This window comes from Heptranchias perlo, chromosome 28 (genome assembly GCF_035084215.1).
Source record: "Heptranchias perlo isolate sHepPer1 chromosome 28, sHepPer1.hap1, whole genome shotgun sequence".
Taxonomy (NCBI): Eukaryota; Metazoa; Chordata; class Chondrichthyes; order Hexanchiformes; family Hexanchidae; genus Heptranchias; species Heptranchias perlo.
This window is the reverse complement of record NC_090352.1, coordinates 35,707,890-35,779,978: the sequence shown is the minus strand read 5'-3', so window position 1 is coordinate 35,779,978 and position 72,089 is coordinate 35,707,890. Positions and strand designations below refer to the sequence as shown.

Below are 72,089 nucleotides of genomic sequence, written 5' to 3'. Positions count from 1 at the left end.
GTGGGGTTGCCAACTCTGGTTGGACATATTCCTGGAGATTTCATCATTTGACCCCCCGCCTCCAACGCCCTACCATTGGTTGCCCAACAAGTTCGTCCTCGCAGGACACCATCTTAATTGGAAAGTGAACAGATTCTTCATCCGCTGAATGGATGATTCTTGGACGGTTGGACAAACGGTGCTTTTTCCCCCCATCTCTAATAATTTAACAACTAATAAACAAAAGTGATCAAAGAAAATGCAAAACACACCCAATTTTTTTTGAATGCCTGGATAATTTTTCTCCCAGGATTGCTCGCAGCAGCGTCCTGGAGATTAATCTGTCTTTCCTGGAGAATCCAGGACAATCCTGGAGGGTTGGCAACCCCGAGCCCGCAAGGGACAGAAGGGAGGGTCATCCCAGGTTGTTGTCAAGCGCCTCCTGGTGGCTGGTTTCTGAGCAACGCCATTAAAGACCCGAGAGGCAGTCACCTCCCTGCCCCGACCTCCAGTGGGACAAAGCGCCAGAATCCGCTACATCACAAACATACCTCAGCTGGGAATGCAGACTGGCCTCCTGCGGCTGGTTCTAAAACCAATGCTCGAGGGGGGAGGGGAGGTGTGGGGAGGGGGGGGCGGGGTGGCGGTGTGGTGGTGTATGAGCACCCAAAAGTTTCCCCAGCTGCGGGGAGGGCCACATCTGGGGACAGCTGCCAGCCTAACCCCTACACCCATCAGGCGGAGCAGGCTTGAGGATATCCCCCACCCACGGCAGCAGACGTTGTTGTTTAGCTTCGGCTCCTCTGGATTCAAAGTCGCTTCATTCAAGTTATCTGATAATTCACATTTTGTTTTAGTGCAAAAAAACTACTCTGAATTATCAGTTGACTGTAAATACTTTAAGTCACTGTTACAGACACACAGAGACGCACGCACGTGCACGCACGGAGACGCACGCACGTGCACGCACGGAGACGCACGCACGTGCACGCACGGAGACGCACGCACGGAGACGCACGCACGTGCACACACGGAGACGCACGCACGTGCACACACGGAGACGCACGCACGTGCACACACGGAGACGCACGCACGTGCACACACGGAGACGCACGCACGTGCACACACGGAGACACACGCACGTGCACACACGGAGACACACGCACGTGCACACACGGAGACACACGCACGTGCACACACGCACGTGCACACACGGAGACACACGCACGTGCACACACGGAGACACACGCACGTGCACACACGGAGACACACGCACGTGCACACACGGAGACACACGCACGTGCACACACGGAGACACACGCACGTGCACACACGGAGACACACGCACGTGCACACACGGAGACACACGCACGTGCACACACGGAGACACACGCACGTGCACACACGGAGACACACGCACGTGCACACACGGAGACACACGCACGTGCACACACGGAGACACACAGGGAAATATACATATGCAGAGGCATGCAGACACACACGTGCACAAGCACATGTACACACTGACATAGACATACACATGTGCACACACGTACACAAACACAGATACACACATTCTCAATTCATTCTGAACAAACTATTTAAACAGGGACAGCATGGGCAGCGCTCAAGCCTCCAATGCGGTCAGATATGATTAACGAGCATATGTAGCAGTTAAACCCCACCCTCCAGCCCTGGTACTCTCCTCTCTGTGGCACAGGGAAAGGGAGAGGGGGAGGGGGTTGTACAAATGGTTGGTACCGGCTCAAAGTTCAGTTTATAGAGTGTGTTTGAACAGTCGACAGCTGCAGGGAGAGGGAGCGTGCTCAACCCCGACACAAAGGCTCCTTCTTCTCACCCAGACAAAATGGGTCTTTAGTTTCCTGTAGAGGCTTAGCTGAAATGTGGAGGGGGGTGGGGTGGGGAGGGGAGGGGGTGAAGGCACAAAACAAAAACACTGAACTACATACACTTCCATCACTGTGAACAGAGCTCGTTTCATCAAAATAACTCACCTCCCACTTTAAAACAAGGAGTCTTGTCCTCAAGTTAAGACTCATCTTAGGTGGTGAAGAGGAGATTTGCAATGGCGGGGAAGGGGGTCTAGCGGGAAGCAGAGTTTCTAACAGGGCTTCATGAGTGCCAGAAGACAATGGGGGAGGTGAAACAACCCAACTCCCAGCGTCCAGCCCAGCTTTAAAAATGCCCACGTAAAAGCAGAGAAGAACTTGCGTTTATACAGCGCCTTTCTTGACCTCAGGACGTCTCAAAGCGCTTTACAGCCAATGAAGTACTTCTGAAGTGTAGTCACTGTTGTAATGTAGGAAATGCGGCAGCCAATTTGCGCACAGCAAGATCCCACGCACAATAATGTGATAACGATCAGATAATTTTTTTTTTGTGATATCGGTTCAGGGATCAATATTGGCTAGGGCACCAGGGAGATCTCCCCCGCTCTTCTTCGAAATAGTGGCCGTGGGATCTTTTACGTCCACCCGAGAGGGCAGACGGGGCCTCGGTTTAACGTTTCATCCGAAAGACGGCACCTCCGACGGTGCAGCACTCCCTCGGTACCGCACTGGGAGCGTCGGCCTGGATTACGTGCTGAAGTCTCTGGGGTGAGGCTCGAACCCACGACCTTCTGACCTTTAAAAACGCCTGTGTGAAAACAGTGCCCGGAGGAACGCTGTATAAGCGCGTCAGGCGTTCGTGCGGGAGCCTGATTGGAAGTCCGGCCCTTAGAGAAGTAGAGATAAGTCAAGACGTACAGGGTGAGGCCAGGCTCGGGTTTTAAAATCCTGTGGACAGTAGGAGAAAAAGGAAGACTGAGGGAGGGAAGGAGTTCCACAGTTTTGAGGTGCTGGGAAATTTAACAACTTGGGGATGGGGAAAGGGGGGAGAAGGGAATATTTGAAACAAGACACATACAGCAGGATGCACTCAAGATGTAGGCCCACATTTACTTTACTTCACCTTTAAGACTAGCAGAATAACGATGTTATGACTGTGTACAAACACCTATTGTCCTAGATTTATAAGTCAACGTAATGAGCCAAAGAGAATAGAAAAAGCTGCTCTGGTGTACAGATTCAGAGTGGTATTAGAGGCAGCTCAGCCCTGTCTGTAATGATCAGCCTCAGTGCAGATCTCAGGAGCTCTTCATAAGCACCAATCTCTAAATCATTGCAAGATTACAGGGACAATCGATAAGATGGTCACTGGACAGGTGGGTCAGAGGTGGGATGTACTGTACACAGCATCAAGAATCCCACCTGCTCAGATCTCCTGATGGTTCAGTGGAACTGCTTCAATCCCTGGTCTGTGCCGAATTAGTTGATTTGACAGCCGAGATTAAGGCCTGAAATGGGGATTTAACCCACGACCTTCGAGCCCTGAAACAGAGATGCGACTACCCCGTTCCAAACCAACAGCTCAACAGCAAAGTTTAGTCAAAACAGTTAAAACGTGAAGTTAGTAGGAATCAAATCTTTTCCATGAAGTGCATCCCTTCCCCAATGCACATAACGCTATCTTTGTATTACATCGACAACAACTTGCATTTATATAGCGCCTTTAACATGGTAGAACGTCCCAAGGTGCTTCACAGGAGCGTAATCAGACAAAATATGACACCAAGCCACTTGGAGATATTAGAACAGGTGACCAAAAGCTAGGTCCCTGGTTTTAAGGAACGATGTAAAGGAGGAGAGAGAGGCGGAGGTTTAGAGAGGGAATTCCAGAGCTTCCATCCTATGAAAGTAGTTGGCTCCTTATCATCCATACTCACTCAGAGGTCACAGGGCAGGTATCATCGCTCCCCCTCTCTCTCCCAGGGAGGAAATGCTTCTGAACAGTAGACGCTCGGTCAGGAAATATCTCTCCACACAACAGCTGGGAAATCCAGTATCGGGATCCCCAGCTCCACAGTGCCTGCTCCGACCGCCCTCCGTTCTGGCTCGGTCTCGCTCCTGGGTATCCCCCCCTCCACCCCACCCCCGCCGGGACGTTTGTCATTTGAACAGTTATCAGAAAGCATAAGCAGCATGGAGCCACCCCCACCAGGGGCTGGGCACAGGTCACCAGGGGCTGGGCACAGGTCACCAGCCCCTCCCTCCACTCCCCCAACCCGGCCTCTCCTGTATCCATTGGCACTGAAGCGCTCCAAAAAGCCCTCCTGTTGAAGATTAAATCTGGCTCCAGTCATGAGGCGAAGTGCAGTAATTTAATCCGTCATCTTCGCTCCCACTGAACCCTTTGCGTGACACAGCAAAAACAGGTCTAGACAGAGTAGAGAGAGAAAGAAACTGGAAGGGTTAAGAACCAGAGGGCATAGATTTAAGGCGATTGGCAAAAGAACCAAATGTGACATGGGGAAAAACTTTTTTTTTTTTGAAACAGCGAGTGGTGAGGATCTGGAATGCACTGCCTGAGGGGGTGGTGGAGGCAGATTCAATCATGGCCTTCAAAGGGGAACTGGATAAGTACTTGAAAGGAAAAAATTTGCAGGGCAGGGGAGTGGGACTAACTGGATTGCTCTTCCATAGAGCCGGCGCGGACTCGATGGGACAAATGCCTTCCTTCCGTGCTGTAACCTTTCTATGATTCTAACATTGCAGGAGATTGAAATCTGACCACTTCCCTACCGTGACCCAAATCAGCCCTCCACGGCTTTCGCACTTTTCAAAAGCCTGTTTGCTTTACAATCTTGCAATCTATCATTGCGGACGGCGATAGCGTACGATACTGAAACAAAGGTGTCAGCTTGGCTCACATGGCAGCTCTCTCGCCCTTTTGAGCCTGAAAGTCATCCTGCTACAGGGCTGACACAGCCGTCTGGTACTTAGGGAGTGCTGCGGTGTTAAGAGGCCTTCAGATGAGATGTTAAATTGGGATTCCCGTCTGCCTGTTCAGCTGGAGGTTAAAGGTCCCCTGGCCCTATTTGAAGGCAGGGAAAGCAGTTCTTCCCAGTGTCCTGAACAACGCTCTTCCCTCAACCAACACCAGAAGAGTGACCAATTGGTATCGGTGATGCTTTTGGAATCTTGCTGTGTGCAAAATGGCTGCTGTGTTCATCTGGCTAACCGACACTGCACTGAAAGTAATTTGTTGTATGTGAAGTGCCTTGGCGTGCTTCAGAGCGTTGCAATAAAAGTGCTTATAAATGCTAGTCTTTCATTTTCTTAATGCTAAGGTTAACATTTGTTTGGTGCCAGCAGTCAAGTGAGTCATTTCTGTATTAAATCACTACAGAGTGGAAGACATGGAGACCAAACTCCATGAACATGGATCCTTGAGAATCCCTTGGAGGAGGTGGGGGGGGCGGGGGTGTGGGGGGCCCTGGCGAGTAGAGTGAGGGATGAAGTGTGGGGACTAAATACGATTAGAAGGAGCACAACCGCCAAGTGAAATGGCCAACAAATTTAGGAGCCAGAGAGAGAGTGAAGTCCAGGAGATTTCCCATCCCGCAGAGAGGAAAGGAAAACCCTGGGAACAAGCCTCTCACCTCCTGGAGAACAAATATGTCCCGTAGGAAGTTCAGGAGACTCTTTGGAATCATTCACCAGGCAACCACTTGCAAAACTCCAGGTGCAAGTCTGGTCCTTGGGCAACCTGCATTGGATTCAACACAAGGAGAACACACTAGGATAACAGCCATGTGTATCCAGGAAGATCATAATAGCAGTCCCACCCTATCACTATATGAGTGCGATCTCTCAGCAACAGATGGTCTATGAAATGAACCGTGTACAATCCAATGGGAACCCCAGGCTACAATTAAGAGGAATCAAAATTAATTTTGACCCCAGTTAAGGACTTATTTCCACTCCTAGCTCAGTGTCATCCAATAGAATTCACTGACTAGCCACAGGTGAGTTTATGGTGATACCATTTTAGCCATGTACATTAATTTAAGTAGAAAACATTTTACCTTCATACACACAATACAGGTAAATGTTCTTTACAGGTGTATGTTTACTTAACAAACAAACAATCGACCACCATTCTGTAACCAAGGAGGTAAAGCACTCACAGCAATCAAAAAACACTCCCACACTCTGCTTTCCGTCTTACCAACAAATGCACAAAAAGGTTAAAGTTCACGAGTACTCATCGTGTGAATATGTGTATTGAGGTCACGTGCCCGGTTGTGTCTGTCACCCACTGCCCTGCACACTGCTCTGGCTCACCACTACCCCACCACATGGTACACTTACCCACTGTGGAAACTAATGATTGGAGAACATGCCTTCTGTGGCAGGACTCCATAGGGGTTTGAAGTCACTTTCTGCCACAGATTGCTCCAGGAAGTGTAGTACACAATCCCCTCCTCCCCAAAACAGCACAAGCCCCCCACCCTTTTTTTTTTTAAGTCCTTTGAGTCCAGTGTATGCCGTCTACAAGATGCACTGCAGCAACTCACCAAAGGCTTCTTCGACAGCACCTCCCAAACCCTCGACCTCTACCACCTAGAAGGACAAGAGCAGCAGGCGCATGGGAACAACACCACCTGCACGTTCCCCTCCAAGTCACACACCATCCCAGCTGGGAAATATATCGCCGTTCCTTCGTCGTCGCTAGATCAAAATCCTGGAATTCCCTACCTAACAGCACTGTGGGAGAACCTTCACCACACGGACTGCATCGGTTCAAGAAGGCAGCTCACCACCACCTTCTCAAAGGCAATTAGGGATGGACAATAAATGCCGGCCTCGCCAGCGACGGCCACATCCCATGAACGAATTAAAAAAAACCTTCTCCAGGGCAATTAGAGATGGGCAATAAATACTGGCCTTGCCAGAGACGCCCACATCCCATGAATGAATAAAAAAAGTACCTTTGAGATGAGCTCGTCGTGGTTGGCGAGGTGGGCCCGGCAGTGGATGCAGCTGTACGTCCTGTGGCAGGTGGGCAGGTAGGCCTGGAATGTCTTGGACCTCGTCATCTTCACCATGGGGCCCACCGGGCGCTGCGCGAACTCCGGGCCGGTCCACGAGGCGCTCGGACAGGATGGTTCACACGGGAAACACTGGAGCACGCAGGTAAAGGCCGTGGTGTGGCGAGCGGGCGGTGTGGCAGGTTCCACACGCTGCTGGGTCACCGGGGGGGGAGGGGGAGGGGGGGACACTGGCCTCTGAAAGAGGGAGGCGGCCAACCAACCTGGCACAGAGAGAACCATTTGTTAGTGCTGCAGAAAGACAGTAATCATTCTGGCCAATACTGCGAGCTCCTAATAATAGGGATCTCCAGCCTGCTTACTCAATTAGTGCTCTAGTGTCAACATCGTCACTGCAATTCCAGTAAACCGCAAAGGGCAGGTGTGTAAAATTCACACTGAACTGCAAAGAACTCCTATCTGGTCATTATTACATTGCTGTTTGTGGGACCTTGCTGTGCGCAAATCGGCTGCAACATTTCCTACATTACAACAGTGACTACACTTCAGAAGTACTTCATCGGCTGTAAAGCGCTTTGGGATGTTGTGAAAGGTGCAGTCCCTTCGACTCTAGGGACTTGAGCACATAATCCAGGCTGGCACGCCCAGTGCAGTACTGAGGGAGTGCTGCCCTGTCGGAGGTGCAGTCTTTCAGATGAGACATTAAACTTAAGGCTACATCTGCCCTCTCAGGTGGATGTAAAAGATCCCATGGCACCATTCGAAGAAGAGGAGGGGAGTTCTCCCTGGTGTCCTGGCTGACATTTATCCTTCGACCAACACGTATGCCTGGTGAGATCACTTTGAGCTGTACAGCACTGGGGTAAAGTACCGGTGGGCACAAGTCAGTCACTGGTGACGGGAGCAATTTGAGATGTTGAATTATGTGGATCACTGAAGTGAAGTGGTTCAAGTGTGATTATTTTTAATCCTGTGCAGTGTTAGTACTAATATGCTAAAGGAGCTAAGGGGAGTGGGACTATTGGATAGTTCTTTCAAAGAACTAGCACAAGGCACGGTGGGCTGAATGGCCTCCTTCCGTACTGTATGATTCTATGAGTCCAATGACAATACCGCGGGGCCACAGCAGGATAACAAGTGGGCTTGTACCTGTACTGTGAACAAGAAGGCACAGCCAAGCCTCCCCCAGAGAGTGCCCGCACCCAAGCAGAGATACTGAGCATGTCACTCTGGCAGCAAGCCCAGCAGGGACACCACCAGAGAGGCCCATGAGGAGCTGGCCTGCTTGCTCTCTTGCATAGTAAGATCGCAGAAGCCATGGGTGTACCGAAAGAGGGGAGGATTTGTTTCGAGAGTGAGCCTTCCTCTGCTTTCCCTTTCCTGGGTTACTCAAGGCCGTCCACTCTCCCTAACCGAGAGGGCGGTCGGCTGACCCGCTCCAAGGCCGCGGCCACTGCTGTGCTGCAGCTGCAAGAAAATTTACAAGTGGCCCAGGGAGGGCTCGCAGCACATTTCACCACTCCCGACCCCTGACCCCAATAGGGACGAACCCGACCTCTCTACAGTAGAACTGCTCAAATCAGGAACTGAGAGACTATGGGTGAAATCACAGACACAGATTCCAGTCCCTGCACTCTTAGATATACTGCACCATCCTGTACCACCCCAACTAAAACAACAAGCAATTGGAAATGGGGGGGGCAATTAAATGATTCCCCTTCCCATTTTACAAAACAACAAAAACAAACATATTCTCTGAATTTACAGGGTGCAAAGCTTATTTAAAAGAAAGACTTGTGATGTTGGTTTGAGGGATAAATATTGGCCAGAACTCCCCTGCTCTTCTTCAAAATAGCACTGTGGGATCTTTTACAGACCAGGCCTTGGTGTAATATCTCACCTGAACGACAGTACCTCCAACAGTGCAGCACTCCCTCAGTACTACACTGGTAGTGTCAGCCTAGATTATGTGTTTGGACTGGGACATGAATCCACAACCTTCTGACTCAGAGACAAGAGTGCTGCCCACTGAGCCACAGCTGACACAGTTAATTAAATTGTGCAGTTGAAGAATACTTTGCCTATGGGCTATTTAAAGATTTTTTTTTTTGCACTGCCTCTCCCAATTAATTTTCACCTACTGAAACGAAAGACTCCTCCCCAGCCTTACCAATATTAATCTTTAAAGGGACCACAACTTCAAAAAACAGAGTTCAAAAGCTTAAAGTACTGAAGTAAACCTGGGTTTCTCAATTTAAAAAATAAACCTGACCAGTTCAAACTGTGATGACTAATGCTTTGATTTACTGAAAAAAAATGACGCTTTAGCTAACATTTTAGCAGTACTACATACTTTGGGATGTAACACACTAGAGTAATATATATATATTTTTTTTTAAGAGGACTTCTTTTCTGTACGCAATTCTGAATGTGGGCGGACGCCTAAATTCAAGGCTGTTACTTTTCAATATACTGCACCAGCTGCATTACTGTACTAACAAGTTAAATTTAAAAAAAATAATAATAATGATCCTTCTAATTCTAGTACATGTACAGGGAAATAGGATTAGAATACAGAGTTCCGGCTGAAGAGTCAACATCAGCACAGACAGACACGATGGCCGAGTGGCTTCCTTCTGTGTTGAAATTTCTACGATTCTATAAACCAGGCGTGGGCATTAGATAGGATGCGAACTCTCGGTCTTTGTAATTGATGCAAATACCTTGTGGTTGTTACTGCACTTACAGACTTGCTAACACTTAGGTGCACATCTGTGGGGCTGAGTTGTAATCATTCGGTAAAATAACAACAATGTAACCGAGGGAGGGGAAGTCACACAAGCATTTTACTAAAATCAGAATTTTGGTGAAATGCATTATCAATGTAATAGAAGAGTGTGCAAGAGTTGGGTGTCAGTCTTGGCTAAGTACGCCTCTAAGTCAGAAGACCGTGGGTTCAAGTCCCACTCCAGAGACTTGACCACGTAATCCAGGCTCACATTCTGGTGCAGTACTGAGGAAGCCGCACAGTCGGAGGTGCCGTCTTTCAGATGAGACGTTACACCGAGGCCCCATCTGCCCTCTCAGGTGGGCGTAAAAGATTCCATGGCACTACTTTGAAGAGCTCTCCTTAGTGCCCTGATTAATATTTATCACTCAACCAGCAGCTTGAAAAAAAGATTATCTGGTCATTATCTTTGTGGGACCTTGCTGTGCGCAAATCAGCTGCTGTGATTCCCTATACTTAAAAAAAAAAGTACTTCATTGGCTGCAAAGCACTTTGGGATGTTATGAGTTTGCAAAAAGTGATATATAAATGCAAGTTCTTTTCTTTCTTTTTTACAAAGCACTTCTGTCAGTTCTACATGACAACTGTGGATCGACGCTTTCATGTTTCATTGGTGCTTCAGGCAGCACGGCCTCAACAAGTGCCAAATGCTAAACCCACTGTATAATATCTTCACACAGTGCAGGGAATCTCATGTATTGACATAATACTTACAGGACTGCCATTCGGCCCAACCGGTGTTTGTGCCCCAGGCGAGCCTCCTCTCACCTTACTACATCTCACCCTATCAACATATCCTTCTATTCCTTTCTCCCTCATGTACTTCTAAAGCATCCCCTTAAAGGCATCTCTGCTATTCACCTCAATCACTCCATGTGGTAGCGAGTTCCACATTCTAAGCACTCGCTGAGTAAAGTAGTTTCTCCTGAAGTTCACCTTGATGTTCTCACATTGGATGCCCATGCTGTGCTAAGTCAATAAACAGACTTCCTAATATCCTGCTACCCTGATCTTTTCAATTGCTGTTAATGGCGAACTGTATTCATGAGAATTCTTCTGGTCTGCTCACTGCACAATGACGTGAATCGGTGACTGAGTGCACGTAACCTCGCAACAGAAAGGCCATGCAGCTCTTCTCCATCCCCTTTTCAGACAGTCCTTTGAACTCTTCGACAAAACAAAAAAAAAGTGAGGAAGGATACCTTTGAATGAACTGCTGCATGTATTTCCTCTGGTGGGGCGGGGGGAGTCCCGGACAGGGGGGCATAACCTTAAAATTAGATCAAGGTCATTCAGGGATGATGTCAGGAAGCACTTCTTCAAAGGCTAGTGGAAATCCGGAACTCTCTTCCCCCAAAAAGCTGCTGAGGCTGGGGGACAATAGAAAATTTCAAAACCGAGATTGATAGATTTTTGTTAGGCAAGGGTATTAGGGGTTATAGGCGGGTAAATGGAGTTAAGATACAGATCAGCCATGATCTAATTGAATGGTGAAGCAGGTTCGAGGAACGGAATGGCCTACTCCTGTTCCTATCTGATAAGCTGTGCCAAGGATATGGCAATGTGGTGATTATGTTCCTGGACTAATAATCCACAGAGCCTGAGTTCAAACCTTCCCCCATGGTAGTTTTGAGAATTTGAATTCGATTTTTTAAAATCTGGAAATAAAAAAAAAACGGCATCAGTAAAAGTGGCCAAAAAGCTGTCAGATTGTTGTTAAAAGCCCAACTAGTTCACTAATGTCCTTTAGGGAAGGAAAGTATACTTAAGGACAGACCGGGAGGGTGGGGGGGGGGGCTGGAAAAGAGAGGAGGCGGCATTGTAAAGTATACTTAAAAAGCAATCAGCTATTATGTGGGAACATCAAGAGCTTTTGAGAGCACCTCCCTTCCCCATGGCCGCCACCATCAAGAAGGGCAAGAGCAGCAATATTATGGGAACACAGTCACCTCCACGTCCCCCTCTGTGGAAGTCACAAACCTTCCTGACTTAAGCCATATACCACCGTGGCTGGGTCAGTATCTTGGAATTCCCTAACTAACACCATCATTGGAGCACCATCACTGCAAGGGTTGCAGCACTTCAAGGGGGCCCACCACCACCTTCTCAGGACAACCAGGGGTGGGCAATAAAGGCTGGCCTTGCCGGCATCGCCAGAATCCCCAAATTTAAAAAAAAAAATCAATGCAGAACAGGGGCTTCGCGGAGCTGCAGCATAAAAGGTGATGGGATAACCACACCCAATTATGGACAGCCAGGGGTTAATGTTTCCAATGATAAATGCGCTCACACGGACCTGCTGGGCACACTACCTCCCTGCAGACATCTTCCTCAAGTACTTACTGCCAAAAGAGCAAAAAAAAAGGGAAGTTAATGCTTTCAATAATCTTTTATTTTTGAAGGACTTGTTGGATGTCTAAAGTTCCTCTTTAATCAGTTATGGTGTCCTGTACTTCTCACAAAAATAATGCCAAAATTGCACAATTTAGACCTGTTAAAAAGCTGAGCCCAGCCCAGTGATATGGAACTGGGCTCCCGGACTCCTGCTAACGCTTCATGGTGCTGGTCTGCTCAACTCTGGTGTGTTGCATCTTCTTGCTACTGTGATTGACAGGTCCGCTTCTGCCCCGCCCCCTTCCGCAGTGTTGGTAAACAAAGCTGTCACGTGGGCGCCCTCAGACGTCACTTCCAGGGACATTTTGTAGCAAATGTCGTTCCCAGGCGAGCGCGAGCTGTCGCCCGGGGCAACGCGGCCCGAGGGAATCCGCACCGTCACCAAGGGCAACGGGGCCAGGGTAACCCGCGTCGTCACTGGGACTTCGCTCCGTTACACTCCTGCACTTTAACCCGGGTTCCCCCTCCGTGTGTGACCCCCCCCCCCGGGACAGGCAGCGCTCGATACACCGTGACCCCCCGGGACAACCCGTGTTCGCTACATTGTAACTCGGGACAGGCAGCGCTCGATACACTGTGACCCCCCCCCCGGGACAGGCAGCGCTCGATACACTGTGACCCCCCCCCCACCCCCCCGGGACAGGCAGCGCTCGATACACTGTGACCCCCCCCCCCGGGACAGGCAGCGCTCGATACACTGTGACCCCCCGGGACAGGCAGCGCTCGATACACTGTGACCCCCCCCCCCCCTGGACAGGCAGCGCTCGATACACTGTGACCCCCCCCCCCCCGGACAGGCAGCGCTCGATACACTGTGACCCCCCCCCCCCGGGACAGGCAGCGCTCGATACACTGTGACCCCCCCCCCCCCGGGACAGGCAGCGCTCGATACACTGTGACCCCCCCGGGACAGGCAGCGCTCGATACACTGTGACCCCCCCCCCCCCGGGACAGGCAGCGCTCGATACACTGTGACCCCCCCCCCCCCCCCCCGGGACAGGCAGCGCTCGATACACTGTGACCCCCGGGACAGGCAGCGCTCGATACACTGTGACCCCCGGGACAGGCAGCGCTCGATACACTGTGACCCCCGGGACAGGCAGCGCTCGATACACTGTGACCCCCCGGGACAGGCAGCGCTCGATACACTGTGACCCCCGGGACAGGCAGCGCTCGATATACTGTGGCCCCCGGGACAGGCAGCGCTCCATACACTGTGACCCCCCGGGACAGGCAGCGCTCGATACACTGTGACACCCCCCCCCAGGACAGGCAGCGCTCGATACACTGTGACCCCCCCCCCCCCCGGGACAGGCAGCGCTCGATACACTGTGACCCCCCCCCCCCCCCGGGACAGGCAGCGCTCGATACACTGTGACCCCCGGGACAGGCAGCGCTCGATACACTGTGACCCCCCGGGACAGGCAGCGCTCGATACACTGTGACCCCCGGGACAGGCAGCGCTCGATACACTGTGACCCCCGGGACAGGCAGCGCTCGATACACTGTGACCCCCCGGGACAGGCAGCGCTCGATACACTGTGACCCCCGGGACAGGCAGCGCTCGATATACTGTGGCCCCCGGGACAGGCAGCGCTCCATACACTGTGACCCCCCGGGACAGGCAGCGCTCGATACACTGTGACCCCCCCCCCCCCGGGACAGGCAGCGCTCCATACACTGTGACCCCCCCCCCCGGGACAGGCAGCGCTCCATACACTGTGACCCCCCCCCCCCGGGACAGGCAGCGCTCGATACACTGTGACCCCCCGGGACAGGCAGCGCTCGATACACTGTGACCCCCCGGGACAGGCAGCGCTCCATACACTGTGACCCCCCCCCCCCGGGACAGGCAGCGCTCGATACACTGTGACCCCCCCCCCCCCCCCCGGGACAGGCAGCGCTCCATACACTGTGACCCCCCCCCCCGGGACAGGCAGCGCTCCATACACTGTGACCCCCCCCCCCCCCCCCGGGACAGGCAGCGCTCCATACACTGTGACCCCCGGGACAGGCAGCGCTCGATACACTGTGACCCGGGCTAATGAGCCCAGGGTGTATTGTAATCTGGGACAACCAGCCCTGGGTACATTGTAATCCAAGGGCCAGCGAGACCTGGACACACTGCAACCCGGGACAGCGAGCGCTCGATACATTCTAACCCGGATTGCCTCTGGCAATACACTGGATACACTATAATTTGCACCAACTGAGCCCTGTGTACACTATAAACAAAGGCCAACGAGACTTGGACTAACTGTAACCCGGGACAACGAGTGCTCGATACACTAACCCGAACTTCCTCCGACAGTAGACTGGATACACTGTAATTTGCACCAACACTGGAAACACTGTAATCCGCGACAGCGAGCGCTCCACACATTGTAGCCCGGAGCCAGTGAGCCCTGGGTGTACTGCAATCCGGGGCCAATGAGGCCTGGACACACTGTAACCCGGGACAATAACACTCGGCCTTCGCACACTAATGGGAATATTTCCTATTTCTGTCACTTCGACAATGCTTCCCCCTCTCTACACAGTCACACCTTTTTAAATTGCTGGACAACTTTAATTACTGTTTCCATGCAGATCCTTTTTAATCTTTTAAAATAATATTGCAGTATAAAAAAGACGACGCTTTAAGGTCCTGACTGCACATCTACTTTAAATTTGCAGCCACAGATCTCCCCCCCCCCCCAACAATCTGGAGATTGCTGATAACTTTTCCCGGATCGGTGCAACGACCCGCCGGAGTGAGGGAGATAATCAGTGAAATTATATAAATGGATATAATTTAAATAAAAGCATATTAAAAGTTCAGATGTAGACCGGGAGTCGCTTTTATGTCTTTGTTCTGATCCTTCTAAGCCCTTTGAAGGGCTTCCTGTGCGTGTATTTTTTAAACTGTTGCATCTGGTGAGAGCATGTCAAGGGAACAAAAGACCAGAGAGCGCCTAGGCGGCTGGAAACAAGGGGTAAACTGGCCTGCATAACTGTTCATTAAAAACTTAGGATCAAAAAATAATTATTTAAACTGGGGTACATGGTTTTTTTAAAAAAATGCTAGATCCGTTTATTGCAACAATTACAAAAAATCCCCTTTAAAAAAAAAACATATGTAAGATTTTAATCATTATTATTAAATCATGCCAAGTCGTGTTTTATTTGATTTTTTTTTGTTACCCTAAACCATTCTGAAAGCCTCAAGAACAAAATCCGGAGCCTCCCTCCCTCCCCCACAGCTTCTCGCCGGCCTGAGCCACAGATTTCCGACTGCATCACATCACCTCACAGCAAGCAAAACAAACATAAGAATCCCCGAGTCAGACACGTTGTCCTTCCAATGCACCAAGTGCCAGCACGCACAAGGATCCCTGCTCCTATCCCCTCTTTGAATACCTAACAGCGCAGTCCAGTTACACATGGAATATTTTTTTTGTACAATTGCAACATTGCAGCTTTGAGCTTTTTTTTTGCATTTAAAAAAAAATAAACCGCAAACATCCTGTAAAAAAAATATGGAGAGAAAAGACGCACAATAGGAAATGTTACATTTTAAGCAAATGTCAGTGCATTTTAACCTCCTTACCTTAAAATATTAAATTATAACTCCTCTATTATTTGTTTCTATAAATGTTCTCGCCCCAAACGACTGTTTGTTTATTTTTCTTTTAAATATATAATAAAAATTTCCCCTCCCCCCCTACTACTGAAGAACTAAAACAGCTGTAAACCTCAGCGCTGCGGCCACCGCACTTTATACGAGGCGCACCTTAACTTGCTTGTTTGGGAGATTGACAGCTCCGTCCGCCAATCGCACGCCGGCGGGCTCCTAGCAACATCGCTGCCATTGGCCGGTACCGCTCAAGCCGGGCTCGGGGCCCGGAGCAATCAGGGCACGCGAAGGGGGCGGGGGCAACGCCGCGGAGGTTCAAGGTAGGTTGAGTTGCAGCAGACGTCACCTGGTCGCCCTGCGGCCAATGAACGAGCGGCTACAGAAGAAAAAAAAAACTTGTGCCAAGTGGGGACTTCGGATTGAGACCAAGTGCAAGGGATAATGACAGGAAATTCCTCTTCAAAGACCAAAATGCAGACTTGCCTTTCCAAAATATAATCCCTCCCCTCCCAAAAATAAAATAAAACTTTGCAACGCCCTTAGATTTGCAAAAACATAATAAAAGAAAATCATTTGATTAACAACTTGCATTCATACAGCTCCTTTAATGTAATAAAACGTCCTAAAGGTGCTTCACATGAGCGATTGTCAAGCAAAATTTGACACCGAGCCACATCAGGAGATATTAGGACAGGTGACCAAAAGCTTGGTCATTGGCGTAGGTTTTAAGGAGCGTCTTAAAGGAGGAGAGAGAGGTCGAGAGGTTTAGGGAATTCCAGAGCTTAGGGCCCAGGCAGCTGAAAGCACGGCCAACAAATAGCTACACATTAATAATTGTGGATACAATTTCCTCACATCAAGAACCGTTCAACAATTCAGAAAACAATCCCATCCTGCTAGGACTGGCTTCAGTGCCCCATCATGTAGCGAGGGGAAAATCAGCCAGTGTTCTTTCTCATTCCTGATTATTTTCCGGTGACTCTCGTTGGCAAGTGCAGGCGTGTGGACGCCAGGTTAGGAAATGATCAGGCTGGCTTGTGTTGGCACTCACTGCAAAGGCGCGGACACGATGGGCCGAAGGGCCTCTATCCGTGCTGTATAACTCTATGGCTCACCCTTTGGGTGAGCTGAAGACCAGCTGGTATCTGTGGAATCAGGCTCCAGCAAGAGTCGAATTTAAAATTCTCATCCTTGTGTTGAAATCACTCTGTGGCTTCGCCCCCCTCCCTATCTCTGTTACCTCCTCCAGACCTACAACCCTCCGACAACTATTTAAAGGGGCTGCTCCTCAAGTTCTGGCTGCACTTCTGGCCCACGCCCCTCATCTTTGGCCACCCGATGAGGAGGGGGGGTTGGGGCAGGCTCGTAGGTCTGCTCCTGGGCCTGGCCAAGGTGACCATCCACAGATCCAGACTGGACGAGGCCCGTGGGGGCGATCGCTCCAGATACCCGCCTCTCTTCCGCGGCATTCTCCGCGACTGGGTGGTCCTGGAGAAGGAGCACGCGGTGGCTGACGCTATCCTTGAGGCTTTCCGTGACGGGTGGGCGCCACAGGGACTGGAGTGCATCCTCGACACCAACAATAAAGTTATGACTCGATTCTGGTTTTGTTTGATTTTGTGAATACATTTATAAAGGTGTCACGGAAGAAAAAAACCCCTCTGACAACTCTGCCTTCCGCCAATTCTGGCTTCTTGCGCATCCCCCCACTCCCTTTGCCCGACCATTGACGGCCGTGCCTTCGGCTGTCTGGGCTCTAGGGTCTGGATTTCCCTCCCTAAACCTCTCCGCCACTCGCCCTCTCCTCCTTTAAGATGCTGCTTAAAACCTACCTCTTTGACCAAGCTTTTGGTCACCTGTCCTAATGTCTCCTTATGTGGCTCGGTGTCAAATTTTGTTTCATAATCGCTCCTATGAAGCACCTTGGGATGTTTTACTACGTTAAGGGCGCTATATAAATGCAAGTTCTTTCTTTCTTCAACCAGCACTGTGAAAAACAGATCATTTGGACATCCCTGTGCCCTAAATGGCTGCTACAAAATAAAATCACTGCACCTCAAAGTAATTCATTGCATGTGATTCGCTTTAAGACATGTGGTATAAGGCACAATATAAATAGAAACCTTTCTTCAAAGCATACAACAACAACTTGCATTTATATAGCACCTTTAACATAGGAAAACATTCAAGGTGCTTCACAGGAGCATTATGAAACAAAATTTGACACCAAGCCATCTATCCAATAGCGATCATAACATGATCGAGTTCAAGGTAGTGTTTGAAAGGGAAAAAAGTGAGTCAGCTGCTAAGATTCTAGACTTGGGTAAGGCCGACTTCAATGGGATGAGACAGAGACTGTCCACAGTAAACTGGGCAAATCTGTTAATGGGTAAAACGACTGATGATCAGTGGGAAATGTTTAAAGAAACATTTAATGTGATACAGAATCGGTTTATACCCCTGAGGGGCAAGAACTCTACTTGCCAAAAAAACCAGCCATGGACAACTAAAGAGGTAAGGGACAGTATAAGACATAAGGAAAGGGCATACAAAAAGGCAAAAAATGGCACAGACCCTGGTGAATGGGAAAGATGCAAAGATCAACAAAGGGTCACAAAACAGATAGTAAGAGCTACAAAAAGAGAGTATGAAAAGAAACTTGCAAGGGATATCAAAACCAATACAAAGAATTTTTATAGTTATATTAGGAAAAAGAGGGTGGTCAGGAGCAGTGTTGGCCCCTTAAAAACTGAAAGTGGGGAAATGGCGGACATGTTGAATAATTACTTTGCGTCAATATTTACAGTAGAAAAAGAGGATAGCATGCCGGAAATCCCAAGAAAACTTATATTGAATCGGGGACTCAATAAAATTAACATAAGTAAAACAACAGTAATGAAGAAAATAATAGCACTAAACAGTGACAAATCCCCAGGACCAGATGGTTTCCATCCCAGGGTTTTAAAGGAAGTAGGTGAGCACATTGTAGATGCCCTAACTATAATCTTTCAAAGTTCTCTAGATTCAGGAACCGTCCCTCTAGATTGGAAAATTGCACCTGTCACTCCGCTTTTTAAGAAAGGAGAGAGAGGGAAACCGGGGAATCATAGACCAGTTAGCCTAACATCTGTTGTGGGGAAAATGCTGGAGTCTATAATTAAGGATAGGGTGACTGAACACCTCGAGAATTTTCAGTTAATCAGAGAGAGCCAGCATGGATTTGTGAAAGGTAGGTCGTGCCTGACAAAGCTGATTGAATTTTTTGAAGAGGTGACTGAAGCAGTGGACAGGGGAATGTCAATGGATGTTATTTATATGGACTTCCAGAAGGCATTTGATAAAGTCCCACATAAGAGACTGTTAGCTAAGATAGAAGCCCATGGAATCGAGGGAAAAGTACAGACTTGGTTAGGAAGTTGGCTGAGCGAAAGGCGACTGAGAGTAGGGATAATGGGAAGGTACTCACATTGGCAGGATGTGACTAGTGGAGTCCCGCAGGGATCTGTCTTGGGGCCTCAATTATTCACAATATTTATTAACAACTTAGATGAAGGCACAGAAAGTCTCATATCTAAGTTTTCCGATGACACAAAGATTGGTGGCATTGTAAGCAGTGTAGATGAAAACATAAAATTACAAAGCGATATTGATAGATTAGGTGAATGGGCAAAACTGTGGCAAATGGAATTCAATGTTGGCAAATGTGAGGTCATCCACTTTGAACCAAAAAAGGATAGAACAGGGTACTTTCTAAATGGTAAAAAGTTAAAAACAGTGGATGTCCAAAGGGACTTAGGGGTACAGGTACATTGATCATTGAAGTGTCATGAACAGGTGCAGAAAATAATCAATAAGGCTAATGGAATGCTGGCCTTTATATCTATAGGACTAGAGTACAAGGGGGCAGAAGTTATGCTGCAGCTATACAAAACCCTGGTTAGACTGCACCTGGAGTACTGTGAGCAGTTCTGGGCACCGCACCTTCGGAAGGACATATTGGCCTTGGAGGGAGTGCAGCGTAGGTTTACTAAAATGATACCCAGACTTCAAGGGTTAAGTTACGAGGAGAGATTACACAAATTGGGGTTGTATTCTCTAGAGTTTAGAAGGTTGAGGGGTGATCTGATCGAAGTTGATAAGATATTAAGGGGAACAGACAGGGTGGATAGAGAGAAACTATTTCCGCTGGTTGGGGATTTTAGGAGTAGGGGGCACAGTCTAACAATTAGAGCCAGACCTTTCAGGAGTGAGATTAGAAAACACTTCTACACACAAAGGGTGGTAGAAGTTTGGAACTCTCTTTCGCAAACGGCAATTGATACTAGCTCAATTGCTAATTTTAAATCTGAGAGATAGCTTTTTGGCAACCAAAGGTATTAAGGGATATGGGCCAAAGGCAGGTATATGGAGTTAGATCACAGATCAGCCATGATCTTATCAAATGACGGAGCAGGCACGAGAGGCTGAATGGCCTACTCCTGTTCCTATGTTCCTATGTTCCTAAGCCACATAAGGAGATATTAGGACAGGTGACCAAAAGCTTGGTCAAAGAGCTTGGTTTTAAGGAGCATCTTAAAGGAGGAGAGAGAGATAGAGAGGCGGAGAGGTTTGGGAAGGGAATTCCAGAGCTTAGGGCCTAGGCGATTAAAATTGGGGATGTGCAAGAGGCCAGAATTGGAGGAGCGCAGAGATCTTGGAGGGTTGTAGGGATGGAGGAGGTTACAAAGGTAGGGAGGTTAGAGATAGAGATACAGCAGATTACAACAGTCGCCATTTCTGTTTTGAAAAATATTCCCCTACAAATGTCAGAAATTGTGAGAAGGTTTGTTCCAAATTCCTGATGAGTGCCTGCAGTGTCAGGATAATGGCTACTTTGAGATCTGTAGGAAGCTTTTCAGTATCTGTATTGCTGATGGATTTTAGCTTTGATATTGGGAGTTCGAGTTTAATGACAATAGACCTACTGTACTTGGGCAACACTCATTTAAGAAACAGCTGGGTGCTGTAATGGGGAGATGGTGGGGTTGGCATGAGATCAAATGGGCTGAAGGGCCTTCATCAGCCAAACCCAATCTTGTGATCTTGACAATTTAAGGTGCAGAGCCACAGATCAGAAAGGTTGCATCTGCCACTGGTTTGTATCACTCAGCAACTTTTATTTATACTGAAATAACAGATCAATTTAGGCCTGTCCTCGCCATCTGTTCCATCTGGATCAGCACACAGATTAATCCTTTAACCCAGAAACACTCCAGAGGGCAATAAGCTTTAGTGCTGTTTGCAGTCTGGTCTATATTAGTGGAGAGCTTTAACCAGTAGCATGGCTAACCCCAGTGACTCAGATAGTTAATGCACTGCCCAGTCTGGCACTGAGCAATGTTGTTTTCAATTCATTCTCGTGATGTGGGCGTCGCTGGCAAGGCTGGCATTTATTGCCCATCCCTAGTTGCCCCTTGAGAAGGTGGTGATGGGCCTTCTTCTTGAACTGCTGCAGTCTGTGTGGTGAAGGTGCTCCCACAGTGCTGTTAGGAAGGGAGTTCCAGGATTTTGACCCAGCGACGATGAAGGAACGGCGATAGATGTCCAAGTCTGGATGGTGTGTGGAGGGGAAGCTGGAGGTGGCGGTGCCCCCACACAACTGCTGCTCTTGTCCTTCTAGATAATGGAGGTCGTGGTTTTGGGAGGAGCTACTGAAGAAGCCTTGGTGAGTTGCTGCAGTGCATCCTTTAGGTGGTACACACTGCAGCCACTGTGCACTGGTGGTGAAGGGAGTGGATGCTTACGGTGGTGAATGGGCTGCCCATCAAGCGGGCTGTTTTATCCTGGATGGCGTCGAGCTTTTTGAGTGTTGTTGGAGCTGCACTCATCCAGGCAAGTGGAGAGTATTCCATCACACTCCTGATGGTGGAGAGGGTTTGGGGAGTCAGGAGGTGAGTCACTCGCCGCAGAATACCCGGCCTCCAGAAGTCGACCAGGAAGGTTCCTCTTTGATCCCTCGTGATGAGTTCAATGAACTTGATGAGAGCACCAGTGGGAGAGCAAGAATTGGTCTCAGGGTCTCTACCACTGAAGGACAAAATGACATCAGTCTGGGTTCTTGCTCCTGGAGCTCAGTTGGTAGAATGTTTTCCTCCTCACTCCAGGAACCTCAGCACAAAAAGATCTAGGCTGACACTCCAGCCCAGTACTGAGGGAGTGCTGCGTTGTTGGAGGTGCCGTCTTTCAGATGAGATATTAAACCGAGGCCCTGTCTGCCCTCTCAGGTGGATGTAAAAGATCCCATGGCACTAGTTCAAAGAAGAGCAGGGGAGTTCTCCCCGGTGTCCTGGCCAATATTTATCCCTCAACCAACATCACTAAAATAAATTATCTGGTCATTATCATATTGCTGTTTGTGGGACTTTGCTGTGTGCAAATTGGTTGCTGTGTTTTCTGCATTTCAACACTGACTACACTTCAAAAGTACTTAATTGGCTGTTAAGGGTTTTGGGACGTCCAGAGGCCGTGAAAGGCGCTAGATAAATGCAAGTTCTTTCTTTTTCAGACAATAACAACCTTTCTTGTGACTCCTGTTAACAATGTGTTTCCAAGATCATCACTTCTCTCTTTCTACACTAGTTCAAGGGCCCTGTTGTTAGCCATTCTTAAGTCCAACCAATTTTTGGTCCATGTGCATAGCAACAGGTACTCAATCGCCTCCAGCCTAATGTCACTGTTCAAGGTCTAATTTATGCTGCTGGCCACATCTAACTCTACAGCATTCTGCCTCTTATCACCAGCTTGATTTTCAGGTTGCACAGAAATTCCCTCATGTTTTAAATGCCTCTTAGACAATTGTAATCCTCTGTCTTGATTTCTTTGTTACTTTGGACTAACTCAGTAAACAACTTAATCTGCTCACTCGATTCCACATTGCTCACTCTGAGATCATTTTTCTGAGAGCTCCTCTTTCTTTTCTAATTAATGCTGATTTTGTCAATTTATTTTCAATCCATATTCCAAACTCGCCTGATTTATCTTCTCAAGTGTCTCCTGTAAATTATATCTGCAGTCAGTCCTGGATCAGCAATCCTTCGCTTATTGATTTTCCACTAATCTTGAAGTCAACTCCACAGTGTCTCTCAGATTGAATTCAGATTGAATTCAGACTACACATTGAGAGGGCTGGGATGATATAACTCACTTCTCTTCTGATCTCTGTCCATTTTATTAACTCATTATCAACTCCTGTCAATCCCAGTAAAGATTCTCAATAAGTCTCCTGCTTTTCCCATCAATACCAACTCTTTGAAGGACATGTACTAATCTTCCATGCTTCACCCTCTTGATAGCTCTCCCCTAATCCAAGGATTCACTTTTCTCTCCACTCCTACTGCCCGTTCACATCTCATTCTTCAAGATTCCTTCATATGTTTGTTCCCAGTTTCTCAGACCAAACTATTTAACTCCCAACCCCTTTTCATTCTGGTTTTATTATTTATTTTGGCTGTCTAAAATTGGCTGCCACGTTTCTTACATTACAACAGTGTCTACACTTCAAAAGTACTTCATTGGCTATGAAGCGCTTTGGGACGTCCTAAGGTCATGAAAGGCGCTATATAAATGCAAGTTCTTCTTTCTTTCTTTATTGCTAGACTAAAAAGACCACGGTCCATCCAGTTCACCTTCTACCATCCTGGCAGTCACACGATACAATGATAAAGAAATTGTTGACTAATTATAGCAACCAATCTCTATCAGTGAGTCTACAACAGACCCAGACATGATGCGAGTCAAACCCCCAGTGGTGGAGAGCTTTGGGAACCAAAGGTCCAAGATCACCTGTTCCTCCCAAAAATGTTACACTTACCACATGTCATGACATGTAGTCTGGGACTGGGGTCACGTGTAGGCTGGACTGGGAAGGGGGCGTGGCGGGTTCCCTTCCCCGAGGGACACGCGTGTCGGGTCTTTACAACAATCATTGTTTCCGATTTATTGAATTCAATCTCATGACTTGCCATGGTGTGATTTGAACTCATGACCTCTAGGTTGGTTTGGTTTAGTCCAGTTTCCATAAATGTGGACGATGATGATCTGTTAAACAGTCCTTGCACAGATTAGAAATGATTTTCATTTGAAGATCTGAATAATCAATATACAAAGTGGGGGGGGCAACATCAGAAATCAGATGCTGCTGCCATCTTGTGTTACTTATATTGAACTGCAGGACAAGCAGTAGCAGAGCTGGAATCTACCTCTGGGATCCCCGTGACATCTGGTGGTGCGTTCCTCACCTAACAGAACACCTGCAGCGTAAAACCTGATGCGGATACGACCTGTACACAATCGATAACAGCAGCTGTAACCCACCTGGCAACGCTTGACGTGGACACTACGTGTAAAGATTTACTAGAATGGTTCCAGGGATGAGAGACTTCGGTTACGCGGATAGGCTGGAGAAGCTGGGGTTGTCCTCCTTGGAGCAGAGGCGATTAAGAGGAGATTTGATAGAAGTGTTCAAAATCCCATTGGCGGAAGGGTCGAGAATCAGAGGACACTGATTTAAGGTGATTGGCAAAAGAACCAAAGGCGACACGAGGAAAAACTTTTCTACGCAGCGAGTAGTTATGATCTGGAATGCGCTGCCTGAAAGGGGGGTGGAGGCAGATTCAATCGTGGCTTTCAAAAAGGAACTGGATAAATATTTGAAGGGAAAAAATTTGCAGGGCTACAGAGAAAGGGCGGGGGAATGGGACTAACTGGATTGCTCTTACAAAGAGCCGGCACGGGCTCAATGGGCCAAATGGCCTCCTTCTGTGCTGTAACTACTCTATGATTCTGTGAAAAGTAAAATAGTCCATTCCCCATTTGGCATCTCCTACCACGGCATCCCCCAAAAAAAAGCTCATTAAATTTCAGCTAACGGTGCTGCTTCCTGAAGAGGGGAGGGAGACTGATGCAAGAGGACGGCGTGAATGCTCTTCATTCACCCTCTCCTGGCACCACGAGAATAGCATCTGAACCCAACTAGACCTTCAGTAAAGGGTAGGGTAAATATTCAGGATTTACCGCACAGCCACAGACCACGAGTGATTTTTTTTTAAAAAAACAGATTATATTTGTTCCTCACCCACATGTGGTTTGAATGTAACTTGCTGAAGGATGTTGTGGGTCACCCTACTCCGATACCACTCAGAGTTTATTTTTGTGCCGTTCTCTGCTGGGGAGAAGGTCACAGTCCACCAGTCACCCGCCTTGAATCAGCTCCAAGGCCGAATAATCAAGGGGCTGTATTTACGGAAACTGTGTACAAACTCATACCACTGGGGGGGTGAGCTGAATGGTGGAAAATAGAGGGGAGGGTGGGAAACAGGAGAAGAACTGATCTTGAAATTAAATTTAAATCACATCTCAGTAGAGAACGGGTTAAGGTGCTCATTGCCCACTCAGTAGCACTGGACATACTAATCTGTCAATCACTTGTGGGGAATTTGGCACTTCTTACATTGGTCACAAGGTGGCAACATTAACCACATTGCGAAACACACACATACAGCGCAATCTCGTTTATGTGTAATATATATCGTATATACACATTTATATATGTGTGTGTAATGTCATTTTATATATATACTCTTTTTATGCCCGTGAAACATTTTAGCCAGAGTTCTACATGCACGTGGCAGGAGAAGGCAATGCTCCGCCAGTTACCCTGCTTGGCTCTGTGTAAGACGGGACTTGCCTCCCAAAAAGATCAGGCAGAGGAAAGAGATTCCCCAAAGTTGCCTTTCCTTCCGATCTAGCTGCCTTGGCTGGCTGAGTTTCGTAAGTTTGATGCTGACCCTCAGAGAAAGGGCAGTTCAATACCATCCAGTCAATCTCATATCCACAGATCAATCACTGAGTGATGACCAAGAGACCCACAGCTGAAAGCACCCTTATAAATGCTGTTAAAAGTCTTTTCTGCAGAAGGGGAGGGAGGGGGAGAAGGAGAAGATACAGAGGGGGGAGAAGATACAGAGGGGGGAGAACTCACACAAGTGGTGATTCTTTTGTGAGGCTGGACAATGTCAGCAAACTCATTTTTATTTGTTCTTTGGATATGGTTATAACATCAGAAAAGATTGAATGGGCTGGAGCTCCTTTCTCTAGAAAAGAAAAGGCTGAGGGGGTGACCTGATAGAGGTCTTTACGATTATGAAATAGTTCGATTAGGGTAGGTTCCCACTGGCGGGGAAGAGTCCAAAACTTGGGGCCATAAATATAAGATAGTCACCAATAAATCCAACAGGGAATTGAGGAGGAACTTCTTTACCCAGAGACTGGTTAGAATGTGGAACTTGCTGCCACAAGGAGTAGCTGAGGCGAACAGCAGAGATGCATTTCAGAGAAAGCTAGATAAGCACATGAGGGAGAGAGGAATAGAAGGATGTGCTGATAGAATTAGATGAAGTAGGGTTGGAGGAGGCTCGTGTGGAACATAAACACCGGCATGGATCTGTTGAGCCGAGTGGCCTGTTTCTGTGCTGTAATTTCTATGTAAGACTGTTCCCAGTTGACTATATTGTTCTCGGCCCTCAGCTCTCTTTAAGACCCAGGAGAGTCCATCTCCCCTGCCCCACTGGTGACAATACCACCACCTAGTGACAACTCATTGCTACCACACCCTTTGGAAAAAAAAGGGATTGACACCAATGTTAACCTTTTACTGAACGCGATTTGCAAAAGTTTTTTAAAAAATATTCTCTCGTGAGTGCTGTGACAGTGGCGTCGCTCTGAGACGGGGCCCCAGTACTTTCCTTTTTATATGGGATCATAGTTTGCAGGAAGAAAGAACTTGCTTTTCTATAGACCTTTCCTGACCTCAGGATGTCCCAAAATGCTTCACAGCCAATGGAATACTTGTGAAGTGTGGTCACTGTTGTAATGTAGGAAATGCGGCAGCCAATTTGCGCACAGCAAGATCCCACAAACAGCAACGTGATAGTGATAAGATCATGCGTTTTAGTGATGTTGGTTGAGGGATAATAACTGGCCACGACACCAGGGAGAACTCCCCTGCTCTTCTCGGACTAGTTCCGTGGGATCCTTTATGTCCACCTGGGAGGGCCTTGGTTTAATGTCTCATCCGGAAGATGGCACCTCCAACAATGCAGCACTCCCACAGTAAAGGAAGACTTGCATTTATACAGTGCCTTTCGCCAGCTCAGGGTGTCCCAAAGCGCTTTACAGCCAACAAAGCACTTTTGAAGTGTAGTCGCTGTTGTAATGTAGGAAGCGCGGCAGCCAAATTGGCTCCAAGCAAGTGCTGCACTGAAGCGTCAGCCTGGATTATGTGCTCAAGTATCTGGAGGTTGGGCTCGAACCCAGTGACTCCGAGGCGAGAGTGCTACACACTGAGCCGAAGCTCATACCTGATCTATTCTGACTGGGCAGCGATGATGGCAGCAAGGGACAAATGTGGGATCTCACGAAGGAAGGGCAGGCACCAATTATTCTGATGTTCCTCATTTCACTGGTGACAGCAGTAGCCCCATTGCTCCTTCCCTGAGCCTCCTTCCCACCCACCCCCTTCCCCCCCACAACACTCACTGCAAATTTAAATCTGATTCCTGCACGGGTTACAGATCATAGGATTGATCACAGACCTGTGGTCACATTCTGAATAAAGTACCAGTCTCCGAGCAGAACCGTTCTGAACAAAGACTGCAGCATCCCCCCCCTTGCCTGGGGGGAGGGAGAGATCGCAGAGCCAGGCAGGGGAGAAATCGGAGAAATCAGACAGGGACTTCCTGTTTGTATCTCCCAACAACCAGCTGAAGGGGATTGGCCAAGGGGGGAAACATGGGATTATTTTACCAGGGGGAAAAAATTCCATAAATAAATAAATAAACATCGCACTCCCTCCAATGGGCTGGGAGACAGAGAGAGACCCTTCACTTCCCAGGAGATGAATGTATTTCAACAGAGACCTGTTACTCTCCATTCTGTAAACTGATTCACGCTTCTCATCAAACCAATACAACTGCTGGAGCTAATAAAAAAAAGTAATTAAAAACTAAATTGTACAAAGTTGAGTAAAGGATTGCACATCACACTGTGTTATAGATATCGTTGGTGGGGTGGCTATTGCTAGAGGCTGAGGATGCCATGTGGCACCATTGAGAAGTGGGCTATGGAATTCGGGGTGAAAGTTTTGCCCTTAAGATTCTCCCCCGTCATTCCAGTCACTGCTCGTTTCCCCTCGTCCAAGCTGTGTCGCTGTGGGATAATAAGGGCAATGGGTATCCCCAGTGGGGAGACGGAGAGGAGAGAAGGGGCTGGGGTCATTGGGCTGCTTGCGTCCTCGGTGGCCAACTTGCAGCACCACCAGGCTGGGTACAACATCACGGGATAGAGTTTCCCCTTTGGGAACAATGGGAAAACTGCGCCCAAAATTGGGCAGGTTAGGTTACAGTTCACGTTTCACGTTTCCGCTAAAATTTATTTGCATAAACGTAATCACAAACGGAAAATCACCCACGAACCAGCGCAATAGAATGTAATCGTTTCTTTTTTAAAATCTTTCCACTGAAAAGAATTCCTTGATGTATTTAAGATTGGTAATCTGGTGCAGCTTGATTAACGCAGCTGAAAATGGGTTAATCAAAAAAATCAGTGCGTAACTAATTTTAAATCACTGAAAATGACATTAAAAAAACTATGCTGAACCATTTAATAGTTTCGTTGGTGTACGCTAGTCATTTTCTTAGTAAATTAAATATTTTTTTGATATGAAGAAACTTTTAAAACGTGCCGACCAGTGCCTGCGCGCCGAAGAAAATGAGCGTAATTTGAAGAGCCTTCCCCAATCAGAGCAATCTCGCAACGTCAACCTGGGGGCGTGGCCTGATCATGGGGTGGGGGGGCGGGCAATTGAATCTTAAACCAGCGTAAAAGATGACGGAAAACACAAGCATAAGTGGTTTTGGGCATAACTCACTTACGTTTAAAATTCCCCACTCTTTTGCGCTGGTTCGACCCATTCTGCTTGGATTGTGCTGCTATCACTGGGGAAACGAGTGAAAACTCGACCCCCCTCGACTGTCCAGAGCCTGAAGGGGCCGCAGGAGGCCAGAGAAAGACAAGAGGGAAGTGGGGGGGGGGGGGGGGCGAGGAGTGGTTTAAGCCTTCAGAAAAGGGGGAAAGAAACCACAACAGACACCAAACAGCCAATAAAGTAAATCAACAGGAAGATTTTTTTAAACAACATTTAAACATTCATAAATCACAACATTTTAATCACATTAATGAACATATTTCTTTAGTAGGACAGTATTTACCATTATCTACAACACAATATATTAATCATCTGTGCTGCTATAAAACTAAAGTCAAACGACCACAGAACTCCACCCCCTCCCCCTCCACTCTGTATCGGCCTCTGCCAGAGTGAGGATTGTGAACTTACGCTCAGCGTTAAACTCGACACAAAACACATTTAAGTTTTATTATAATGGAGTGGAAAACCCTGTTTTGTCCATGAGTCCATTTCAGCAGCAGGTAGGTGTGTTTAAAAGTTTAAAAAAAATCATGGGAACATTTGATGACCAGCAAATGTTAACAGATCATAAAAAGCTAAAAAAAAAATAGAAATTAAAACAAAAATCCTAATCCCAACATTGTACTCGGTTGAAGAGACGTTAAGTTCTTTTTCTTGAAGCAGAGCTTGCTCGGTTATGGTGATCGGTAACAGGTTCGGTTCCACGCCATTTGGTGAAACCCGGACATTCAGGCCATCTGAACTCAGAGACACCACCTTATCGAAGACCTGCTTCCCCACACACGCCCCTCACCCCCACTTTTTAAACAAACATCACGCTCGTAGTCGGCGCCGAATGTCCAAATGTAATCACTCGCCCGCGAAGGGAGGCAGTGCCGCCAAAATCAGGTGGGTTTTACTTCTAGCTGCGGAGGGGGAGGTGCAAGTGCTGCCTCAGCCTCCAATGGAAAACACCAGTGCAATGGCACCATCTATGACCCACCCCCAAATAAACAACATCGTTGCCCGCAGGCTGCAGAACTCCCAATTAGTTCTGTCGAGGCAGCAGACGCGGCCAACCCCACCATTGGGGGAAGGACCGACACTAAAACCATGGGGGTGATTTTAAACCCCCAAGAAGGGGTGGGTTGGGTTGGGGGCGGGTAGGAGTTGAAAATAGTTGTTTTTTTGGGTCGCAACAGCAAAATTTTCAGACTTTGCATTCCCAGTGGGAAGCCTGGACTTTTACACGCTCAAGTTAACCCAGAAATAAAGCCGGGGTGCAGTTGCAACCCAAAAAACTATTTTCAACTCCCACCCCAACCCACCTGTTATGGGGGGTGATTTTAACCCCCTAAGGAGTCACCAGGTTGCTTAGCGAGCAAGTGCACCGTCTGCCATGGGACTGAGCCAGACAGTGCCCGGGTTTGATTCCCTGCTGCCGTATGCTACCTTGCAGCCCCTGCTGGGAAGTGGTTGTGTGCGGATATCAGGGGAAGACAAGTATTGGGCTCGGTTGCAGTGCCCCCCATGGCCAGATAGCCCACCGCCCTTCACCGTGTAGGTGCCAACGTGAAGAATAGTCACTTGAGTGAGGGCACAGTTGGGTGCCCTGTGCCTGTAGACACAGACCCCCCCCGCCAGCAAGAGTCAGCACCTGAGGAGGGACGTGGCAAGGAATTGAGTAGCTGGAAGGGTGAGTTACAAAAACAATGAGCAGGGATTAATAAACCACAAGACAACATAATTTATTGCTTTGTGATTAACTCTCGGCTATCTCTTGGATTTAATTACTACAATTAGCGTGAAGCATTTTCTTCATCTTTCCTTTCCCATTGATGGCCGGTTTATTTAAAATCGCACCGTTTCCAGGTGTCCGCGTATTAACGGTGAAATTCTGTGTTGTTGGGTTCTGCTCTTAATTAACCTCACGGAGCTACAAGGAGCATTTGCATCACTCGCCCCCCCCTCCAATAATGTAAACACAAGGGGAGAAGAGGAAAATCCTAATTTTTAAAGTTTCCTTCCTCCTCCTCTCCCCCCTCACAAATTCACCCCTCACACTCCTCCTCTCCCCCCTCCCTTCCAATCCTGTAATACTAACAAACGAACAGCCCCCTTTTAGTGATTCTTGTATTTAGGGAATTAAAAATAGTAAATGATGGAAACACAGGCCTGTCAGCGGGAGAGATGCGGGTTTGTCAGAGGTGGGGTTCAGAGAACATTCTCCACCCCCCAAAACCTCGTCCGCATCCTTGCTCTGACCAAGGGGTCCGCACTTAAAACACTGACTTTTCACTTGTTGCCGGGCAAAGCTTTTCCAGAATGTTCTGCTTTTACGACTGATTTTTTTTTTAAAAAAGCAGAGAGTTGATATGATCTGGAATGCACGGCTTGAAAGGGCGGTGGAAGCAGATTCAATAGCAACTTTCAAAAGGGAATTGAATAAATACTTGAAAAGTAAAATATTTTGCAGGGCTTTGGGGAACGAGCAGTAGGGGGAGTGGGACTAATTAGATAGCACTTTCAAAGAGCCGGCACAGGCACGATGGGCAGAATGGCCACTTTCCGTGCTGTACGATTCAATAGTTTCAACAAACGCAGTTTCTTTTTTTAAAAAAAAATCTATCATACAGTCAGTGTTTTTTATATATATATATATATATATGTAAGCATCAGTAACATGAGGAAGAGACTTCCTATTCGGCACCAGACCAAGGAAAGAAGTCCTGGTCTCAAAAAACTAGACTCAAAAGGGTTTAAATATTTATATAATCCTCGTAACCTGTTTCAAACAGAGCCATCAACTTTAAAAGAGAACACTTTCTGCGGCCTAAATTATAGTTAACCGGCAGTGAATGAGACCGAATGATTTTAAGCCATTCTCTTCTTTGCTGCAATGATTGTTTACAAGTGGTGGGTGCCTGCGTTACAAAATACTGAATTGACCGGCCGCAGCTGGTGTGATGGGCCGAGGGGAAGTCTCTGGCCTCTTCCCTCTCCCTCTCCCTCTCCGTTCCTACTGCTCTTTGCGGGGATAGAGTTCCAGAAACTCCTTCAGCCGGGTGGGGTAGTCTGTCATCACGCCGGTCGCTCCCAAATCAAAGGCTCTCTTGAAGTCCTCCTCATCGTTTAAGACCCAAATGTAAACCTGCGGGGGATAGAACGAGCCCAGCAGATGAGTACACGAGCAGAGATCTCGGAGGGTTGCAAGTCTGGAGGGGGTTAACAGAGATAGGGAGAGGGGCGAGGCCACGGAGGGATCGGAAAACAAAGATGAGAATTTTAAAATTCAGGGAAGTACGGCACAATGTGCCTGCAGTTGCGTCCAGCGCTGGTTCTCCTGACTGACCTGTGGATCAGAAGGTCCCACATTCAATTCCTGGTCTGTGTTTTGGTAGCTGATCTCAAATGGGACAGCAATAAGGGACTTAGAACTAGCCCTGGTCCAGTGAGCAGGAGAGGTTAAAAATAGCCAGGGTACCCATTCCTCACTGCGGTCCAGTGACTGCTAGAAAGCGGGTATGTGCGACTGGACTCAGGAGCGTTGCCATCCATAAGCACATGTGGACGTTGGAATAGGCTTGACTGAGATGTGCCCCTGGTCAGATCAAGTCCCTGATGCACCTCCTGATTAGATGGCCTACCAGCACTATCTCGGCTCACATTTAAAGAATGGCCAACTGAGTGAGGTATAAAGCTGATGGAACTGAACATAATCAGAGGACACAGATTTAAGATAATTAGTAAAAGAACCAGAGGGGAGAAGATAATTTTTTTTTAAAAAGTGCAGTAAGTTATGATGATCTGGAATGCACTGCCTGAAAGGGCGGTGGAAGCAGATTCAATAGTAACTTTCAAAAGGGAATTGGACAGATACTTGGAAAGGAAAAAATTGCAGGGCTTTTGGGGAAAGAACAGGGTGGGGGGGGGGTGGGACGGGACGGGACAGGACAGGACTAATGGGATAGCCCTTTCAAAGAGCCGGCACAGGCACGATGGGACGAATGGTCTCCTTCTCTGCTGTACAATTCATTCCAATGATTCTAAGTGTACTCAGGAATCAGTAATTAACACTGAGGGCGTATACTCAGGAATCAGGATACAGTGAGAAATTAACACTGAGGGCGTATATCCCTGCACTTTCAGCACTGGATTTCAATCCATCAGTGATCATAAGTAGAAATGTTTTCTGTTGTCAAAGGAAAGACTTGCATCTATATATCACCTTACACATCTGTCCTGAAAGCACCTTCACATACAATGAATTATTGTGAAGTTCAGTGGCTTGTGAAGATAAACAATGGCAGCCGATTTGTGCACAGCAAGATCCCACGTGTACCCATTCTATGATTCCATGTCATTTGCTTTTGGTAGCGAAGGACGAATTCTCGTCTTTGATCTTTAACGTTGGGATCTGTCACGTCCACCTAAACAAGGTGGAAGCCAGGGCCTCGGTTTAACATCTCATCCGAAGGACGGCCCCTCTAACAGTGCAGCACTCCGTCAGTACTGCACTAGGAGTATCAGCTCAAACTGCTGGAGTGGGGCTCGAGCCCCCCAGCCTGTTGACTCAGAGGGGAAAGTGCTACCAATTGAAAAAAGTTCATAGAAAAACGACATGCGTTTCTATAGCGCCTTTCACGACCTCAGGACGTCCCAAAGCGTTTACAACCAATGAAGTACTTTTGAAGTGTAATCACTGTTGTAATGTAGGAAATGCGGCAGCCAATTTGCGCACAGCAAGATCCCACAAACAGCAATGTGATAATGACCAGATAATCTGTTTTAGTGATGTTGGTTGAGGGCTAAATGTTGGCCAGGGTACTGGGGAGAACTCTCCTGCTCTTCTTTGAAATAATGCTGTGGGATCTTTTACGTCCACCTGATGGGGCAGACGGGGCCTCGGTTTGACATCTCATCTGAAAGATGGCACCTCCGACAGTGCAGCACTCCCTCTGTACTGCAGTGGAGTGAGAGCCTGGATTTTGTGCTCAAGTCAACTCATACACAAGTTGAGGAACTGTTTTCAGATTTCGATCAGTGTTTCAGATACAATATGCAAAAATAAAAAAAACAGGTCTCATTCTGCAGAGGTCAGACGCAAAGTCACACAAACATCGCAGAATAAAAGTGCGTTTTTCACCTGAATTCCTCTCTCTTTGAGATGCTCAAACAGTGCTTTCCTCATCAGTAACCTGAACGGGTGGAAAGGAGAAACATCACAATTAACTTTTAGAATTCTTCAGCTGGGATTTGAGTTTCCAGCCTGCACAGGACTGAGTTTACACTTGTGCAAGTACAGAACAGTGTAGCAGTTTCAGGGTTTTCACGTTTTTAAAATGGCCACTTTCACCGTGCAACATTGCAAACCGGTTTTCTTGGCGCTGGCTGCACCAAAGGGGCTGCCTCACCTCATTCCAGCCGCAGCGCACAACCACTTTCCCCGGGTTGCGTGAACCGTGGGCCATTCCTCCGTCTCAGTTACTGGCCGACGTGCGGCCCCACGAGCCCCATGGTGTGTCGCACTCGCACTACACTAATGCAACCCACGTTTCCCCAAAGGGGGAGGTCCCCCAATTTTGGCCCGTTGCCATAGGGGAGTTGAGAAGATTATCTCTGCATAGTGAGGAAACTGAGAGGGGGAGAGAGATAGACAGATGTAAATAGAGAGAGAGGCAGATCCATATATAGGCAGACCTACAGCAATATAGAGAGTCACAGACAGAGATAGAGAGTCACAGACAGAGATAGAGAGTCACAGACAGAGATAGATAGTCACAGACAGAGATAGATAGTCACAGACAGAGATAGATAGTCACAGACAGAGATAGATAGTCACAGACAGAGATAGATAGTCACAGACAGAGATAGATAGTCACAGACAGAGATAGATAGTCACAGACAGAGATAGATAGTCACAGACAGAGATAGATAGTCACAGACAGAGATAGATAGTCACAGACAGAGATAGATAGTCACAGACAGAGATAGATAGTCACAGACAGAGATAGATAGTCACAGACAGAGATAGATAGTCAGATAGAGAAACAGATAGACATTGGAGTTTCAAGTTAATCGCAAACACTCACGTGTCAGTGAGCCAGATTATAAACCGTCGAGTCCTCGATATCATTCTCGGGTCTTTTAACCTGGAAATGAAACAAAAATACATTCTGGTAGACAGGATTTGGCATCAAATTCCTGTTAATTCTCAAAATGCTCGCCGGTGTCATCAGTAACAGCGAAGCTCTTGATATTTTCATACTACATCCACATTAACTGTGAAAGCGCCCAATGGTAGCATTATAGATTTTGCCCTTTCCAAACCTGGGCTGTGTCTGGAGAGAGCACTGTGAGATGTACAACACTCGGGTGAAGTATCGGTGGGTATAGGTCTAACAATAGGAGGTGGCAGAAATTGCAGATGGCAACTTCAGGGCATCATGCAAGAAACGTATTGGCCATGGTGGGATTCCTCCTGTAGGGTGTTGGTACCGATGTGCTAAAGCAGCCCAGTGACAACACTGCTCATTATTTTCATTTCCCTTCAGTGTAGTTGGCAGGGTGGAAGCACTGGGTATAATGCTACATGAACAGAGGGGCTTGGAAATCAGCCACATTCTGATCTCGGACACGTGGTATATGGCCCACCAGAACCCAGAACTGAATCACAAACCCCACCCCAGGGATTGTCGTCACACCAGCACTGAATCAGATGAGGGTAACAAAAGCTGGCTGCAAATTTCTTGCTGAGCCACCAACCTACCATCGAATGATACAGCACAGAAGGAGGCCATTCAACCCATCGTGCCTGTGCCAGCTCTTTGAAAGAGCTATCCAATTAGTCCCGCTGCCCTGCTCTTTCCCCTTCAAGTATTTATCCAATTCCCCTTTGAAAGTTACTACTGAATGTGATTCCATCGCCCTTTCAGGCAGTGCATTCCAGGTCATAACAACTCGCTGAGTTAAAAATTCTCTTCATCTCCCCTCTGGTTCTTTTGCCAATTACCTTAAATCGGTGTCTTCTGGTTACCAACCCTCCTGCTACAAACCTGACACATTTCGGTTGCCTGGCTTGGGGGGGGGAGGGAGGGGGAGAGAAGAGAGGAAGAAATGGGAGTGTGGATTTTGGGATGGGAGACCCACATCTCCATTGAAGTCAGCTCTCAGTCACAGCAGCTACCAATGGCCTCAGTGCTCCTGGATCAAGGAGGGGGAAATTGAGTCACGATCCTGCTCCGGAGCACCATCTAGTGACCCTTGCTGGCAGTGCACGTGTGCAGATGTGGGGCGCGGACGGGATCGGGCTTGGCTGTGATGCTCACCCCCTGGCAGTTGAACCTGCCGACACCCCATCAGAGCTCGCGAGAACGGCCACTGGGGCAAGGCACGGAGAGCCCCAGCACACTCGGAACCGTGGCTCAGTGAGGGGGTGAAACACCTTCAGATGGGGAGAAAACCTGACAGAGGAAAATACAAGATCCAGTCACGCAGGCAATGAACAGGAATAACCTACCCTCCCCCCCATGGCACTGGACATGGAAACACCAATCATCCCCAATGGCACTGGACATAGCAAACCAATCCACCCTAACGCCATTGCACATGGTAATAAGATCCATTCCACACAATGCCACCCAGCACACCTTCCTTTTCAACCTCTGTGAGGGGGAGTGGTATCAAGGTTTAAGAGATGATTGTTTGCTCCCATTTCAAGAGTTGAAATCCCTTCACTTACTTCAGTATAATTGAGGGCATGGGAATCTCCAGGAACTGCTCCCGCAAAGGGAAAAATGGCAGGAGCCCCGTGTAAAACAGCCCCACCAGCAGGAGAACGCGCTGCAGACTGAACAGGATTGGGATGTTCGGGTTCTGTCAACAAAACAAGAGCAAAGCACTTCACACGTACCAAGAAACTAGCGATAGGTTAAGAAACTTGCAAGTTTATGTTACATCTCTCAAACGTCCCAAATTGTTTCACACACAATGAGTTACCTGGCTGTGCAGTCACTGTTATGCAAACAAACCCAGCAACCATTTTGCACAAAAACAGCAAAGACTTGACTCGAAAGACCAGTCAATTGGTTTTTGGTGGAGGTGATTAAGGGAGGAATGTTGGCCAGGACACCAGGAGAACTTCCTGCTCTTCCAACAGTGCCACCCACACAGGGCCTTGGTTTAACGTCACATTAAAGGACGACACCTCCAACTGCACAGCGCTCCTACAGAACTGCACTGGGAGCGTCAGCCTAGGCAATGTGTTCTAATCCTGGATTGGGGCTTGAACTCATGACCTTCTGACTCGAGAGGTGAGAGTGCTACCAACTGAGCCAAGTCCTACTGCACCTTGCACCATTAATGTCTGTCTCTAGTGACCCTCTGGTGAGACTGTGGGATCGCGACTTTCTTACATTAGCGTGTGAAAACTCAAAAGTGAAACGTGCACACAGAGGGATAGAAAAGCAGAAAGGACCGTGAGTTCCTGCCTAACAGACAGGCAGTCTGAGCTCTCATTGAAACGGCAGCATCCTTCACCCATGCTGCTTAGAGGGAGTGAAAACCAGTTACCTATTTCCTCTGGTGGGGGAAATCCAGAACAAAAAAGGCACAATTTTAAAATTAATGCCAGGCCTTTCAGGAGTGAATCAGGAAGTACTTCCTCACATAAAAAGGTAGTGGAAATCTGGAACTTGCTCCCCCAAAAGGCTGTGAGTATTGAAGGCCAATCGAAATTGTCAAGACTGAGATTGAAAGATTTTTGTTAGATAAGGGCATCAAGGGATATGGTGCAAAGGCAGGAGTTGAATACAGATCAGCCACAATCTAATTGAATGGTGGAACAGGCTCGACGGGCCGAACGGCCCACTCCTGCTCCTATCTCTCCCAGTTACTTTCAGCATCTACTTCCTCCAGGCCTGTCCTGCATGCACTGTGCGACTGCTGCTAGTGCCCCAGGCAGAGTATCACACAACTCAACTCTTCCTGGACGCTTTCCCCAGAGTATATGCCCTCCGTCCACCGCGGACAGAGTCTGACTTTAGTACCAGTGACGCTCGGCAGCAAACGTTGTGCCACTTGGGTTCGATGGCCACTTCCACCGCCACCAACAGACCCGCGAGCGACTGGCGCGGAGCAGTCCTCAAGGAGAATGAGGCAAAACTCCCGGCAGATAACCCAATCCGAGCTTCCCAAGAAACAAAATAAAAAAAGGTGCCCAAACCCCGTGAGGCAGAAGTGGAGCTGAGGCTAAGGCTTACCGTTCGGTAACATTTCTTCACAATATCTTCACTGGCGTTGCCCCAGACGGTGAGGTCCTCCCGATTGTACACTTTCACCAAATCCGACACCTGCCGGACGACAAGATATACAAAAACCAAGTGACGGTGGGACATTTAAATACCTAGACGGGTCAGCCAGTCTAATTACACAGCTCTCTACTTTTGGGGAGGGGGCAATTGGGGAAGTTGGGCAGTGCGTCACAGCGAGATATTCTCCCCGGCTCTTTAAGCAGTTGATACGAGACAGGTGACTCCTGGTAAGGTCCCCTCCCTCTGGTCAATCTGCTTCCACCACCCCCCCCCCTTTCAGGCAGTGCATTCCAGATCATAACGGCTCGCTGCTTAAAATCAATTACTCCACATCTCCCCGCCGCCCTCCCTCCTGATTCTTTTGCCAATTATCTTTAAAAAGGGAAAGCAAAATACTGCGGATGCTGGAAATCGGAAATAAAATCGGAAGACGCTGAAAAACCACTCAGCAGGTCAGGCGGCATCTGCGGAGAGAGAAACAGAGTTAACGGGCCCGATATTCGGAGGGCGGCGGGGGGGTCGACTGGGCAACGCTCCCAGTGAAATCGGGGTGCTCTGCACGCGATCGCAGCCTGATTGAAGGTACTTACCTTGGCTTCCGGGTTTCGCGCTGGAAAGCTGAGCAGTGGGCGGACTGCGCAGGCGCATCATAGACAGTCAGCTGGAGGAGCCCTATTTAAAGGGGCAGTCCTCCACTGACAGACACTGCAGAAAATAGGCAAAATTACAGCATGGAGCAGCCCAGGGGGAAGGCTGCTCCCAGGTTTAATGATGCCTCACTCGAGGTCTTATTGGATGGGGAGAGGAGGAGGGGGGAGGACAGAGATCTTCTCCCCGGCGGGCGGGAGGAAGTGGCCTGCCTCTGCCACCAAGAAGGCCTGGCTCGAGGTGGCAGAGGAGGTCACCAGCGCAACCAACATATCGCCCACCTGTATACAGTGCAGGAGGCGCTTCAATGACCTAAGTAGGTCAGCCAAAGTGAGTACACTTACTCATTCCCCTCCACTCCGTCTGCCACATCACCGCCCCCACCCCACATCTCCTTCTGCACTGCCAACACTACTCTGTCACATCACCCCTCACACCCACTCAAAGCTCATCCTCATCATACCTGCACTTACTCACCTCGCCAGTACTCATCCCGCCACTACCACTCAACCCAATCCTCATACAATCTCATGGCTCTATCTCATACTCACCCTCTCATGCATCTCTTTCACGGCCAGCCTCACTCAACCTGCCACTACCTGTGCTGCAGCCACAGGGCATGCATCACATATGTGCAGTAGGAAGCATAAGGCAAACGTGTCGTGAGCATGAAGGGGATGCACAAGGGTGTTTGAGGGTTTGTCATGGTTTTTACTTATATTTGATTTCTGATCAACTCACATTTCTGTTGGCACCACTACTGCCACGTCTTTGCGAATCTTGTCTGGTTTGTGCAATAATGCCCTTTCCTGAGGATCACTATGAAGACCCACAACTGATGCCACCCATTGTGTCACTGCAGAGTGGGTGTAGGTGTATTTACAGGGCTCTTTTGTGCAGACGACAGAGACGTCGGCGATGTCCCCGGTGGCACCCTGGAAGGATGCAGAGAAGTTGTTGAGGGCAGTGGTGACTTTGACAGCGACAGGTAAGATGATTGTGCTCGGGCCAGCCAGGAGTAGCTCTGCATGAAGGAGGCTGCAGATGTCCACGACTACATGAGGAGTGACTCTGAGCCTCCGTGTGCACTGCTGCTCAGAGAGGTCCAGGAAGCTAACCCTCGGTCTGTAGACACTGTGGCGAGGGTAGAGCCCTCTGCGACACATCTCTCTCTGCCGTTGCCCTCCCTCCTGCTGTGCAGGTGGATGTGTCACAGCACTGTGTTGTGGAGCTCCACGTGTCAGAGGTGGACGGCGAGGCTGGCAATGCAGTTCACCCTCCAAGGAGGTCATGACTGCAGCTACGGCGGCCCCCATCCGGAAGATGTACATCTGAGGGGGTCCGCAAAGTAGGTAAGTGTGTCTGGACCCCGGGGTAAGTGTGCAAGTTTGTGAATTTTATTGTTAGGAGGAGGGTGGTGGAGGCCAAACTTTGTCCAAAGTGACAGAGTGGCCTCCTGCAATGAGTGAGGGTCCCCCCCCCCCACCCCTGTCAAATGGACCTTTGCAGCTGCCACAGGCTGATGGCTGCATCACATCCATTTCAACTGGGAGTGTTTCCCCCAGTACGGGAAACAGTCCCAGTTGACTTGAAACTCCCACCCCTCCTAAAATATCAGGTCAATCAGGTCTGCTAATGACCTGAAGAACCTACTTAATTACTTTAAGTAGCATCCCGCCGGCTTTAATTGCCGGTGGGAGTCCCACATGCGGGGGCTGCGCGCGCATGTCAGCGCGTCACTGGGGAACCCGGAAGTGGGCGGATTGGAGCCAGGCTACAGACCCGCCCCGGGAATCCCCGATTTTTGGAGCCCCCCCTCAACTGCCACGAACGCACCTGCCCGGGGGTGCGAAAATCGAGCCCAATGTTTCAGATCAATAACATTTCATCAGAATGGGATGATTTCATCGGGAGCAGTTCTGATGAAAGGTCATCGACCTGAAACGTTAACTCTGTTTCTCTCTCCGCAGATGCTGCCTGACCTGCTGAGCGTTTTCCAGCATTTTCTGTTTCGATTTCTTAAAAAAAGAAAAAAAAAGGGTTGATTTTTTCCCCTTTGGTACCTTTTGAATGAGGATGTCATTGTTGACCTTTATGTCGATGTTGATTGCCGTGTTGGGAAAGGCTTCGAACACTTCCTTCAGGAGTGGAATCCGTTTGTCGTCACCTCCCTCGCAGCTGCACTCTAATGCAAAGGAACGAGCAAGCAGCCAGAGAGTTAACCCATGAACCGGCAGCAGTCTGCGCACACACACAGGCATTCCAAAGGGCTCACAGCTCAAGTTATTACCAATGGACGTCATCCGATGGGAAGGGACCGGACCAATTCTCCTACCCGCTGAGTGTTCAGGGTTCTGCATCTTACACAACTTTCCCCAGCAGAGACAGTGCACCTGCAACCTGCCCCCGCCACTCTCCTGCCCTTCCCCCACCACCCCATTTCAATGTTTGTCCAATTCTGGCCTCTTGCTCATCCCCGGTTTTCTATGTTTCACCACATGCAGTCGTGCCTTCAGCTGCCTGGGCCCTAAGCTCTGGAATTCCCTTCCTAAACCTCTCCACCTCTCTCTCCTCCTTTAAGACGCTCCTTAAAACCTACCTCTTTGACCAAACTTTTTGTCACATGTCCTAATATCTTCTTATGTGGCTCGGTGTTAAATTTTTGTTTGATAATCGCTCCTGTGAAGCACCTTGGGACGTTTTACTACGTTAAAGGCGCTATATAAATGTAAGTTGTTGTTGAACAATCAGGCCGACTGACCTGTTGTTTTCCATTTGCCCCCAATTAGGGGAGTACCAATGTTTTGCAGCACGAGACTAAAAACCCAGAGGTTGAGAGTTCAAAACTGCAGGGACAAGATGTAGAAGTGAACTCAATAAATCGGGTTACTTGAGAGACATCATAAAAACTCAACTGGCTCATCAACGCTCCTCATGTCTGGCTTACTTTGAGAGTGGAGCAGAAAGCTACGAAGCATCATAAGGCAGGGCAACTCGGGATGAAGGCAGCCTTGCCAGTGTCCCCCACATCCCGAGAACAAAAATATCAATCTGCCCAATACAACTCACTGCTCTGAGAAATGACAGTCACAAACAGTACCTTAGTGTTGAAAGGTACTGACCCATCCCCCCAACTGACCCATCCCTCCCCAACTGCCATCTGTACGATTCTCGCAATTAAATTCCTCCGTGGCTTCATCCCACCTTCAGTGCTACATGTCCCCAAACTCTCCGATCTTCTGATTCTTGCCTTTTGTGCGTCCCCCTCCCTCACTCCTTCCCACCATTGGCAGCCGTGCCTTCAGCCACCTGGACCCCACGCTCTCTGGAAATCCCTCCCTAAATACCTTTCCCTCCTCTTTGAAAACCCTCCATAAAATCCACTTCTTTGACCAATCTTTTGGACGCCCCTCCTAATATCTCCTCCTTTGGATCAGTGCCCATTTATCCCCCCCTTACACCTTGAGACCTTGTTTTACGTTAAAGGCATAGTTGTGAGCCCAGGCAACAAATGTCAGAAGTTTACAGCAGGAGGCGGCCATTCAGCCCATCGTGTCTGTGCCGGCTCTTTGCTGGAGAAATCCAAAATGAATCTCAATGCCCTGCTCTCTCAACATTGGCCCAGTAACCAAGTAGGACTCAGTCCATGAATCGCAGCTGCAGAGGTTATCAAACAAGGCAGATTGAAGGAGGAGTAAAATTACCGGAAAAACTAGGAGAAACGTAAAGACTGACCCTCCACCCCCCCCCCACCATTAAAAAAGCCAAAATATTACAACGAGAAGGATGGAGAAGGCAGGCACCTTCACTGGAGCAGCTAAACTCCACATCTAAAATCCTTGTACATGCCCTGCTCTACCCTGAGGCCTCTGTTTCATTGTTTACACAAGTTCAGCTTAAAGGACGAACTGATATCAATTTGCACAGTAGAGTACACTTTGTGGCACCACTCTCTCTGCCAGCTGGCACGTTCGTGGGACATCACCAGAAGGGAGTGGCGGAAGCTTCATTTAAGAAAGAGAGAAATTGTCATTTCTATTGCGCCTTTCATGACCTCAGGACATCCCAAAGCGCTTTACAGCCAATTAAGTACTTTTCAAGTGTAGTTATTGTTGTAATGTAGGGAAATGCTGCAGCCAATTTGCGCACAGCAAACAGCAATATGATCACGACTAGATAATCTGTTCTAGCGATGTTGGGTTAGAGATAAATATTGGCCAGGGCACCAGGGAGAACTCCCCTGCTCCTCTTCGAAATAGTGCAGTGGGATATTTTACGTCCACTTGAGGGGGCAGATGGAGCTTGGTTTAACGTCTCATCCGAAAGACGGCACCTCCAACAGTGCAGCTCTCCCTCAATACTGCACCGAAGTGTCAGTCAGATCCCTGGAGCGGGACTTGAACCCACAACCTTCTGATAGAGGCGGGAGTGTTACCAACCGAGCCAAGGCTAACACATGGTATACATTCCGGGGGTCAGTATAGGTAGCCCGATGGGGCAGAGCTGTGATGTATGAACATTCTGTACTGTGGATACAGAGGAGCTAGGGGGGGTCTCATATGGTGAGTTTTTGATCAGGAAGGGCTGGGGTGGGAGAAACAAATACTTCAGCATTTTTTTTTTAAAATTAAAAGTATACGTTGTGAATTTTGAAAGAAATCTCCTTCACCAGCCCCAGAAGAAGTGCTGAGCAAGTGATCAACATTCTACCATCATCACTCTGCAACTGGGCACTAGGAGGCGCACAAGAGCAGTCCAATGTCTCTCTTCTTGTAGCGAAAGAGCCTGGAAGCCACTCAGTGCTTCCTCTCCCCTGGCGTCACCACCCGCGCCCCCCCAGAACAGCAAAGCCTCACTCTGTCACGGAATCAGACACACGAGTGACAGAAATACCTCTCTCCCAACTCCAGAAGTCACCAACACCTGCTGAGGCAAGCCTTGGTAACCAGGAGCCCTGTAGTAGCTCGCGCTCTCTACGAGATAATCTGAACACGATGTCGATATTTTGCAGGTGGGGTTGGGTCTCATCTTCGCCAAACTCGATCCTCCCCGCCCCCCACCCCAAGTGCCTGTTCTAGCATAGTGTCGTCAACCCTCCTGGATTGTCCAGGAGTCTCCCAGAACCATGGGCGAATCTCCCAGACACTTCAGTGAGCAATCCATGAGAAAAATTGCTCCAGCCTGACTCACAGCAAACAGCAGGGCCCCAACACGCCCTAGGATGCAATGTAGCCCTGGCTCATCTAACCGATCAAACCACCCAATAGATAGAGCAGTTTCTAGAGCACAAAGGCTTGTGGGTATTGCAGCCGCCATTATTGACTGATTGCCACAAGGAATGACGCATCAGGAAATCAATGGCAGGAGCAGGGTGGTTTGGGTTGGGGGGGGGGTCATGTGATGAATAGAGTCCAACCAGAGTTAGCAACCATATGGGCCATTAGCATGGATAAAGGATTGGTTCGCTTATAGGAAACAGAGAGTAGGCATAAATGGGTCATTTTCAGGTTGGCAAGATGTAACGAGTGGAGTGCCACAGGGATCAGTGGGGCCTCAACTAGTTATAATCTATGTCAATGACTTGGATGGAGGGTCCAAATGTATGGTTGCTAAATTTGCTGATGACGCAAAGATCAGTCGGAAAGTAAGTTGTGAAGAGGACATAAGGAGTCTGCAAAGGGATATAGATAGGTTAAGTGAATGGGTAAAAATTTGACAGATGGAGTATAAAGTGGAAAAATGTGACCTTCATTTTGGCAGGAGGAAAAGAAAAGCAGTAGAGAGAGAGATTGCAGAACTCTGAGGTACAGAGGGATCTGGGTGTCCTAGTACATGAATCACAAAAAGTTAGTATGCAGGTACAGCAAGTGGTTAGGAAGGCAAATGGAATGTTGTCATTTATTGCAAGGGGAATGGAATATAAAAGTAGAACTATTTTGCTACAGTTGTACAGGGCATTGGTGAGACCACATCTAGAATACAGTGTGCTGTTTTAGTCTCCTTATTTAAAGAAAGGACATAATCGCTTTAGAGGCGGTTCAGAGAAGTTCACTCGACTGATTCCTGGGATGAAGGGGTTACCTTAGGTTGGACAAGTTGGGCCTGTATACATTGGAGTTTAGAAGAATGAGAGGTGATCTTACTGAAACATATAAGATCCTGAGGGGGCTTGAAGGGGTAGATGGTGAGGGGATGTTTCCCCTTGTGGGAGAGACTAGAACTAGGGGCCACAGTTTAAAAATAAGGGGTCTCCCATTTAAGATGGAGATGAAGAGAAATTTTTTCTCTCAGAGGGTCATGAGTCTGTGGAACTCCCTTCCCCAGAGAGCGGTGGAGGCAGGGTCATTGAATATTTTTAAGGCTGAGTTAGACAGATTCCTGATTAACAAGGGAGTCAAAGGTTATAGTAGGTAGACGGGAAAGTAGGGTTGAGGTTGCAATCAGATCAGCCATGATCTTATCAAATGGCAGAGCAGGCTCGAGGGGCCAAATGGCCTACTCCTGCTCTTAATTTGTATGTTCGTGTGTAGGACGGTATGAGGAATCCTGTCAGATATTCTTTCTCCACTCTGGCGCTCAATACTCCGACTGCAGTGTCCCCTTAGCTCTCCCAGCTGAGATCAGCTAAGCCAGCATTAAGGGGCAGATATTCCTGGCCCAAATGGATCAAACAGCAGCACGAGAAACTGTGCAATTATTCCAAGCAAACACAGAAGTTTGCTTTCCAGTGGGACGTGCTGAAACATAATGCTGCTCCAGTACCTCAAGCAATTTGCAGATTAGCCAAGGGCCCCTGTGTACAAACCAGATCTTCTTACCTTTCTGAAAGGAGATACTCAGCCTGCAAAGGTAGGGCGGGAGCTCCTGAGGGAGGGGGGGGAAGAAGAACAGTTCACATTAGTACACGGATTACTCATGCACTGACGTAGAGCAGTCACTTGATACATCGGCAATGCTGGTTCCAAATAAAACAGAAGTAAAACAAAGAATCAAAACCTTCAAACATGTGCCACGGCCACTCAAGAGAGACGGGTCTCCAATGTGCAAACACAGGGTGACTCACTAAATGAAGCCGTGGTTCATCCAGTAGAGGAAGGGCTGGCAGAGTTGAGAGGGGCCCCAGGTCCCCCTTGGATTAACGACTTTCGTTCCTCCTAATGTACTTTTGTTCTGCATCTTATAATCTCAGCTGTTGGTGATTTTTTTTTTTTAAAAAGTGTTTTGCGAGATCTTCCTCGAGCCAGTCCACAGCCTTGTCTGGCTACAATTAAGATCACTGGTTAGATGGATCGGTTCAGACGAAGGTGGCTCACTAACTGCATTAAGGTATTTGGCAAAAGAACCACAGGCAACATGAGGGGGGAAAAGAAAATTACGCAGCAAGTTGTTCTGATCTGGAATGCACTGCCTGAAAGGGTGGTGGAAGCAGATTCAATAATAACTTTCAAAAGGGAATTGGATAAATACTTGAAGGGGAAAAATCTGCAGGGCTACGGGAAAGGAGCAGGGGAGTGGGACTTATTTTCTAGCTCTTTCAAAGAGCCAGCACAGGCATGACGGGTTGAATGGCCTTCTTCTTTGCTGTATCATTCTATGAACCCATTTGATCTCATTCTTCTCAAACCTACTGTCTCCCAAGGTTGTTAACTCTCCCGGATTGTCCTGGGGTCTCCCGGTATTGTAGATGAATCTCCCAGACACTGCTGCGAGCAACCCAGGAGAATTTTAAAAAATCGCTGTGGCCTAACTTTATAACATACCCTAGGATGCAATGTAACCAATAAAACCACCCAATAGAATGAGCAGTTTCTGGAGCGCAGATGATTGTGGGTATTGTAGCCACCATTATTGACTAATTGCTTTGAGCATTGACGTGTCAGGCAACCAATGGTAGGAGCGGGGTGGGAGGTCATGTGATGAAACCTCCTCGAATACCGTCCAACCAGAGTTAGAAACGTAGAAAAATTTACAGCACAGGAGGCGGCCATTCGGCCCATCATGTCTGTGCCAGTCGAAAAAGCTATCCAGTGTAATCCCACTTTCCAGCACTTGGTCCATAGTCTTGTAGGTTACGGCACTTCAAGTGCTTATCCAAGTACTGTTTAAATGAGTTGAGGGTTTCTGCCTTTACCACCCTTTCAGGCAGCGAGTCCCAGACCCCCACCATCCACTGGGTGAAAAAATTTTCCTCAGCTCCCCTCTAATCCTTCTACCAATTACTTTAAACCTTTGCCCCCTGGTTATTGACCTCTCTGCCAAGTGAAATAGGTCCTTCCTGTCCACTCTGTCTAGGCCCCTCATAATTTTATACACCTCAATTAAATCACCCCTCAACCTCCTCTGTTCCAAAGAAAACAACCCCAGCCTATCCAATCTTTCCTCATAGCTAAAATTCTTCAGTCCTAGCAACATCCTCGTAAATCTCCTCTGTACCTCTCTAGTGCAATCACATCTTTCCTGTAATGTGGAGACCAGAACTGTGCGCAGTACTCAAGCTGTGGCCTAACTAGCGTTTTATACAGTTCTAGCATAACCTCCCTGTTCTTATATTCTATGCTTCGGCTAATAAAGGAAAGTATCCCATATGCCTTCTTAACCACCTTATCCACCTGTCCTGCTATCTTCAGAGACCTGTGGACATGCACTCCAAGGTCCCTCTCTTCCTCTACACCTCTCAGTATCCTCCCATTTATTGTGTATTCCCTTGCCTTGTTTGACTTCCCCAAATACATTACCTCACACTTCTCCGGATTGAATTCCGTTTGCCACTTTTCTGCCCACCTGACCAGTCCATTGATATCTTCCTGCGGTCTACAGCTTTCCTCCTCACTATCAACCACACGGCCAACTTTCATATCATCTGCAAACTTCTAAATCATGCCCCCTACATTTAAGTCTAAATCATTAAAATATACCATAAAAAGCAATGGACCTAGTACTGAGCCCTGCGGAACCCCACTGGAAACAGCCTTCCAGTCACAAAAACACCCGTCGACCATTACCCTTTGCTTCCTGCCACTGACCCCATTTTGGATCCAATTTGCCACTTTCCCTTGGATCCCATGGGCTTTTACTTTTCTGACCAGTCTGCCATGTGGGACCTTGTCGAAAGCCTTGCTAAAATCCACATAGACTACAACAAATGTGTTACCCTCATCGACCCTCCTGGTTACCGCCTCAAAAAATTCAAATCAAGTTAGTCAGGCACGACCTTCCCCTAACAAATCCATGCTGACTGTCCCTGATTAATCCGTGCCTTTCTAAATACTGTCCCTCAGAATTGATTCTGATAATTTGCCCACCACAGAGGTTAGACTGATTGGCTTATAATTACTAGGTCTATCCTTTTCTCCCTTTTTAAACAAAGGTACGTTAGCAGTCCTCCAATCCTCCGGCACCATGCCTGTAGCCAGGGAAGATTGGAAAATGATGGTCAGAGCCTCTGCTATTTCCTCCCTTGCTTCTTTTAACAGCCTGGGTTACATTTCATTTGGGCCTGGCAATTTATCTACTTTCAAAGATGCTAAACCCCTTAATACTTCCTCTCTCACTATGCTTATTCCATCCAATATTTCACACTCCTCCTCCTTAACTATAATCTCTGCATCGTTCCCCTCTTTTGTGAAGACAGACGCAAAGTATTCATTAAGAACCAGACCCACATCTTCCGCCTCCACACATAGGTTACCTTTTTGGTCTCTATTAGGCCCTACTCTTTCCTTAGTTATCCTCTTGCTCTTTATGTATTTATAAAACATTTTTGGGTTTTCCATAATTTTACTTGCCAGTATTTTTTTTCATGCCCTCTCTTTGCTTTCCTAATTTCCCTTTTAATTTCACCCCTGCACTTTCTATACTCCTCTAGGCTTTCTGCAGTTTTGAGCTCTTGGTGTCTGATTTAAGCTTCCCTTTTTTGCCTTATCTTACCCTGTATGCTCCTTGTCATCCAAGGGGGCTCTAGATTTGGCAGTCCCACCCTTTTTCTTTGTGGGAACATGTTTACTCTGTACCCCTTGAATCTTCCCCTTGAATGCCTCCCACTGCTCTGTCACTGATTTACCTTCAAGTAGCTGTTTCAGGTCCACTTTTGTTAAATCACTTCTCAGTCTGCAACCATACCGTCTCCCCATTACAGCTAGTACTTCACTGGCTGTAAAGCGCCTTGGGACGTCCTGAGGTTGTGAAAGGCATTATAGAAATGCAAGTCATTCTTTTCTTTCTACAAAACGTACAGAAGGGGCCTCAGTTCAACTTCTTGCCCGAAGCCACCTCTGACAATGTAGCACTCCCCCAGTCCTGCACCACGCTATCAGCCTTGGGTTAGGAGCATAAGTCCTGGATGAGGCTTGAACCTTCTGAATCAGCGGTGGGTGTGCTACCAACTGAGCCAAGCTGTAAGACTTGTCTGGTTACAGCGGACAGGAATGGCATGGACATTATCCAACCCAAATCGACTGTCGTTGCAGGAATTTCAGCACATTAGCTGCTGTTTGACTGTGCCGGGAATCGTTGCCACAAGATGAGTTGGAATGAAGACAGCCCCCTTGTCCCAGTTGATCTGATCTCAACCTGCCAGAACACGAACCCTACTGACTCCCTGTTATAGCACCTTGCTGTTCCTTAAATGAGTCCCATCCTGGCACCCTCCCCAGCTGATGACCTCTCTCTCAACGTCTGTCCCACATTTGCCCTTTACAGCTCTGAACCTGTGGCCTTTTGTTTCCTGCGGAGTGTGTGAAATGCTCTCTTCTTCCAGATATTGAGCTCTCAATCCAGGTCAATGACGTGCGAATTGATGAGTAAATATTACACAATAGATCAAGAAACACAAAGCAGCATCTACATGGCTGCATTTCAAAGGCGCATTTCTAAAGTTTCAAGATGCTGTGGTTGTTATAATGTGGAGATGCCGGTGATGGACTGGGGTTGACAATTGTAAACAATTTTACAACACCAAGTTATAGTCCAACAATTTTATTTTAAAATCCACAAGCTTTCGGAGGCTTATCCTCCTTCCTCAGCTTCACATTCACCTGAGGAAGGAGGAAGCCTCCGAAAGCTTGTGGATTTTAAAATAAAATTGTTGGACTATAACTTGGTGTTGCAAAATTGTTTACAAGTGGTTGTTATAGACAGTCCCTCCCTGGTTATCATTTGGATTAATTTGCCAGGTCAGCCCATTATGAGAGGCTTAAATTCTATCTGGGGATATTTGGCATCTTCCTCCATTTATTTATTTTTTTGTTGTGCAAGGGGATTTTGGAACTGGACAAACAGCGTCGAGTTAGCACTCATCTTTGGAGTCAGAAGGCTGTGGGTTCGAGCCCCACTCCAGAACGTGAGCACGTAATCCAGGCCAACACTTCAGTGCAGTACTGAGGGAGTGCTGCGTTGTCAGAGGTGCCACCCTTCGAGTGAGATGTTAAACCAATGGCAGCCTGAGCCACTTATTCACGCAGACGTGAAAGATCCCGTGCCACTGTTAAAAAAAAAAATGAGCATAAAGTTCTCCCCGTGTCCTGCGCATCATTCCTTCCACAGCCATCACCTGTCTGTCATCTCATTTGTTGTTCTTGGGATGTTGCTGTGCACACAATGGCTGCCATGTTTGCCAAAGTAACAATTCACTGTACGCTTGAAAGATGTCGACAATGTGCAACTTCATTCTGTACTTTGTGGCATGAAGTGACAGGCTGATGCAAGAGAAATACCACAGCTGTTTAAGATAACTTTTAGAAAATGTTTACCGCTCACCGAAAATTTGAGATCAGCGATATTCGCATTCATCCCAGTGGCTCGCTTTAAGTTGTTGTCATGTGACACAACCACTTGCTCATCTTCGGTCAGGTGACAGTCGAGCTCCAGCATGTCCGTCCCCAACTCCACGGCACTGAAACGGTCGAATGGTAAAAGTCAGTTAATTTACAAGTACCAAGGAATGAGTTACAAATACAAGCTGCTCAACAGAATAGTTACAGCGCAACAATCACCGAGGGATAGAGCATGAGATCCCAGCGCACGCTACTCCCCCACCCAAGTCCTCCACCTCCCCTTCTCCAGCCAAAGGACCAGGATAGAGAACCATTTTTATCCCTTCATTAAATCAGAGAATCAGAGGTTTCAGCAAAGGTTGCTGCCTATACCAGAGTTATCCACTTGAATCCCATCTCCCTGCTCTTTCCCAATATTCCATTAATGTAGTTTCTGGGGGAGGCGGAGACGGAGACAGAGACACCTGCTCCTGAACCACTTTTTCCTCAAGTTTTCTCCCCACCTCCAGATGGGAAACACGTGGCCTTGTTAGGGGAGGAACAAAATAAATCCCGGAAGTTAATCTGTTCACCCACCCCCCCCCCCGTCCCACAACGTGGTATATGGACTCCTCAACGCACTGTGCCACCCGCTCAAGCTAAATGCGTATAAACATACAAGCTGCGGATCGCAAAGACCAAAGCTGGGGTCGACGAGGGCTTCCAATGCCAATCGTTATCCAGTGACGCCAGCCGGCAGCCCAGGTGTGTGAACGTCAGGCGAAGACAGGACCAGGCTTGGACGTGAGACCCTCCACAGTCGAATAGCCTGCCAACAAGCACCATATCTTAGGGTGAAGAATGGCCATTCCACAGGAACTATACCAACGAGGCGGGGGAGAAGAAAAATATAACCCCCTTAAAATGTCAGTGTTAATAAAAAAAAATGGAGGACACTATTTCCATTCCTAGTTTCCCACAAAGCTTCCCTGATTTTCAATCAGTTGCTTTCATTTTGGTGACCTGTTTACAGAAACAAAAACCAGACAGTTAAAGTCAAAAGTTCGGGGGCCGGGGGGGGAGGAACTGGAGGCTAACAAAGTGAAAGGAAAACTTAAAACTTCCTCATGCAGCATCTCACACAGCAGGTTATTACTGACACAGCAGAGAAGCTTAGAGTTTACAGCACAGAACGGCGCCATTTGGCCCACTGAGTTTGTGCCGGCTCTTTGCTAGACAATCCCAAAACCAATCACACTGCCCCGCTCTCTCCCTAAAGCCCTGCACCTTCCTCTGTTTCAAACATTTATCCAAGTTTCCTTTAAATGGTGCCTTACCTACTCCCTGTGGCAAACCATTCCAAGCTCTAATAACCCTCCACCCAAACAAATTTCTCCGAATCTCTCCGCAGTCTCGTGGTGACCATTTTAAATCGACGGCCTCTTGTTACGGATTCCCCAATCGGAAGAAATAGGTCTATCAAAGCACCTCATCATTTTAAAAAACCTCGACTAAATCGCGTCAGCCTTCTCTGCCCTGGGGAATTAAGCCCTTCACACATAGCAAAAAGTTTGGGGGATCCAGCCAGCCGCAAGATACTAGCACAGTTTGAAGGACAAATGGGCTGCTCCCCTTTCTCCTAGCCAGCTGGTTACGGAGGGGCTTGGGAGCAAGTCAGGAGGTCACTTGCCCCCTCTTCCAGCAAATGATGCTCAACACATTGCAAGGGTGATTTTGAGGGCCGGGATGTGGAAAGGGAGTAGTCTATCCAAAGAAAATGAATAGTTTCCATCCCAGAATGCTATATAAATGCTAGTTGTTGCTGTAATCTAACATGAAGGACGGAGACGTCAACAGTTTAGAACTCTGTTATCTGAATCCACGGGTCAGATGACAGCCTTGAAGTGACTGCCTTGTATCTCTAATTATTTATGTGGTTTCTATTTTACCTGTTATCTTTTTAAACCGCAGACAATGAGTGCAGCCCGAGACTGCTTCCTGCTGACATCAAGGGCACTAAGAGCACCTTTAGCAGATAAAAAAAAATTCCAGTTGCTTCATAAGTGACAGGCGTGGCTCATTTGGTAGCACTCTCACCTCTGAGTCAGAAGGTTGTGGGTTTGAGTCCCACTCCAGAGACTTGGGCACAAAATATTAACTCTAGTAGAGTACTGAGGGAGTGCTGCATTGTTGGAGGTGGCATCTTATGGATGAGACGTTAAACCGAGGCCTCATCTGCCCTCTTAGGTGGACGTAAAAGATCCTGCGGCAAGAAAAGCAGGGGAGTTCTCCCTGGTGTCCTGGCCAGTTTTTAATCCCTCAACCAACATCACTAAAACAGATCATCTGGTCGTTATCTCATTGCTGTTTGTGGGGCCTTGCTACATGCAATTTTGGCTGCTGCATTTCCCTATATTACAGCAAAGATTACACCACTTCAAAATCTACTTCATTATTACTTGGGGGGGGGCGGGGGGGAAGAGAGCAAAGAGGAGTGCTCACAGATAGAATTCTGATTTGAGTATATAGAATCATAGAATCTTACAGGACAGAAGGTGGCCATTCGTCCCACTGTGCCTGTGCCGGCTCTTTGAAAGAGTTATCCAATTAATCCTGCTCCCTGTTCTTTCCCCATTGCCCTGCAAATTTTTCCCCTTCAAGTAATTTATCCAATACCCTTTTGAAAGTTACTATTGAATATGCTTCCACCCCCTTTCAGGCAGCGCATTCCAAGTCAGAAAAACTTGCTGGGTTAAAAAAAAATTCTCATCTCCCCTCTGGTTCTTTTGCCGATTATCCTAAATCTGTTCGCTGGTAATTGACCCTCCTGCCAGTGGAAACAGTTTCTCCCTATTTACTCTTATCAAAACCCTTCATAATTTTGAACACCTCTACTAAATCTCCTCATAACATCCTCTGCTCCAAGGAGAACAATCCCAGCTTCTCCAGTCTCTCCACATAACTGAAGTCCCTCATCCCTGGTACTATTCTGGTAAATCACCTCTGTACCCTCTCCAAGGCCTTGACATCCTTCCTAAAATGTGGTGCCTAGAATTTGGACAGAATACTCCAGCTGAGTCCTAACCAGTATAACTGATATGAAAGATGAATAAAAAAGGGGTAATATGCGTTCTACTGTTCTGTGATCCGTCTATACTGATACTCAACAGGAGCAGATTAAAGTTGTAAGACTTATTTGAGATTTAGAGTTTCTTCGATTTACTTTTCTTATGTTGATAGAAGCAGCGTGGTGCTTCTCTTGTTTTTATAAACCAAAGCAGTGATTATGACATTACGTTAATTATACGGCTGGTCCCACCACAGTTATTTGTTCCTTCATTCCTGTCCAAATTTCTCCCCCTCTCTCCCTCCTCTCCTGAAGGTGGTGACTCATCCTGCAGTATAGCTTCACATCCTTCCAGTACCTCAACACAAGAGGCACTTCATGAGTGAGCCAGCGGGTTACTTGTCTGTGGTGTGGTGCTAGGGACAGTCACAAGGGAGCTCAAAGTCAACAAATGCACACTTTCAATAAGGGGGAAGGGGCAAGTCCACTGGAATGTGATCAGGATTAGGAACCGTGATTTCTTGGGATTTTGTGACCATTTTTTCCACAGAAAGGATACAAAAAAAAGAGGTACATTTAAATGTTTGCTTTTAAAAGCAAAGTACATTCACACAAGTTTTTTTTTAAATAAAAAAGGTGGTTAAAATGCTAATCAGCTGGGTATAAAAGTTGTCCCCCAAAAGCTGTAAACAATAAGCAATGTTTTAGTCTGTCTCAGCAATTGCAAAATTCGTCACACCCACTGTGTTGGGAAATCCCTAGTCCTGGGCGCTCGGCAGGGGATGTTTGGCATAGCCCCCCACCCCCTCTGTTTGTAAGCACGGGAATTAAAACAGGGATAGAAACACTCACTAACCATCAGGTTCTCAAATAGAAAGCTGCGCAGGCAGGATTTTGCCAGACTCAGTAGGTTAGGATGCAGGAGGGTGGTTACAAGTTACTTTGTTTAAAAGAAAGAAAGACTTGCATTTATATGGTGCCTTTCACGACCTCAGGACGTCCCAAACCGCTTTACAGCCAATGAAGTACTTTTTTGTACTGTTGTAAGAAACGTGGCAGCCAATTTGCGCACAGCAAGCTCCCTGAAACAGCAACGTGATAACGACCAGTGGTGTTGGTTGAAGGATAAATGTTGGTCAGGACACAGGGGAGAACTTCCCTGCTCTTCTTCGAAACAGTGCCACGGGACCCTTTACGTCCACCTGAGGGGGCAGACGGGGCCTCGGTTTTAACGTCTCATCCGACAGTGCAGCATTCCCTCAGCAGTGCACGGGAGTATCAGCCTGGATTTTGTGCTCGAGTCCCTGGAGTGGGATTTGAACCCACAACCTTCTGACTCAGAGGCGAGTGTGCTGCCCATTGAGCCACAGCTGACACAGTTTAATGCAAGCAAGGTGACCTTCCCCCGCCGCCCGATGCAGGAAAGTGTATTGTGTTCATTATTTTGTATTAGTATGTGAAGATCGGTTATATGGATTGAATTAAGTGAGTCCAATCATATTATGAAATAAAGCAACTAAACAATTTATATCTGGCCTCGTCTTACCAAGTGTTTTCTTGGCCCACCTTTGAAAAGATTGGAAGGGTACATTTGGGAGGCTCACATCAATCACACTTACACATGCAATAAAAGAAAGAAAGACAGACTTGCATTTATAGAGCACCTTTCATGACCTCAGGATGTCCCAAAACCTTTTACAGCCAATTTAAGTACTTTTAACGTGTAGTCTCTGTTGTTATGTAGGAAACACAGCAAGTTCCCACAAACAGCAATGTGATTATGACCAGATTAACCTGTCTTTTTTTTTTCTAGTGATGTTGGTTGAGTGATAAATATTGGCCAAGACACCAGGGAGAACTCCCCTGCTCTTTTTCAAAATAGTGCTATGGGATCTTTTACGTCCACCTGAGAGGGCAGAAGGGGGCCTCGGTTTAACATCTCATCCAAAAGACGGCACCTCCAACTGTGCAGCACTCCTCAGTACTGCACAGAACTGTCAGCCTAGATTATGTGCTCAAGTCCCTGGAGTAGGAATCGAACCCACAACCTTTTGAATCAGAGGAGAGAGTGCTACCCACTGAGCCACAGTTAACACTGTGCAGTTTTTAAATTGTGCCAAGACCTGTACCAATGACACGGGCTCCCAAAGCGCAGACCTCACACAGCTGGTGGCACGCTGTTAATGGGTTTCCCGGGAGGCAGTTCAGCATCCTCATCCCACCCCAAACTAAACCCCAACCCACCCCAACTAAGGTCAACTGACTGGACGCTAAACGGCTTCGACTCACATAAAAGGCAGCAATTCAGGGTTAAACCATAACCCTGTACGAGTCAGCCTTTCAGGGAGAGTTGGGGGAGAACACTTAGTAAAAAGAGAGAAAAGCACAGTTAGCTCCCAAGAAACCCACCATTGTAAATAATTGCTGTGTTGGTTTTATTTTGTGTGTAATCCCATCATGCGGCTTTCTGATTCCATGCCACACATTCCTCCAGGTTCAAGGCCTCTGTATTTTCCACATAACCTCTCAGAAGGTGTTTTTATGTTTAACCCAAGCCTTGGCAGAGAAATGTCAAACAGACTTCAGTGCCCCCCACCACCCCCACTACATGTATATAGTCCTGTGCCTCCAGTCGACTGGTCCAGGCCAACTTGGAAAATGGAGACCTGGTCTTTAGCACGTATATTTCCTAAATCAGCCTTCAAGACAGTGGACGCAAAGAGAAAATAATATATCTTTTTCTTCTTTGCTGCTGTCCCCCAGTCCTACCCTGACCAATAATTACTGCCCGTGAAGTACTGGCAGTCTGATGCTGCTGGGGGAAATATGAAAATAAAATCCTCAAAACCAATCACGATGCATCTGTTTACCCACAAAGTAACTACTGAAAGCGAGGCTAGTATGGACTGGTGTCTTACAGCGTCAACTTGGCTCAGTGATAGCTCTCTCGCTTTTGAGTCAGAAGGTTGTGGGTTCAAGCCCCACTCCAGAGACTTGAGCGCATGATCTAGGCTGACACTTCAGTACAGTACTGAGGGGCCGCCATCTTTCGGATGAGACGTTAAACCGAGGCTCCATCTGCCCTCTCAGGTGGATGTAAAAGATCCCTTGGGACTACTGATGAGGAGCAGGGGAGTTCTTCTAACAGTTTGGCCTAACATCCCTCAACCAACGTCATTAAGAACAGATTATCTGGTCATTTATCTCATTGCTGTTTGTGGGATCTTGCTGTGCAGAAGTTGGCTGTTTGTCCACATTACAACAGTGACTGCACCTCAAAAGTATTTAGTTGGCTGTGAAGCACTTTGGGACATTTGGAGGATGTGAAAAGTATGATATAAATGCAAATTTTCTTTTTAAATGGGACTTCTAGATTTCACAAAACTTTTGAGGATGTCTTAAAAGTTTTAACCCAGCCGATATTTTTTAAAAAAGCATTATAATTGATTCAGGAATTATATGAATGAACAAAAGATTGAAATTAAAAACAGGGATTAAGCCGGAATTGCTCAACAATCAAACATCATTAGCCTCTGTCTCCACCACCAACTTAGGATTTTGAAGTCAATCCTTTGCAAGAAAGGGAGAGAGAAAAAAAAGCACAGCGTTGCCTTGGAAACCTCAGAGGCCTATCTTACAAAGAACTCCCATTCAGATTTGTAACTGAAAGGTTTTATTGTTAAGGAGGAGAGGGGAGAAGAGAGAAGGAATTGCCAAATCCCCAAGGTACCGCACAACAGTGACTACACATCAAAAGTATTTCATTGGCTGTAAAGCGCTTTGGGGCGTCCTAAGATTATGAAAGGCGCTATATAAATGCAAGTCTTTCTTTCAAGTCTGTTCAAGGAGATCAATTGTTTGTGGTAGAGGCAGAGGCCAGAGTTCACACATATCAGGCAATCAATATGACACTTACAAAAAAAACCTCAGGTCAAGAGGGAAGTGTTGGTTTGTGGTATGTTTACATATTTTTTTAAAAAATTTGTTTCTGGATGAGTGGGAGATAGTCTGTCTGTATAATAACGGAGCAGGAACTTGCAAAGGGTGAGTCGAAGCTCACAGGGGCCCTGCATTTAGTTTTTGAAGCACACTTTTTCACATACACAAATCTTTGAAGGTGGCAGAACAAGCTAATAAGACTTAAAACAGCACACAGGATCCTAGGCTTTATAAACAGAGACATAGAGTACAAAAGCAAGGAAGTTATGCTAAACCTTTATAAATCACTGGCTGGACCTCAGCTAGAGTATTGTGTCCAATTCTGGGCACCACACTTTAGGAAGGATGCCAAGGCCTTAGAGAAGATGCATAAGAGATTTACTAGAATAGTACCAGGGATGAGGGACTTCAATTATGTGGAGAGACTGGAGAAGCTGGGATCGTTCTCCCTAGAGCAGAGAAGGTTAAGGGGAGATTTAATAGAGGTGTTCAAAATTATGAAGGGTTTTGATAAGAGTAGATAGGGACAAACTCTTTCCACTGGCGGATGGGTTGGTAACCAGAGGACACAGATTTTAAGATAATTGGTAAAAAAAAATCAGCGGGAATGTGAGGAGAATTTTTTAACGCAGTGAATTGTTATGATCTGGAATGCACTGCCTGAAAGGGTGGTGGAAGCAGATTCAACAGTAACTTTAAAAAGGGAATTGGATAAATACTTGAAAAGGAAAAATTTGCAGGGCTATGAGTAAAGAGCGGGGGAGTGGGACTAATTGGATAGCTCTTTCAAAGAGTTGGCACAGGCACGATGGGCTGAAAGGCCTCCTTCTATGCTGTATGATTCTAAATAAAACTTTCCGATAAACTGCACCTACAACTTGAAGCTCTTTGCACGTCTGAAATGTAAAATTGTAATAATTAGCACAATCTAACAGCCGGTAACACTGGATTTCTCTCTCTCTCTCTCTCTCTCTCTATCTATCTATCCATCACTTGGCAAACATCACGACAGACCAAATCCGGTGACTGAACCCTACACCAAACTATTCTGCTCTTCAAGCCAATCCCTAGGGACGGGAGAGAAGCAAAACTCCACACAATTCAGGAATCGTCAGGACGTCTAAAGTCAGAATGCTCGCAGGCTCCAATTTCACTTACTTTCAAAAATGGACCTAATATAGGTCTCACTTTAAAGATTAGAATCTTGCAGTTTTGTGAAGGCAGCATTCAAAGATACTAAGGCACCAGACTAAGATTTCACAACTAGAAGACGAGTCACTGCTGCAATACACTGGTGTGTTAACCCTTTCAGCCATAGGTCCTGACATCCGATGCGTCTAGTTTTTCTCCTCTCCTATCCCAACGGATTAGCATGAAGGGCGGAGAGTTGAGTGGAGAATTCAGGAGCTGGATTTGGGTAATCCCCATCAACGTTAAGTCTGGATCTCAGTAGCAGCACAGAAAGGAACGGTGGGGGTGGTGGGGTGGTGAAGAGGAGGCGTTAAAAAAAGTCATTTTAAAATTAAACGAGCATGTGGTCAAAACAGGGAGCACCAGCGCATGATGTGTGGGATCGGTGGATTGTGTCCAACCACAACCACCCTCCGCAGATCCACGCTGTTCCCATAAACCTCTCACCTGCTGACTCAAGAGCAACATTGCTGGAAGGCCTGGTACAAGGTCACTCTCTCACTCACAGGATCCTGATTGGAGAGAGGAGAGGAGAGTAAAAGAGAAACATAACATGACCAGTCGCCTCCCAGTTTTATTTTTAAAAAAAAACGTTCTGCTAGAGAAAAACTCTTTATGCAAGGTCAGGGAAGAGTAAAAAGAAAGAATGACTTGCATTTCTATAGCGTCTTTCACGACTTCAGGACGTCCCAAAGCACTTTCCAACCAATGAAGTACTTTTTGAAGTGTAGTCACTGTTGTAATGTAGGAAACGTGGCAGCCAATTTGGGCACAGCAAGATCCCACAAACAGCAATGTGATAATGACCAGATAATCTGTTCCTTTTTTCAAAAAAAAGTGATGTTGATTGAGGAATAAATATTGGCCAAGACACCGGGGAGAACTCCTCTGCTCTTTATCGAATTGTGCCTTGGGATCTTTTACGTCCACCTGAGAGGGCAGACGGGGCCTCGGTTTAACAACTCATTCAAAGGACGGCACCTCCGACAGTACAGCACTCCCTCAGTACTGCACTGGGAGTATCAGCCTGCATTATGTGCTCAAGTCCCTGGAGTGGGACTTGAACCCACAACCCTCTGAAGCCTTGTATCATGCGACTACCAGGACGGTAGAAGGCGAACTAGATGGACTTTGGTCTTTTTTCATCCAACAATTCCATATGTTTGCAACTTAAAAATACTTGGCAATTTGGTCACCTCCAGACTCAACATCTCAAACGCCAAACTGTCGTGATCAATCATACACAGCTCCAACTCTATTGCCCAATATCTTGTCCTGCACCCCCATCATTCCCGTAGTCGCTGACTCTGTCTCCCACAGTATCGAAGGCAAAACCTTCATTCACGAATCCCTCCATCTTACCTCTGCAACCTCCTCCAGCTCTGTTAACCTCGCCCAATGCTCTTTGGTACTCCAATTCTGGCCTCCTGGGCATTTCGCTCTCTCTCTCTGCTCCATCATAGATGACAGAGCCTTTAGCCACTTTGATCGCCCTCTCTGGAACTCTCTCCCTAAACCCTCCACCTTGTTACTTCTCTCCCCAACTTTTAAAGCCTTTTCTTTTTTGGCCATGTTCCAGCCATCTCCCCTAACTCTCCTGCCAGTGCTCATTGTCCATTTCTCCTCTTGGGAGACACCTCACGACATTTCCTACGTTAAAGGCGCAGTATAAATATACGTTAAGTGGATGATGTTGATGAGCAAGCTTCCTAGTTGTCCATCGGTGAGTTAGGTCAGTTGCCGGCACAGGCATGATGGGCCGAATGGCCTCCTTCTGTGCTGTATCATTCTATGATTCTATGATATGCATAACATTTAATTTCCTAGTTGCATTTCATCTGCTAATTACTAATTATTTTTAACAGTTAACTTACTGCAGACTGTCTGCGCACTCTCGCCAATTATAGCCTCCGTCCATTCTACACAGCTGCACAACAATTCCATCACGACTTCACCCGTGGCTCAGTGGGTAGCACTCTCGACAGGGAGTCAGAAGATTGTGGGTTCAAGTCCCACTCCAGACACTTGAGCACAAAATCCATTTGAGAGCACGGTGCTTTAGGAACCATTACCCAGTGCCTGCATGAAAGGACGGGGATAAATCTGAGCTGGTGGGGCAAGAGGGCAAGGAATGGAAAAAGAGAAAAACAAATTGTGATGCTGGCACAAAAACAATATAGTGTATTTTGCTTTTGGTATAGTGTAAACCTCAAGAGTTAAAAACAGATCGCCCCCAGCAGAGACCTGTGATTCATTTCTCTGCCTCTCTCACACTGGCGAAAACCTGTTATGAAACTCCCGAGCACCAGATGTTAGACTGAAGTCGCTTTGTACCCCATTATGCACTGCATTGAAGTCCCAGCATGGAGCTGGTGCTACTTACTGTCTGAAGGCTGCCATTGTGTTCTCCAGGTTCTCTCCAGCACCTGCCAAGAGGGAAAACAGAAACACTTTCAACGTCTGGCCCGAGGATTATTTCTCACTAATGGAGGTAATTTTGCCAGCTCTCCTGAGCAGACTGACATGATACAGATCTTCAATACAACACAGGCAGGTAAATCCCACCAAACGAGCCCCTATCCTTCAAAGCTGGCGCATAAAGGTTTTTCATTGAACCCAGTGGATGTCAGCCTGAGCTCAGTGGCTTCTAAGTCAGCAGGTCGCGGGTTCAAGTCCCATTCCAGAGACTCGAGCACAAATCCAGGCTGTCCTGAGGGAGTGCTGCACAGTCGGAGGAGCCGCCTTTCGGATGAGACGTTAATCCAAGGCCCAGTCTGCCCTCTCAGGAGGACGTAAAAGATCCTATGGCACTATTTCTCAGAAGAGCAGGGGAGTTCTCCCCAGTGTCCTGACCAACATTTATCCTTCAACCAACATCTAAAAACAGGTTAACTGGTCATTTATCTCATTGCTGTTTGTGGGACCTTACTGTGCGCAAATTGGCTGCCGCGTATCCTACATTACAACAGTGACTACACTTCAAAAATGTTTCATTGGCTGTGAAGCTGTTTGGAACATCCTGAGGATGTGAAAGGCGCTATATAAATGCAAATTCATTCTTTCTTTCACAGGCGTAAGTATAGATGTAGCTGAGGTGTCTGGAACCGTGTGGTTCAAGTCCATTTGGGTTTATTTGTGGGGTTAAGCAATGTGGCTTGTATTATTTGGGGTGGGGGTTCAGCTCCTTCAGGAAATGAAGCTGAAAGACGATGATACAAATAGAGTACGACCTGTACAGGGTCCCTCTGCACCTGGGATATGGGCCTGGGCAGAATGGAGGTTAAAAAAAAAAATTGGGAATAAATTAAACACCATTCCCTCCCGATGTGATTCAAAAACATTACGAGCAGTTTGAAATACTGCTCTTTGGTAGTGAGCATTGCAATCAAACGTCACACTCCCATACTGAATTTCAAAGTCAGTTTGGTCCTTGAACACAGGACCATTTAGCCGCAGAAAGACACCCGTGATTATAGCGTCCAAACCACAAAACAAGTAGCTACATGTGCGCTGGCTAAGTAGGCGATATTTAACTCTCTCAGGCAACGGTAACTGAAAACTAAAGCTGTAACAAGTTCTAAGGAATGGTACAAACATACAAAGATCAGCATTTTAAGAACAAGGCACCCGTCATTGTAATCCAGGCTCGAGTAGCTGGCCAGCACTGGTTTGCTTTGTGCTTCTCACAGACCTGCCCCTTTAAGCTGCAGTAGATCCTGTAAGCTCAAAGAACTTTCAAAATTTCAATGTAATAATACTGAACTTCGAAATTTTATTTTTAAAAAATATTAAACTTCTGCCCTGTGATTGCGGAATAGATCTTAAGAACTAACCATCCCTCCCGAAGCACCCTAATAATGTTTAGCTTTTATTTTTGCGCAAGCGAGGGTAATTCTGTGCAGTTAGAGAGAGGCATGAGAGGGAGATCGAACAGTTAAAGTACTTTTTCCTTCCTCTTCCGTTCCTTCCACTTCCAATTTTTCTCCCTCCTTTCCGGCAGGCATCGATTCCTCAATGGAGTTGGGTTCCATGGGCACCAGCCAAGCTTGGTCCAGTCTTCACCTGATGTCCACACCCATACACTTCCAGCTGGATGTGTTGGACAGCAATCAGGAGCGGGAATCCGAGCTGATTTGACCCCCCCCCCCCCACCCCGGTGTCAGCCATCAGCCACGGTTCAGTGGGTCGCACTCCTGCCTCTGAGTCAGAAGGTCATGGATCCAAGTCCCACTCCAGAGACTTGAACACAAAAGCTAAGCTGACACTCCCAGTGGCAGCACTGAGGGAGTGCTGCACTGCTGTCTTTCGGATGAGATATTAAACCGAGTCCCCATCCGCCCTCTCAGGTGGACGTAAAAGATCCAAAAGCATTATTCGAAGAGGAGCAGGGGAGTTTTTCCCAGTGTCCTCGCCGATATTTATCCCTCAACCAACATCATTAAAACAGATTATCTGGTTATTTTCTCACTGCTGTTTGTGGGACCTTACTGTATACAAATTGGCTGCATTTCTTACAGTGACTACACTTCAAAAATGCTTCATTGGCTGTAAAGTGCTTTGGGATGTCCTGAAAGATGCTGTAGAAATAAATGCAAGTCTTTCTTTTTTTTTCTCCCTAGTGCGCCCAGTACTAAATCTACAAATGATACAGCTCTAAGTCTGAGTTTGAAATGTTAAATAATTTTATTTGTGCAACTTTCCCAGGAGACTCTACGCAACTAAAATCTGCTGATTTGTATCGAGAGTAACACGCTGCTGTGGTAGACCTGGAAGTGCTGACTGACTGATCCTTGTGATCAGAAGCCACAGTCACAACTGTCACAGATTATTGTGCAATTACAAGGGGAACAAAACCACCCCCAAACCCACCACACTCAATATGATGGATCCCCAGCTGAGTAAGCTGATCTCAGCCACCGCTGCAATATGGCGGCACTAAAATTGCCCTCAGTTGTATCTGAGTTAGCGGCATCCCCACCCGAGGGCTGTCCTGTGACTCCAACTGAAAACTGCAGGCAGAAACAGGTGGGCAGTGGTAGGAAAGAGAAAGGAGAGAGAGAGAGAGAAAGATTAAAAAGCAGCTGGGGTTCCCACTGCCTAGCTCCCCGGCAGAGAATCGCCCTCAGCACAGACCAGGTATTAAACCTTGGATACAGAAATAATGGAGATGGAGGGGGCAGGGTGTCAGTGGTGTATGACGCCAGAATGATAATGGGGCTAAAAGGGTTAAATTACGAGGACAGGTTGCATAGACTAGGCTTGTATTCCCTTGATTATAGAAGTCAGAATATTGTGGGTTCAAGTCCCATTCCAGAGACTTGAGCGCATAATACAGGCTGACACTCCAGTTCAGTACTGAGGGAGTACTGCTCTGTCAGAGGTGCCATCTTTCAGATGAGACATTAAACCGAGACCCTGTCTGCCCTCTCAGGTGGAAAAGATCCCATGACACTATTCAAAGAGGAGGGGAGTTCTTCCCAGTGTCCTGGGGCCAATAAGTATCCCTCAACCAACATCACTAAAACAGATTATCTGGTCATTATCACATTGCTGTTTGTGGGAGCTTGCTGGGCACAAATTAGCTGCCGCGTTTCTTACATTACGACAGTCACTACCCTTCAAAAGTACTTCATTGGTTGTAAAGCGCTTTGGGACGTCCCGAGGTCATGAAAGGCGCTGTATAAATGCAAATCTCTTTCTTTCTATTAAGGGGATGATCTAATTGAGGTGTTTAAAGTGATTAAAGGATTTGATAGGGTAAATAGAAAGAAACTAATTCCTCTGGTGGGAAAATCCAGAACAAGGGGGCATAACCTTAAAATTAGAGCTAGGTCATTCAGGGGTGATGTCAGGAAGCACTTCTTCACACAAAGGGGAGTGGAAATCTGGAACTCTCTTTCTCCCAAAAAGCTGTTGTGGCTGGGGGTCAATTGAAAATTTCAAAACTGAGATTGGTGGATTTTTCTCAAGTAAAAGTATTAAAGGGATATGGAGCAAAAGCAGGTAAATGGAGTTGAGATACAGATCAGCCATGATCTCACTGAATAGCGGAACATGCAAGAGGGGCTGAATGGCCTCCTCCTGTTCCTGTGTATTTTGCTGCGACATGGGTTGGTGATTGATGGGCCTTATGATCTTTTCCCACACTCTTGTATTGTGTTTGGACTTGGAGAAACTGGAAAGGGAAAAGTTCCAAGAAAAAAAAATCAGCTGCGCCGAGGGCATCGCTTGCATAGATCTGTTCAGTCATCTGCTTCTCCCCTGCCCTCGTCTCCAACTTTCTCCATCGATTCCTGACAGCACTGATTCTTGCTGGAGTGCAGTGCCATGGGTGTTGGCCATAGGATGATAGCTCACCCGGACAGTTTTTTTCGTGTGTTCCCACATGTGTTTGTAAGCCAGGAAGAGGAAGAAAATTGGGAGGGAAAACAGTTAAAAAATAAAATGACTATAAAATGCCACTGGCCTCATCTCTTCAAACGTTTAATTTAATTTTATTTCATTTACCCCATCCTTGTTGATCTACATTGGCTCCCGGTCCTCCAAGCCTCAAATTTAAAATTCTCATCATTGTGTCTAAATCCCTCCATGGCCTCACTTCTCCCCATCTCTTAACTATCTTCAGCCCTACGACCATCCCTTGAACTCTCCTTTCCTCTGAGTTCGAACTCTTGCATAGTCCCCCCCCTGCCCCCATCATTGGCGACCATACCTTCAGTTGCCCAGGTCCTCCGCCTCCCCATTTAAGACCCCCTTTAAGCTCCATCTCTTTGGCCAAGCTTTTGGTCTAGTCTCCTTTGGTTTGCCATCCATTTTTTATTTGTCACCCATGTAAATCACCTTGGGACATTTTTTCTACATTAAAAGGTACTATATAAATGCAAATTGTGGTTTTACTTGTGGAATTTTCCCAGGACGCTGCCCTGATCACATTCTGCTGATCTGTGAAGGGAGCACGGCAGTGGTAGACCTTGAGCTGTTGACTGAGCCTTGTGACCAATACCAACCATAAAACCATCAAACATTGTAAAGTTGCATCACAGTAAGGAAAATAACAACCATCCCTATCAGACAAAAAATGACTAATGCCTGATACGTTCTGATCTTAATCAGAGAGCAATAGGGTGTTACAATTGACCTCAAAGACCCTGAGTTAGCAAGAAGCAAAAAAATAAAAAAAGGAACAAAAAACAAGACAGGGTTTGTGGTGGGGAATGGGGAAAGAACAGAAATCAACTCAAGTTCCTGCCCCTGATTGCAATTCAGTTACCGTGGCTGGACTGTCAGGTGCGGACATGATTGGGCTTAGATGTGAAGCCCCCCAAAGTTGAATAACCAGCCGATACCCACTGCCTAAGGGTCACACATGAGGAAAGGCCACGAGGATGAGGTACTGGGGGGCAGCCTCCACACCCCACTCAAGAGTCAGCGACCTCCAGGAGAGATTTGGAGAAGAAAGAAAATCCACTTGGATAAGAGCCAAACAGGCACCAGGGCAGACAGATATACCGGTGGCCCAGTGACACAGTGCGTGCTTGTGGGTGGGGAACTAATTTCCCGATTTCAGCAGGGGCCATACCAGCAGGGGAGACTATCCCCATACAGAGGGGCAGAAAAAAAAAAATCAGAAAGCAAGTTAATCCAGGCTGATCTCACCCCTTCAGCTGATTACATAGGGTATTTTGGCAGAGGTCCAACAGCAGGCCATCTGCCCATCTTCTATACTAGGGAGTGGTGTGTGAGGCAAGGGCTCGGATCTGACTGAGCACCAGATGGAGTTTTCGTTTATTCAGCGGTCAAAGTTCCAATGCAATATGGACCTTAAATTGAAACGTACTTCTTAAAACACTTTAGTTAGGATTTGTCATAAGGGACAAAAGGAACTCAAATTTAAAATTAGAGCTAGACCATTCAGGGGCAATTGTCAGGAAGCACTTCTTCACACTAAGGGTAGTGGAAATCTGCAGTTCTCTCCCACAAATAGCTGTTGAGGCTCAGGGTCAATTGAAAACTTCAAAACTGAGATTGATAGATTTTTGTTAGGCAAGGGGTGTTCAGGGTTACGGAACCAAGGTGGGTAGATGGAGTTCAGATACAGATCAGCCATTATCTGATTGAATGGCAGAACACGTTTGAGGGGCTGAATAGCCTACTCCTGTTCCTATAAGTACACATAGCCAAAAAGGAGCAGAGTTGGGAACAAGGCATGCAACAGGGCACTCACTATCAGCACAATGTCCTATATACTGTGAGGGTGGGTAGGATGTTGAACTACAAAGCCAGAACAGTGGAATGCAAGTCAGAGGAGGTTATGATGAAACTGTACAATGCTCTAGTCAGGTCGCACCTTAAATACTGTGCCCAGTTCTGGTCACCAAGGACTATTTCAGCGCTGGAGGCAGTGCAGAGAAGACCCTCAAGACTGATCCCCAGTTTCAGAGGTCCGTGTTATGAGAAAAGACTAGAGAAACATGGGCTTCTTGGCCTGTACAAGGAGACTTTGAGAGATAATCTTATAGAGAGGGTATGTAAGGTCGTTAAGGGTATAGAAAAAAGTTAACCCGGAATATTACTTTAAATTCAACTGAGAGTAGAACAAGGCAACACAGATTCAGACCGATATCAGGAAATTCTTCTTCAATTAAAAAGTGTGAAACTTCCAGATAGAGCAGTAGAGGCAAAATCCCCGGAATTATTTAAGAAACAATTGGATGCTACAATGAGGTAGGGGGGAAGGCAGGTGTCAGGACCGCTCTGGATGGATGAACTAAGATGGAGTCAACAGCCTTCCCCATTCATAATTATCTTGCCTGTTCCATCCTGTGCATTATAGGTTGGACCATGTATGTGGGCACTTGGCAAGATACTAATTGCCAAGAAATTATAGGATCAAAATAATTCTTTTCCTCTTAACTGGTGGTCTCAGCTGGATATCGCACACACGCCTTCACTACTTGCCCAGTTAGATGATCGCAATCATTTATTGCACCTCACAGAGGAGACAGGCAGAAATATTCGGAATCAGCCCATTGCGCAAATAATCCTCCAGGATACGAATTATTGTACCGAGAAGATCGTGCAACAGCAGCAAACATCGCAAGCACATCATACAGACGACTGCGTTCCAGGTTCATTGATTACAACAGATTAAGGTATTACAATATGGGTTTGTGAGGGGAGGGGCCTCATGAAAATTAGACACTGGATACCATCTTGTCCCTCTACTTTGTAGAGATTTCCCCCCCCTCACTCCCCCGAGAGCAAAGCTCCATTCTCCCCAAGAAACTGGATATATTTCAAAGGTATAAACTGCTCAGACCCCTTCAGCAGCTAAACTAGAGCGAGAACATTGTTTGATTTGGGTTTTCTTCCCCATTACTCATCTTCTCCTATAGGCACTCAAGTGGAGCTCCTTGGGCACTGATTTGCTACCTGGGTGAGGTAGCAGAGGACAATGATGATATGTGAAGCTAAACAGTGACGGTTAGCAAGGTATTTGACTGTGGCTGGGAGTTGCAGCAGGGAGGCATTATAGCCAAGCCCAATGCCAACCCCAGCCAATGTCCACACATGCTCAATTTGTCCCAGTACAGCAGAACGAGTAACTTCAGCAAACCTATCTGATTCTCTTTCCCCCACCGCCCAGAAGCAATAATGTTTCACTGCTACCCTGGCCGAGACCAGCTAACTCAGCACAGCACAGCACAAACCAGGGAACAAACCTGCCACCTTCCTCACCTGTCTGGCTCAACACCATTCCAAGTAGTGCATGCACCCAGCTGTTCCATCGCAGGAGCTGCAAAGGCCTTAATTTTAAGCGTCAAAATAAAGTGTTTCACAGAAACTTTGCCCACATTGCCTGGAGTGTGCTTGGAGATGGAAGAGAAAGGAGGATGAAGTTTTAAAATATATATATATTTTCCTCCCTTACATTGGTCTTCCTACACCATCTCTTGCCCACTTACTCACAAATCCTTTGGCCGGGGGCGGGGGGTGCTGGCGAGTTACGACAGGTAAAACATAAAGCCCTGCGGAATTTCTCCCTGACCCAAGGTATCCAGCAAAACTTTGCATTGACCTAATACGACAATTTATATTATTAACCAAGATTAGCACAATGGCCTCAATGAGTATGAGCTTTCTGGTCTGTGCTGAGTTAGCAGATCTCAGTTAGGCTTAAAACTTGGGTTGGGGGCGGGATGCTCGCGGAGAAAATAGCCCAGCCTTTCAGCAACCCCTGCTGGAAGTGATGAAGTAATCAGGCTCGGCTGTGCCCATTCATCCCCCTCCCCCAGTCAAATAGCCCATCAAGACTCACATATGAATAATGGATGTATGCTAAGATACATGAGTTATCACAGGTTAATCTCCTTCTCTCAACTTCCACAGAACCGCTCATGAGGCTTAGTTGAAATCCATACCTTACTGAATGGGGAGCAGTGAGATCTGGAGCTATATTTTACCAATCCACAGCACAGCATTGGTCCTCGGATAAATACCTACAGCCAAGATAAATGGACTCTGGCTGTGGGATGGGACCTTTAAGGTGAAAGAGTTGAAGTGGAATGGTGATTTTTCTCAAAACTGCAACCTTCGTGAAAACAATGGCCAGGCATAGTCCAATAGCCATAATGTTTCTAGTGATGGACTATCATCTTTGTCTCAGTTGTCATTTGCATTCTGGCACCTGCTAGGTTTTCCTGACGGGGTATCCCATCCAAACATATCCTCGGTCCCTGAGCTAAGTTTCCGATCTCATATCACCTCCATCACAAAGACCGCCTACTTCCACTTCCACAACATTATCCATCTCTGCCTCTATCTCAGCCCATCTTCTGCTGAAACCCTCATCCATGCTTTGTCACCTCCTACTCAACTATTCTGATGCTCAGCCAGCCGACCTCCCATCCTCCATAAACTTCAGCTCATTCAAAACTCTGCTGCCCGTACCCTATCCCGCACCAAGTCCTGCTAACCAATCTTCCCTGTCCTAGCTGACCTACGTTGGCTCCCAGTTCCCCAACATCTTCAATTTAAATTGGACATCATGTCCCAGTCTCATCATGGCTTCACTCCTCTCTATCTCTGTAACCTCATCCAGGCCGAAAACTCTTCCAAACTCTCCGTTCCTCTAACTTGCTGTTTTGGGCAACCCTTTGCCCCACCATTGGCAGCCATGCCCAGCTGCTTAGGCCCCACGCTCTGGAATTCCATGTCTAGGCCCCTCTACCTTCCAACTCCCTCTCCTCCTTTAAGATCTTCTTTAAAATCCACCTCTTTGACAAAGCTTTTCATCACCCCTCCTAACATCTCCTTCTTTGGCTCAGCGTCCATTTATTTCTGATTATGTCTTTGTGAAGTTATTTGTGACATTTTTCTACATTAAAGGCACTATACAAATGCAAGTTGTTGTTATCTCCGGCAGCCCAGTCAAGAAGAGACATTGCCATCATCCGGAAATATCCATGAATTGCCTGTCCTCCCATCCCAATTGGGAAGAATCACATGCTTCTGCCCTCCTAAGTTATCCACTGACTTTGGCAGTTTAGCATGCAGAAATTTTCTTCCCCCATTGAGCCACTGACTCCTCTTCTCTCCTGCAGCTGTTGACTCCCCACAACAGCATGGCTGCACCGACACTGGGAGTCCTCAGTACCTTACCCAATACGAATTGACAGTAAGTAGCACCAGAACGTTAAACACAATGGGCTTCACAGTCGAGCCTCATCCTTTCCCCACGCACGCACTTTCAATGGGGGGGGGGGGGGGGGGTACTGATGCTCCTTTCTGGCCAAATTCCTCCCCAGCCTAGCCCAGGGACACTGAAGCTAATTGTAGCACCACTACTGCCAACCCAGGTGAGATCAGCTAACAGAGCACCAATCGAGGGTCAAACCCAAGATATTCCTAGTCTGTATGGCTCAGATGGTTGCTGGCTAACCTGCCTGAACCCATCAGAAGAATCTCAGCATAAAGAATGTAAACTGCAGCGTTAGATTGTTCTAAAGTTGTGCAAGATTACCATGGAAAACCAGAGAGCAATTTCACAAGAGTTTTTTCTCTCGGGAAATTTTGCCAGTGATGACATCTTCCTCGGATATTTGGGTACAGACCATGACGGTGCAAATTGCACATGGTCTGTGAAAAGCTGAATGGTTTTACCTCCTCTTAAGTTCTCATACTTTAGACAGCATTGCGTTAACCACTGACCGTCCCCGGTGCCCTTTCATGGGATGAGAAATAAAAAAAACAAATGGGATCAATCAGTATTCTAACTTCCACGAAAAGGAGGAATCATTTCGGAACACGCAAAGAAGGTAGTCTTGACCGTGGGAGTTGTGGAGTGAGACATCAGATAGCAGGATTGAGAAGCGACCGCTTCATGAGACCTGGCAATGAACCAGAGCGTGGTCCAAACCCGCCGCAGTCTGCAGCCTGTGTAGAAAGAGTTTCCCGATTCCCATCAGGCGATTGTGTGTGTTTTTGTTGCTAGGGGATTGGGAGCGGGGCGGGGAGACTGCAGTGCCATTTGGAAACGGCTTTCACCATCCGCACAATCAGTTCGCAGTCACACTAAAAAAAAAGACTTCTCATTTGTCAGCGGCAAGTAACAGCCCAACCGCGACACACTATGGGTTTAGGACAACAACAAAAAAATGATATGAATAAATACCTTTAACCCACAATCTGAAGAATCCAAACCCCCTTCGCACCCCCCAAAGCTCCTATTGTTAAAACCATCACGGAAATCCGCAGCCTTCACTAACCGATACTCGGGTGGGGAAGAGAGGCAGCTTTTCCCTGTACATACACCGTCCATCCCTGCTTGGGGTCCCGCTGTCGCTCACTTACCTCCGCGGTGCGAGATATGCCGGCATTTGAAGCTCTGTTTCTTCTTACTGTGCAGCAGAGTCGGGCACTTGAAGAGTAAAGCTGTGGTGACCACATAGCCGCCGAGAGTGGAGAGAATATAAAGCGCGGCTGACATTTCTTTCTCTGCCTTACAGTCAGTGGCAGCCTTTCCTCTCGCTCTCTCCCGTTATATACGTATGTGCGCGTGTGTGTATATATATATATATATATTTTAAAAAAAGATCAAGTATAAACAGTTACGAGTGGGGACTGAGGAGAAGGTCGGACGGACGGACAGCCGCCACCAGCTCCGGCTCTCACTTATCCTTTCTCCCCAGAGCCGGTCAGGGCAGACTCCGGCAGCTGCGCCTGCGCACACACTGCGAGCGCGATACAATTGGCCTGTTTCTCGCTACATTTCGCAGATTGTTGCGCACACGCCCATTGACACATTTGCATGCGCGCGCAGCCCCGCCTCATCCAATCTGCCCCCACCCCCTCCCCCTCCCCCCAACAAAAAGGACAATCTACGCACGCGCAGCAACCTGTCACAAAGCGAGAGTATCCATCAATCTGTTGTATCTATTATTACACCGCCAGACGCCAAGCGCCTGGGCTGTCTAAGGTGTTTATTAAGAGCTGAAGGAAATCTTGCA

The 72,089-nt window shown here is 47.3% G+C and overlaps 2 protein-coding genes across 3 annotated transcripts in view; both read right to left on the bottom strand.

Moving 5' to 3' along the window:
• ypel2a (yippee-like 2a) overlaps positions 1-15,769 on the bottom strand; it is a 40,213-nt gene extending 24,444 nt beyond the window's left edge. Inside the window, exons 1-2 of one of the 2 annotated variants that reach the window (XM_068008476.1) lie at positions 15,646-15,769; positions 6,815-7,137 (exon numbers count right to left, since the gene is read on the bottom strand). In XM_068008476.1, the coding sequence (XP_067864577.1) occupies positions 6,815-6,931 (117 nt within the window). In that variant the 5' untranslated portion in view covers positions 6,932-7,137; positions 15,646-15,769. Of the gene's footprint in view, positions 1-6,814; positions 7,138-10,864; positions 11,303-15,645 lie in introns of those variants that run through there. The other variant, XM_068008477.1, reaches the window with a different exon arrangement.
• Positions 15,770-30,751: 14,982 nt separating this feature from the next.
• Positions 30,752-71,798, bottom strand: gdpd1 (glycerophosphodiester phosphodiesterase domain containing 1). Its single transcript, XM_068008475.1, has 10 exons — positions 71,434-71,798; positions 60,965-61,007; positions 50,389-50,524; positions 45,453-45,498; positions 40,698-40,819; positions 37,936-38,025; positions 36,417-36,550; positions 34,768-34,827; positions 33,822-33,873; positions 30,752-31,826 (listed from the first exon to the last, which is right to left on the bottom strand). The coding sequence occupies exons 1-10, from the start codon at positions 71,567-71,569 to the stop codon at positions 31,695-31,697; spliced, it is 951 nt and encodes a 316-aa protein (XP_067864576.1). The 5' UTR covers positions 71,570-71,798; the 3' UTR covers positions 30,752-31,694.
• Positions 71,799-72,089: the final 291 nt, after the last annotated feature.

What these genes read in the sequence shown, in the direction of transcription:
- gdpd1 (XM_068008475.1), bottom strand. Translation starts at nt 71,569, where the DNA reads ATGTCAGCCGCGCTTTATATTCTCTCCACTCTCGGCGGCTATGTGGTC. An exon ending in ATGACATCCTCATTCAAAAG is followed by an intron (nt 38,026 to 40,697) that starts GTACCAAAGGGG and finishes GTCGTCCGGCAG; the next exon opens with GTGTCGGATTTGGTGAAAGT. An exon ending in ATGCCCTCAATTATACTGAA is followed by an intron (nt 34,828 to 36,416) that starts GTAAGTGAAGGG and finishes TTTCATTTCCAG; the next exon opens with GTTAAAAGACCCGAGAATGA.